The sequence below is a fragment of the Puma concolor genome, chromosome A2, assembly GCF_028749965.1.
Source record: "Puma concolor isolate L17-30 chromosome A2, mPumCon1.1.hap2, whole genome shotgun sequence".
Classification (NCBI taxonomy): Eukaryota; Metazoa; Chordata; class Mammalia; order Carnivora; family Felidae; genus Puma; species Puma concolor.
The window spans coordinates 125,696,828-125,768,916 of NC_141668.1; positions in this window are offsets into that span (position 1 = coordinate 125,696,828).

Genomic DNA, 72,089 nt, shown 5'->3' on the forward strand with positions numbered 1-72,089 from the left:
TGATGTTTTTAACCATTCAGTCACTTTTTGCCTTTTGATTAGTGAGTTTAGTCCATTTATGTTTAAAATAATTATTGATAGGTATGGACTCACTATTGCCATTCTGTTCATTGTTTTTTGACTGTTGGGTAGTTCCTTTCTTCTCTCTTTGTCTCTTCCTTTTTGTTTTGATGATTTTCTGTAGTGGTATACTATTTAGATCGCTTTCTTTTTATCTTTTGTGCATCTACTATAGGTTTTTGCTTTGTGATTACCATAAGGCTTACATAAAGTATTTTACATTTATAATTTCATTTTAAACTGAAAAAAACTTTGAATGCATACTAAAGCTCTTCGTTTTTACTACCCTCTCCCCAGTTTATGTTTTTGATGTCTCATTTTACATCTTTTACCTTGTGCATCCATTAACAACTTATTGTAGTTATAGATGCTTTTAATACTTTTGTCTTTTTACCTTCATACTAGCTTCATAAGTGATTTACCCACGACCATTACATTAATATATTATGAATTCAATTATATGTTCTCCTTTACCATGGAAATTTATACTTCCATTTGTTTTCCTGTTACTTATTTTTTATTTATTTTTTTATTTTTTTTTAAATTTTTTTTTCAACGTTTATTTATTTTTGGGACAGAGAGAGACAGAGCATGAACGGGGGAGGGGCAGAGAGAGAGGGAGACACAGAATCGGAAACAGGCTCCAGGCTCTGAGCCATCAGCCCAGAGCCTGATGCGGGGCTCGAACTCACAGACCACGAGATCGTGACCTGGCTGAAGTCGGACGCCCAACCGACTGCGCCACCCAGGCGCCCCTCCTGTTACTTATTTATATCCTTTTATTTTAACTTGAAGAATTCCCTTTAATATTTCTTGTAAGGCAAGTCAATTGCTAATCAATTCATTTAGCTTTTGTTCTCTTTGTCTCTAGTTCAGTTTTGAAGTAAAATTTGCTAGTTGGAAGATTCTTGGTTAGCAGTATTTTTCTTCCAGCACTGGCATGTATCATGCTACTCCCTCTGGCTTGCGATGTTTCTGCTGAAAAATTTACTGAGAGTCTTATAGGGATTCCCTTGTGCTTCTTTTTTCTTCTTCTTTTTTTCTTATTACTTTTACTTTTAAGATTCTGCCCTTGGCCATAACTTCTGACATATTAATTATGTGTCTCAGTGTGGGTCTCTTTGGAGTCATCTTATTCGGAATCCTCTCTGTGTTGGCTTCTATGCATTAGACAAAACAGCCACTTCTCTCAGTCTTGACAGAGTGTTCTTATGTAAGATATGAACCTTATCTATCAGCCCAACTTGAGTTCTTGGTTGTCTCTCAAACCTTTGTGAATTTTCAAGCCACTCTCTATGTTATTAGTGGTTCCTACTAGTGACATCATGCTAAAATCTGTCTTTGACCCAAATGTTCACATTCAGAATCTAGGTATAGACTGGTTGGAAGCTGGATCCTTCCAGCTTCAGGGTATATACTGACAGCGTTACTTTGCATAGATCAGCTGACATTTACTAACATTTTTAAATGTATTTAATGGTGAGATATATATATATTGAAAATGCATAAAAATACTTAATGAATTAATATTAATAAATTACATAAAGGAAAAACTCATATAAGTGCGACCTACATCAAGAAATGAAACATTCATTCTTTGCAAGGGGACTTGGCCTGAAGTTGTGGCAAACCAACAGCTGCAGTTGCCAGTGTTGTGTCTTCTGCTTCATGATGTTTCCCATTGCCAAAAATGCTCTAAGCTTTCTCTGAGTTCAGAGCATTCAGCAAACAATGGCAAGACAGTGCCACCATAAACAGATAACTGATTTCCATGACAAATAGGGTAATGCTGTATTATATCATGAAATTTAGAACAGAATGGGAGCTGTCCCATGTTGGAAGAGTCACTCCAAAGGAGTGGATAAATCAGTAATCATACCAGCTGGTGTAATATTTAATTATTTCAAAACCTCATAATTGATGCCAAATGAAAGCACTGTGCACCCATTAAAATATGGCATGACTGAAGAATTAAAATACATTTAAAACCTTCAAAAAAAACCCAGAAATGGAATATTGCCACCACTCCAGAAGCCCTTTACTTTCCCTTATTACTCTCCCCAAAGATAATCACTATCCTGATGTTTATTGTAATTATCTTAATAGTTTTACCATGTAATATGGCATCAACTAAACAGTGTAGATTAGGTATACCTATTTCTGAACTTTATGTAAATGGAATCCTATATAATATTCTTGTCTGGCTTCTTTTGAACATATCTATGAGATTCATTCAGCTGTTTGTCCTGGGACCTGTACTTTTCTTCCCCTGTATATTCATTGTAGACCTATATCACCATATATTTATCAATTCTACTGTTAATGGACCGTACAAAAGAATTACAAAATATACTACCGTGAATAGCCTTGTCTCTGTCATTTATTACACATATGCATGTATTTCTGTTGAGTACATGTTTAGAAGTGTAATTGCTGGGTCTATAGACATGGATATGTTGAACGTCAGTAGGTATCACCAAACTATTTCCAGAGTGGTAGTACCGTTTTATATTTCCACCAGTGGTATGTAAGAATTTCTCTTGCTACACGTCAATTGGTATTCTTTTTAATTTTATTCACTCTGATAAATTGTGTAATAGTAGCTCATTGTGGTTTTTATTATTAATGAGGCTGAGTAGCATTTTATATGTTCAAGGTCATTTGGACATCCTCTTTTGTCAATTTCTTCTTCAAGTGTCTTGCATAGTTTTTAAATCAAGTTGTCTATTGCTGTGTGACTGAGCATCATTTTGTATTTTGTTTATTAGTCCTTTTTCAGTTATGTATTTAAAAAATATCCTCTACCACTCTGGTAGTCCTCTTCTATAAAGTCATGAAGATAGTGATCTGAATTAACTTCTAACTACTCTGCAGAGTAATGGGGAAAGATGATATTTTTCAATAGTAGTGCTCGGATACCTGGTTACAAGATGGAATAAAAAGAACTCTTGACCTTTCCATACCATACACACAGAGAGAATACAAGTATAGTGGATTGCTAATATAAATTGAAAGGTAAAACAATAAAGATTTTAGAAAATAATTTAGATGACTATCTTTATGACTGCACAGAAGGGCACTATTTTTTTAAAGTAAGGACAGAAAAGGTAGTAACCAAAAAGAAAATATTGGTAATTATACTACATTAAAATTAAGAAATTAACTTCCTCAGAAGACACTAATTCCCTTTTTAGTTGGGTTTAATCTGTTAAGACTTTCCACTGAGTTCTTCAGCACTTCAGTTTTTTCATTCTAGAATTTCTATTTAGTTCTTTTGAGATTAACTCTGTCAATTATATAATATTTAATTATCTGTCAGTATAGTTTATCTTATAGCTCATTGCAATAATAAGCATAATTTTTAAAGTATAGCTCTAATATCTGAAGATGCTCTGGATTGCTTTCTGTTTTCTTCTTTGCTTTTTCCCCTGGTTAAGCTCTTTCATGCCATTTGATTTCCTTGTATGTCTTGTTATCTGTGCTTGTGTGCAATCCATTGTTTCTAATAATTAAAACAAGAATTTGTGACCTATAGTGATATTATCTTCCTCCATAGAAGATTTTTGTTTGTTTCTGCTACTTGTGGTGGGGCTCTATTAATCTGGGATTACTTTAATTTATTTTCAAAAGTGGTTATTTTTCTAGATTACCCATTTATCTCCTAGCTGAGACCAGCCTATGTGAAAAGAGCTTTTCTTCCAATTTAGTCTTCCTCCTACAATACAGACATCCAGGGCTTCAACACAAATTTCAGGGAATTTATCATGATTCCCTCCTTAGCAAGCCTGGAGTTTGGTCCTTCCATATAATCTTGTAGAAGTAATGCTCAGACTCTTCGTTTCCTCCATTAGAATAGCAAATTCTTGATACTACATCTCTTAAGGTACTACCTTCTCCTAGGTTTTGCCCCAATAACTCTTTCCTCCTTTATTAGCATCCCAATACCCTTATTTTATCTTTCTATAGCTATAATAGTTATCAATAAAAAATTTGGTCCATATTCCCCTGTCAACACTTATCAGAAGTAGATGGCCCTATTTCTCACTTTTCATAGAAAACAACTAATTTCATGAAGGGAGTTCTATTACATATTTTCATGTTTTCTGATTTCCAGGTGAAAAATCCATTAGGTTCTGTCCAAAAAGAAACTTGGAGGACCATTTCAGATTTAGAATTCAGGGCTCTAAATTCAAGAACCCAATCAATTTACCTTTGTCTGTATTAGTTAAGATTCTCTTTATTACAATAGAAACCCAATTCAAGCTGACTTTTTAAAAATTGGGAATATTTGTTCCCTTAATCCAGAGGCATCCTAGCTTCAGCAGGAGCTTCATGCAGCTGCTTGAATAATCTCCTCAGGACTGGTTTTAGTCTATGTCTCATTTCAATCTTCTGCCATGTTGGCAGAAGTTCTCCACTGTAATGGGGCTTTGGAGACTTGCCATTTATACAGCTACTATCTTGAAGCCATCAAAAAAACAAATATTTATGAATCCTTGAAATTGTATTTATGTCTCCCTGGCTCTCTTGGGTCATGTGTCCCTTTGTGAGCCAATCACTGTGACCTGGGGAATGAGCACCATACCTAAAGTCAAATCACCCCACATTAAAAATAAGTCTGAAGCCCAATCAGAAGCATAAAATCTGAAAGTGGCAGAGGGCATGCTTTGCTGAGAAAAGTCAGAAAACTGTTTTTGGTAGAAGGGGAATGCATTCTGGATAACAGAAAACAACAGAATGTCCATTAAAGCAGCCCTCTGGAAACCTATATTGTAGTTTTCCTCTGTGGACTACATGTCTCCCAGTACCTTAGAAAGCATATTATTTTTTAATTTATTACGCTGTCACAAGTGCATAAAGGACTCCCTTTGCATCTCAGATGTGCTTGATGTGAGTCTCGTTTGCCTGTTAGTTTCAAAAGATTAAGACTTTTGTGCATCTGGGCAGTGGAAAGGAGAAGTGCTCTGCCACTAGCTGATTTCCAGAGAAGGAGCTTAATCTAAACACAATGTGCCACCTTGATGAGTGTCCTATGGGAATAAAAGGTTGCAATGGAAAACAAGTATAGGCGGTCAGTTCAGGATCATGCCTCAGAAAAAGGCCTGGTGTTATCTGTCCTGAAACTCAGTGAAAATGAATTGATGAGCAGACAATAGCCTGGGTGTCCAGCTGATTGATCTGTGCAGCCCCGAGCATCCCCAAGCCGTTTGGCAGCAAGCCATCTTTCTTCTGTTCTTTCCTTATTAATTCAGGCTATGATAAATGGTCACGCTGACAGCCCACTACAATGAAAATAAAATCCTTGTCAGGGAGTCTTTCATCTTCTAAGAGGCAAAGAAAAACTTGTCCGTAGCCCTCTTGTAGTGGAATTTTCTCACACAATCTTAACTGCAATGTGTCTGAGACAGCATATATGCATGTGAATATGTATATCTGCTGAATGCTGTGAGCTCACATCTAGGTAAAAAGCACAAAGGTTCATTTAAAAAAAAAAAAGACCCTTGCAAACAGAAACCACCCACTTATACTTTATGTTTGTCATAAGCAAACTTGAGGAAATTTAGAACTCTCAGAAACACCTGGAGTTCAATAACACAAGGAAGAAGAAAATTAATGCTTTTTTTCCCCCTTTGTGGTCTTAAAAGGGCAAATAGCAATTGAAACGTGGAGAAGGAAGGGATGTAAATGCTTATCATCTGTGGCTGGGGATATTTTACACTAATCACTTTACCTTCCCTAACTTCATAGACATCTCTCATCCTGATATGTATTGTGTATTTCAGGACACACGGCAGAAGCCGGCACACATTTAGTGAGATGTTTTCTTTATCAACAAAGGTTCACATCTTCTAATGGTGCTGAAACAGGAGGCTGTGTGAAGAGAGAGCTAAAGTCCACAGGGTTATAATGGCTCCTGGAAATCATCAGATGAGGGGACTGAGGCAAACGTGTTGGCAAATACTGTTTGCATATGTTTATCCCACAGATATATTCACATGCATATTAAAGGATATCTTTTGTAGCATTGCTTGTAATAGCAAAACTCAGGAGCAACCTGTATGGGCACCAGTAGGTAAATTAAAATAAGAAAGAAAGATGAGTTCAGCAAAGCAACCATTAGGAAGAACAAAAAACCCCTGTATGTGTCAGTGGCAACAATTTTCAGGGAAAAAATGTCACAGAAGATTATATGATACAATTTATTTTGTTAAAGCAGGGAGAGAATAATAAATAGGTATAGAGGTTTCCATAGATTTCTGGACACAATAACTGAGAAATGTAAAACATGGGTTGTTTCTAGGGAAAGAGAGTGGGAGCTTTGGAGTAAGTGGAAAATATCTGCAGATATTTTGTGCACTTTGAGTTTTCTTTTGCCATTGTGTGTGTTATGTTTTCATAAAAATGTAAGAACATTTTAAAACTGTTCCTCTGGTTCCAAGGCCACACTGTTTAACTTTGCCAGTCTGCCTCCTGAAGATGTATACAAATGCTACATGGTTTCAGGCTAAGATCCTTTGCCACAGACACCTCCAGATACTTTTCTACATGCTGATACCTGTTCTGGGGCCACTGAGCCAGAAGGCCTGCACTTGTCATCATTGACTCTCTGAGCATAGGGTGCAGTGTAGCCCGCTCGTTCTCAAGTTCTAGCATGAATAATAAGCACTTGGAGATCTCAAGTAAACAGATTCCTGAATGCCTTCTTCAGAATCCATAGGTCTGGGTAAAGCCTACAAATCTGCATTTTCTGTGGGTTTTTTCTTTTTAATTTTTTAAAGTCTTTTAGTTTTTTAATTTTGATTCCAGTATAGTTAACATACAGTGTTACGTTAGTTTCAGGTGTCCCATGTAGTGATTCAGCAATTCTATTCTATTCTATTCTATTCTATTCTATTCTATTCTATTCTATTCTCCTCTTTTACCCATTTTCCCACCTAACACCCCTCTGGTAACCGTCAGTTTCATTTTCTATAGTTAAGAGCCTGGTTCTTGGTTCCTCTCTCTCTCTATTCTCTTTTCTTTTCCTTTGCTCATTTGTTTTGTTTCTAATTCCACATATGAGTGAAATCATAGGTATTTGTCTTTCCCTGATTGACTTATTTCATTTAGCACAACACTCTCTACCTCCATCCACATCATTGCAAATGGCAAGATTTCATTCTTTTTATGGCTGAGTGATATTCTACCGTGTGTGTGTGTGTGTGTGTGTGTGTGTGTGTGTGTGTATATATATATATATATATATTTTTTTTTTTGTCCTATCTTCTTTATCCATTCATCTGTTGGTGGACACTTGGACTGCTTTCACAGTTTGGCTATTGTGAATAATGCTGCTACAAACATAGGGGTGCATGTATCCCTTTGAATTCATGTTTTTGCATTCTTTGGATAAATACCCAGTAGTGCAGTTGCTGGGTCATAGGGTAGTTTTATTTTTAATTTTTTTAGGAAACTCCATACTGTTTTCTACATTGGTTGCACCAGTTTGCATTCCCACCAATGGTGGATAAGTGTTCTTTTTTCTCTCCATCCTTGCCAAAACGTGTTGTTTATTGTAGTTTTAATTTTAGCCATTCTGTCAGGTGTGAGGTGATATCTCATTGTGGTTTTGATTTGCATTTCCCTGATGGTGAGTAATGAGCATCTTTTCATGTGTCTGTTGGCTATCAGTATGTCTTCTTTGGAGAAGTGTCTTTTCATGTACTCTGCCCATTTTTAATATGATTATTTGTATTTTTGGTGTTCAGTTGTATCACTTTTTTATGTATTTTGGATACTAATCCTTTATCAAATATGTCATTTGCAAATATCTTTGTCATTCAGTAGATTGCCTTTTAGTTTTTCTCTTTCCTTTGCTGTGCAAAAGCTTTTTATTTTGAGGCATTCCCAATAGTTTATTTTTGCTTTCATTTCTCTTGCCTCAGGAGACATATCTAGAAAAATGTTGCTATGGCCGATGTTGCAGAACTTACTGACTGGGCTGTTCTAGGATTTTAGGGTTATAAGTCTCATATTTAGGTCTTTAATCGATTTTTAGTTTATTTCTATGTATGGTATAAGGAAAGTGGTCCAGTTTGTTCTTTTCCATGTAGTCCTGTTTTCCCAGCACCATTTGTTGAAAAGTCTTTTTCTCATTGGTTATTCTTTCCTGCTTTGTCAAAGTCTAATTGACCATATAATTGTGGCTTTATTTATGGGTTTTCCATTCTGTTCCATTGATCTGACGTGCTGTTTTTATGCAAGTACCATACTGTTTTGATTACTACAGCTTTGTAATAAAACTTGGAGTCTGGAATTGTGATGCGTCCAGTTTTGTTTTTCCTTTTCAATATTGCTTTGGCTATTCAGGGTCTGTGTGGTTCCATATAAATTTTGTTTGTTCTAGTTCTGTGAAAAAGGTTCTTGGTGTTTTGACAGGGATTGCATTAAAAGTATAGATTGGTTTTTGTAGTATAGACATTTTAACAATATTCTTCTAATCCATGAACATGGAATGTCTTTCCATTTCTTTATGCCATCTTCAATTTCTTTCATCAATGTTACAGTTTTCAGAGTGAAGGTCTTTCACTTCTTTGGCTGTTTATTCCTAGATATTTTATTGATTTTGGTGCAATTGTAAATGGGATTTTTTTTCTTAATTTTGCTTTCTACTGCTTCCTTAATAGTGTATAGGAATGCAGCAGATTTCTGTACATTGAGATTGTATCCTACAACTTAATTGAATTTATCAGTTTTTTGGTGGCATCCTTGGGATTTTCTATATATAGTACCATGTCATCTGCAAATAGTGAAAGTTTTACTTTTTCCCTACTGGTTTGTAGTTATTTCTTTTTGTAGTTTGATTACTGTGGGTAGGACTTCCAGTACTATATTGGATAAAAGTGGTGAGAGTGAACAACCTTCTTATTCTGGACCTTAGGGGAAAAGCTTTCGGTTTTTCCCCTTTGAGTATGATGTTATCTATGGGTTTTTGTGTAAGGCCTTTAGTATGTTCAGATATGTTCTCTCTAAAACTGCTTTGCTGAGGTTGTTTTTTTTTTTTTTTAAATTCATGAACAGATGTTGTACTTTTTCTCATACGAATGTGATGTATTATGTTGATTGGTGTGCAAATACTGAGCCACCCTTGAATCCTGGGAATTAATCCTACTAGATCATGGTGAATGATTTTTTTTAATGTATTTTTGGATTTGGTTTGCTAGTATTTTGTTGAAGATATTTGCATCTGTGTTCATCAGAGTTATTTGCCTGTAGTTCTCTTATTTAGTGATATCTTTATCTGGCTTTTGTATCAGGGTGATTCTGGGCTCATGGAATCAATTTGGAAGTTTTCTTTCCTCTTGTATTTTTGGGAATAGTTTGAGAAGAATAGATATTAACTCTTCTCTAAATGTTCGATTGACTTTGCCTGTGAAGCTGTCTGGTCCTGGACTTTTATTTTGTGGGGAGTTTTTTGTTTTGTTTTGTTTTTGATTATTGATCCAGTTTCATTGCTGGTAATCAATGTTGTTCAAATTTTCTATTTCTTCCTGCTTCAGTTCTTGTGGGTTACATGCTTCTGGGAATTTACATGACTCTGCACTTTTAACAAGCTCCAGGCTGTGCTAATCCTACTTGTCTATAAACTAAATATTCAAGTGCACAGGTATGAAACATACATGTGACTTGAATGTTTTATAACAGTGTTCTTCCCTCCAAATTTTTTTCTTATTTAATGATCTATCATCAGTGCTCGATATAATTCTGGTCTAAAGGAGAAACAATGAAGATGAGTATGAGATTTATTTTGGAGGCAGTAGTAATAAAATTTGGTATAGGTATAGGTTTCTATTCAATTAGCAATTGAGTAGATGATGATGATAATGTCAAAATGCTTTAAATTGAGATGATGATGATGATAATGTCAAAATGCTTTAAATAAGTGAGGTAAGGAAGTGTAAAGAACATGTTTAGGTTGAAAGTTAAGAGTTCAGTTTGAGATTTACTTATTTTGAGATACCCGAGGCCTTGAAGAGTAAATATCACCCAAGCAATTGGAGAGGAGAATCTGAAGTTTAGGAAAGAGGTCTGGCGTTAGGGATATACATCTGGGAGTGGCCAGAATATAGGCATATTTAAAACCGTGGGAAAGGATTGATTCACAGTGACAACATAGAAAATTGAGGAACCTTAGCAGAACACTGAAAAACTACAACATTTAGGGGTCTTACAGAGGAGGAACAGCACTAAGGAGAATAAAAAGGAGCATCCAGTGGCATAAAGAAAAAACTGACAGAGCACGGGATCACACAGACCAAGAGAAAGGAAACATACTATTCACCTGTTTCATTTGCTGCTGATAAACTAACATGAAGATAGGGAAGTATCCCTTAGACTTGGCAAAGTGGAGGTGAGATACTATTGGTGAGGGAAGTTTCTTTAGAGAGGTTAGGACAGAGCCCAGCCTTGAGTGGGATGAGGAAAGAATGGAGATTAGAAAGTGGAGCCAACGTGTATAGGGAACTCTTTTGATAAGTTTGATTCTGAAAGGGTGTGGAGAGGAGGCAGGAGCTGGAGAAAGACATGGATTTAAGGAAGGAGTTTTAAAGATGGGAGATACTAGAGTCTGTTGATATGCTCACAGGAGTGATCCAGTAAAACTGATGGTATCGTAGAGTGAGAATAAATGCATGCTAGAGAAAGCCAAAGGGGTGGGATCCACAGCCTGAGAAGGTGAATGGAATTTGTTTAGGAAGAGCCACACTTGATTTATTTTATCAGATGGGTCCAGATATAGGCAGTGTGGGAGAGTGGTGTACAAAGGTGAGGAATGCCCTCATTAATGAATGTACCATGATGAGAAAAAATGGAAGAAATGGAATTTTTGCAGTGAAGGGGGAAAAATGTGAGAAAGCAGATGTTTTAATAAAGAGGCAGTGGATACCATGGGAAAACATAGGATTTAAGTCTTGGCTTTAGCCCAGTTTGGCGTAGAGGCCTGGTGGTGAATCTCTTAACTTCCTTTGAGCCTTAGTTTCATTTTGTAGACTGGGAAGAATACCCACCTTTTTGTGAGGATTTTCATGAGACTCAAAAAAAAAAAAAAAAAAAAAGAAAACATTAGTAGAGATAAATTGCAAATTATAAAGCTCTGTACAAACGTTTGTGACTTCATTTTTGTATTTTATCTGCAAAATGGAAACAGTATTCATACATACGGAACAGGATTATACTGAAGATTAAATGAAATAATACCAGATGAAAAAAGCCTTCTCTCTGGTTCATAGTAAGTTTTCATAAAGGTTAGCTATTCATTTCATTTTGTCACAGGCCTGGGAAACCACTCTGCAATGACCCCTGAAATGTCTTCCTGATTCTGTTACAGAGAATCCTCAACAGGGGCCCTAGCCAGACTCCTGTCTACTTCTGGGACCCCTTAGCATGGCCTGGAAAAGCTGAACACCATGTCTCATACTCCTAATCAAGGAACCCATTGGGGTTTACTCTGATGTGACTTATCCCAAGTCAATGTGCAAAGACCCCTGAGGTTCCTCAACCATGTTTCCCGTGCACTTAAACTGTCCTTATGCTTCTAACAAATTAAATGCATAACTGTGGTGAACTTTAAGTTATCTTAAGTGTTCCAGTGCCATATAAAAATGTAGTAAGATTTTACCTTAAAATCCCAATTCTCTATCAATTGCTCAATTGCACATATTATAGGGAAATTATAAGGCTACCTTCATAGGACAAATTCTTTTAAACATTACAATGACGTCAAATACCAAATCATACAAAATACCAAATGCAGACTCTTTTACTAAAGAATATTACTACTTTGGGTCTTATAAACATTTCTGTACTTCATTCACAATCTTTCAAGAGTTGAAATAAGTGTTGAAGAAGTTGAAATAAGCCCTCTAAAGAAACTATAATCTTATCTCAGGCTTTTTGGAAATTACTCACGGTAGCATAATGATCAGTGATTTCAACTTATACTACTGACTGGGTTCTGTGGGCAAACACTATTGATAACTGCTCCATTAAGGACACTAAGTCAAAAAGGAAAATGGACATGTAGCCTAAGTCAAAAAGGAAGCCTTCCTACGTCAAAAAGGAAGAATGGACATGTGTTTTAATTCGGGTCATACCTTACCTGACACTTTGACAGGTAAGTCTGGAGCCTACCCAAATTGATCACTTCATTGGTTTTAGCATTTCTCTGGTATTCGTTTTATTGGTGTTTTCTATCCAACTCCACAAACTGTGCAGCAGGTAGAACAGTACCTTTTCTCATATTAATATTGTACAATTCTTTTGCATGTCCTAATACCTAGAAGATTTTGTCTATCTTGTGTGGGTCCACTTGACCATTTGGTCACAGTTTTCAAGGGTTCCAGGCAGGTGCTGTCTGCTCCAAGCCACATGTTCTTGCAGGCCCTCTAACTGCCATTACACATTATTAAATCTGTACCCTGCTGACACTGTTCTTTCTCACCTGGGAGTCCCCTGTCCCAATCAAGACTCATAGAGGGGTTTCACGAGAATCAGAAGAGAACCTTTTTGAAAAAATACATTCTGATCTGGTAACTCTGAACTCAAGCTCAAATTGTTCATTGTTTATTTTAAGATAGTTGTGGTTGGTGAAGCCAGTGGTCTACACAGACTCGCTTCATGCCCAGCACCCATCAGCACAGAGCAATGGGAAATGATCATCGTCTAGGAATGAAGAGATGTGGTTTCTAGTGCTCCTCCCCACTCCTCAGCTGTGTGACTTTGGGTAGGTCACTTCACCTTCACAGGCATATGTTCCTGCAAGAATCCTTTCTATCTGCTTGTTTTGTTTTGTTTTTCCTGAAATAATCCTTACTTGCATTTATGGAGCATATACTACATGCTAAGCACTGCACTAAGACTTTATATACCTTGTCTCACCTAGTACTCACAGCAACTCTTTCAGCACCATGCTTTTTAATCATGTTTACAGATGAGGAAACTGCACCTCAGAGAGTTTAAATAAGTTGTCTTAAGGTTAGCTTTCTAGCTGATAAATGGTCTAGACTAAATTCAAACACAGATCTGTTGACTCTTGGCCTACTCCTGTTGGCAACTGCCTTCTATCGGGCTTTGAGATATAATTTTCTCTTCCATTTCAAGCGAAATATGTTTAATACTTGCTGAATCATTAGGATCCCTTGCAAATGAGCTAAATTTATTTTCATTGTACAATCCTTGCTCAGGATCTGGAATTGCTATGGAAACTTTAGGTAGAACACTGTAGGTCCTTTATGTCTTATTTAAAGTTGATTGGATCATCTTTGATATTTGACTCCATAAGGCTCAGAAGGTAAAGAAAGTAGTCACCTTAGGCTTTCGAGTTTAGGTATGTATAAGAAACACACAACGAATCACATTGACAAGAAAATGACACCTGTTAATCCCCAGCCCAATCCCAGAGCATCACAGTATATTGTACTATACTTTCTGTTATCAAGGGCAGGGACGATAACAAGAGATTCATTTAGTAAAATGGCCCAACAGTTTTCCAGCTGAGTTGAAGTGAGTTTTTGTTTTGTTTTCGTTTCCTTTTCTCCTCTTTAGTGCAGGCTATAAACTGATGGTGTGGGATGTCTTAATTCCTACCTGTGTTAAATTTTAATCGCATTTCTCCATTTCCTTGCTGCTCATTTTGCAATGAAATAAGGTGTCCCTCTTCACACTTCAGCACTTGAAAAGGAAGAAATTGTTTGGTGAGGATAGAGATGCACTTTAGTTTACAGAAAATGTTAGCAGGCTCAGGAATGGTTCAGCCTCATTAACAGACAAGGGTGAGAACTTCCACACTGTTTATATTATGGCTTTGGGGACTATGTTTTCAGAGATAAAACAAGACTGTGTATTGTACCACAGCTAAGCAATTACCACAGCAGCCCACCTGCCCCTGGGATTTTCCAGGACAGAGTGAAGCAGTCCACTGGGAGCAAGAGGAATGAAATATGGCTCTTCTTTTCCACTCAAGTCATGGGCAGCCAGAAGCTTGTGTGAACCTAAAAACAAAAATTCTTGAGTTGAAGTTATTTAAGAACAGGGCTGTGTTGTTTCTTGCAACAAGACCAATACACATGGATACCACCCTCCTACTCTTCTCAAAAAGTCAGGGGAAGTTTAAACTCTTGCCTCCACTGACGCTAATTCCTCTGCGGGTGAAAGGGGCCATGGCATTGTTTGGATCCATAAAAGAGAGACAAAGAAGCAGACCAAAGCTGTGGCTGTGAAAACAGCCCAGTCGAAGAAAAGACACAGCATTTAGGTGTTTTAGAAGAACTGACCTCCTTGACGGCTGAGAATTATATTTGAATCTTCAAAGAATTAATCATTGCTTGGGCTTCAAAATCTGTTTCTGAGCCCCTGTGCTCATGTATCATGGGAAGAAGTACTGAGGACTCAAGAGAAGCTGGCCTTGTACAGTGAGCCCAAAGGTCGCAAGTAAGGACAATATCTAGCTCACAACTAGTAGCATTAGGATCAGCCATCAACCACAGTGACTACAGAGATGGACACTAGTGTTTGAGTAAACATTTTTAGCATCAGGCCTAAAAAGTGGTGATATACTTAGGTGTTCTAAGTGGGTTAATTTCAAGGTGGTGGCATAGGGCCCTGTGAACTCCATCAACCCTTTGACCTTGGGCACACATAGCTGTATAAAACTGTAAGTCAACCCCAGAGCTCAGAGTTCAGATTATTTCAGACAGATCATTTGCTCCTTGCTCTTTCTGGAACCCATCACTATTGTCCACATTTTCTCCCTGATTTCTTTTTCTTCCCCTGGAGACTGAATATCTTTTCTATCAAGCCTTCAAAATACAAAGTGTCACCAATCACATTCTTTTCTCGGAAAACAGGACCAATTCTTCTAGGCCTACCTGTCAGAGGGAAGCTACTTCCGTGATTATAAGTTGCTTTTTACCTAAGGGTTACCATCATCAATAACATTAGAATGAGGTTTATATTAGTGTTCCACATGTTTTTCTGATTCCTTCCTTATTAAAATATTAAGGGGGGGCGGAGGACAAAGTGCCCTCTCTAGAAGAGCACACTTATTAAACCAGGCTCAAATTAGGGGCCAGGTTATGGATAAGAAAGAGAAAAACACAGTGAACACAGCATATCAAAGAGCAGGGTTCAATTTTGGCCTTTCATCTAATTTGCTGGCAAAATCTGAGCAGGTTAGTTCATTTCCCTGAGTCCCAGTTTCCTGATTTATGAAATAAGATAAAAATGATACTTCCTACTGCCTTAGAGCAATAATGGAAGATTAAAATATAATTATTATTTTCTCTATGTTTCTCTTTGTATTTCTTTTTTGTTCTCTGTCTCTCTCTCATTAAGACTCAGAATACATTGGCAGGGACAGAGCAAAGTATATTACTTTCTGGATTAAATTAAGGAAGGGCCATGATGTATGGGCAAGATTTAGGGAGTGGCCATTTTTAGCATGAATGACTAAGGTGTACAATTCCCATGTACCTCTCTCCACTACCAAACTAAGGGTACTTGTGTTTGGTGGTGTGGGTTAATCTCCCACAAGGAGACATTCTCTGCTAGTTGTCACAATTACCATAATGCTAAAGTCTTTGGTAAATAGATGAGACTAATAACAGTAATATTGACAATATTTAATAATAATTAGGCATTTAAGTTCTCATAATGGAAGAAGGATGAAGATCATATTTAGACTTAACCACTAATGGAGCCCTTGTCGTGTACCAGAGATTAGGTTACTCAGTTTGTGTGCAGTATTTTACTTAATTTTTACCATAATAATGAGATTAGCCAGCCTCCAAGATTCCACAGTGATTCCCACATCCAGGTGTTTACTTCTTTGTGTTCCCTCACCCATAGTGTATCAGGATTGGTCCATGTGACCAACAGAAAAGGAAGTAGGGGAGCCTGGGTGGCTCAGTTGGTTAAGTATCCAACTTCGGCCCAGGTCATGATGTCACAGTTTGTTAGTCTGAGCCCCACATCAGGTTCTCTGATGTCAGCACAGAGCCCACTTCAGATCTTCTGTCCCCCTCTCTATCTGTCCCTCCCCAGCTCATTCTCTCTCTCTTAAAAATAAATAAACATTAAAATAAATGAAAAATGTAAGGGTATAAGACTTCCAAGACCAGATCATAAAAGGCCGTCTGCCTTACCAACTGCCATGTTGTGAGGATGCTCAAGCAGCCCACTGGGGAGATTTTCCTAGTGAGGAACTGAGTCCTCCAGCCAGCAGCCATGTGAGTCCACCATCATGGAATTGGATCCTCCAGCCCTGTTCAGCTGACGATAGCCCCAGTCTACATCTTGACTGCAGCCTCATTAGAGACCTTGAGCCAGAACCACCAGACTAAGCTGCTCTAGAATTCCTGCCTCTCTGAAACCATATAAGATAATAAAAGTTTGTTTGAAACCACCAAGTTTAGGGGTAAGTTTTTATATAACACTACATAGTACACCATATTTTACAGAAATGTAAACAGAAGCTTAGAGAAATAAAATAACTTGTCTAAAACCACAATCCTAGGGAAATACCAAACTAAACACAGATCTGGCTCCTGGGTCCATGTTGTCAATCATTGTACTACTATTTGCTTTTCACAGGGGAAAGAATGACCATAAGAGTCTCCTGCTTACACTTGAAACACATACCAGGAGCCTACAAAAAAATTTACAATACTGGTAAATTGTTGGCAATTTTTAATAACTATCCTATTTTTATTAACAAAAATATATTTGAACTTTTGTGTTATTTTTAAAGCAGAACCATTTTGAAACTTTGGGGTATGCAGCTTATTCAAAACATAACTCTATCATAGATTTCTCATCTTGAGGTTGCCCCTTTTTTCCAAATTTATTGACAAATGCACTTTGAATCTCCTCAACTATCCTTTCTCAGAAGGGCTCACTCTGGTCTTCATACCCAAGGTAAACCTTGAAAAACTTCAGAAATGTCTTGAATGAGTTCATAAATAATGTTCTCTCTTGGCTACTACTCCCTTATCATTTTGGAGGTCATTTCTTATCTTTTTGTCTTAACAATTTACTCAAAACTCTCTAGGTTCTAGTGAACTTAGCATACATCAGATTCTCACATAGAATTGAAGATTGGTCTATGAACTGGAATATTAGTGTTTTAATTTACAATGACGACCCCAAAATCAAAATATTATACTCTACTCTTATGATACTCGATTATGTGTATAAACCTACCTAGTAAAGGAAGTTAGTTTTCAAAAGGCTTCATAGAACAAAGCAAAGTTTTGTGTTTTTTAATGACCTGAAGGATTATCTCAATGGACCATGTAAAACCTGTATTGTTATTATAATCCTATCATCTTTTACCCTTGGGCAAAACTTGTTATTATCTTACACATTTTAACTCTGTTAGGCAAGTTTCAGAACACCTAAGTACAGCTACCTGTACACCTCTTAGAAACCAGTCAACACAAGCTGATGATGTGCCTTTGTTATCTTGACTAGATTTGGGAGACCCTGAAGGTTCCTAAAAACCATATTTACAAATGGGCTGCTTACTCCTGCAGTTAGCTGATCTCTTTGGTTTTATGTTTGGCCCTTACTAGTTGCTATCAAAGTAGGTAACCATTTATGGTCTGTTTCCCAAAATCAGGATCTAGAAAGGATCTTTCGGGCACACTGTTGGTTCATAATACTCCCAGGAGCTTCCCAAGTGTAATCAGAAACTAGTTCCCTTACTCAGAGGGCTGGGAGAGACCAAAAAAGAGGCAGATCAGTCCAGGTTGGTAGGTGCCAGTTTGAATAAGCAAAGGGAACTTACATGCAGGGCTTGTCTTGGGTGGCAGCAAAATGAATGACTCCCCACACCTGCCCAGTATGTCTTAAAAGTTTATAGAGACCATAATTGGCTTCAGTCATATAAATCATGCAGGTGATCTCAACATCCCATCTCAAGGCTGTGTCCTTGCATCAGCCTCTGGGAGTAGGAAAAGCAAGCAGAACCCACATTTCAAGGACAGGGGAGAGGGTGAGGAGCCTCTAGGTGCCCAGGTGTAGCTCACGGATCAGTCAGTGGTCAGGTCTTTTTGATGATATTCCCCAACAATCCCATTATCAGCTGATTACATGAAGAAGTATCCTGTCTTCTACCAACTTACCTCAGTTGTAGTCCAAAGGGAATCAATTGTATACTAGCTTTCATGAGAACCCCAAAACTGTAAGCAAAATCTCAACTTGCATGTTGATAGGAAGCGCAACAGGTGGCTTATCAGTAGAATTATTCTGACACCCTATTGCCCAACCTACATATTGCCTAAACTTACTGAGTACTTTGTACCACTCACTATGCTAGTGGTTTTACACACATTCTTGCATTTGCCCTTCACAAAAATTTGCAAAGACAAAGAAATGTGTCCACAATCACAATGATAGACAGTAATGGAATTAGAAGAGTCTATGTTGATCTGACTTGAAGAAGTAGGTCATTTCCACCATACCACAAACCTATATTATCAGCATAGGGCTTTATTGAGCATTTTTACCAGGCTAAGACACCAGTCTACCTAAAAGGTAATCAAGTCCTAGCTGACAATAATTTCCCAGTTGATGCACCATTTGTTATACAGTGCTTTATATTTACAGAATGTCACATCATCTAAACAGCAACCCTATGAGTTAGGTAAAATTACTGCCATTTTGCAAATGAGGCTTAGGCTTAGCATGAGGAATCAAGTGGTTTGTCCAAGGTAGTTCAATTGTCCAAGTCACTCTGGGCAGTTCAGTAACTGAGTCTTCCGTTCATTTCAAAATACTATTCTGTGTTCCATTCAAAAACCTCTATCACCCATTTGCAGTTTAAACATGAAATATACTGTGGATGTATATCAGAAAAAGAGAAACATTTATGTGCACAGGCTATTTACTGGGCATCCTGAAAAAATATTAAGAAGTAACATGAGACTAGAGGGTTCTGGTTCAGATGGGTAGGAGAGTTGAGTAGGCAACTATCCACTAAGACACAAGTGATGCTGTCAGGCAGACGGTAAAGTTCTTTGTTTTCACTTATTTTCTTAGTTCTCTTATAGCTCTTTGAGTTGGATATAACTTCATCATTTTGTAAGTAAAGAAATGAAGGTTCAGAGAAGTTAAGTAACACATTCTTGCCCAACTTCATAGACTTTTAAGGCAAAATCAGCATTTGAACCCAGGTCTCTGTGTGTCTAGAGCTCATGCTCCCTCCACCACACCCTTGGAATGAGAGGAAGACTGGACAGAGCTCTAGCTTCTCAATTTCACCACAAATTGTGGATAGAAACACTGTGTTCCTTCTTGGAAGCACTTAGTCATTTTTTCTCTTGCTCTGTGAGCACACTTTCAGAAAGTCTGTTTTAAAAGTTAAGGAAGAAAGTAGAAGAAAAGTTACAAAACTTGGTTGTTACAGAGCAGTTGCAATAAAAGTACTCCATCCTATGCTTTCAAGGGAAAATCAAGTATTGTGTTTGATACATTTGAAGACACTTTTGTACATCAAGAGACCCTTCAATTCTGCTTCAAATAGAAGATGTCTTTTTTTTTTCCACATTAGTAGAAACAGATTCTGATCACAGATCTTTTCAAGTCTTTAGTTTCTACTTCCTGAACCATACACAAACTGATTTTAAAATTCTGAAAGCATTCCAAATAGAGGTCTCTGTTGCACATAAAGTACAAGAGAGGCAGACTTGGGTTCTCAATTAACTATCAAGATGAGGATATAAGAATTGTCATGTTGCAGGAAAACAGACCTGCCTTTTCAACACTGACTGTTGTTTGGTTCTTTTTTCATCTATCAAATATTGTATTTGTTGTCATATGGCAGTATAACTTAGCATTCATTATGATATATGCAGAACTTCACAACTAGTGGTAGTATATTAACATAGTATGCTATCAAGCACAACATAAACCTAATTCTCTTTTATACAATGAGTAAATGAAAGTATTTAGCCAACTTACTATTCTGAAATTGGAAAGTTAAAGTAAACCTGAATGCTTTTATTTGTATTGACATATTTAGGTCCTGAACTTAGGATGGATGGGTGGATGGATGGGCAGGCAAGAAGGAAAGAAATAACATTCGTTAAGCATATTTTATGTCTCAAATATTCTTCTTAGCATTTTACATTTTTCTTACTGAATTGGCATATTTATTTATAAATGAACCTTAGGTTGTAGCCCACAGGTAACGTTCTATTTGAGATATGCATCTCAAATAATCTTGGCACTCAGGATGTGAAATAAGGTATTCTTGTGGTGCTTTATCACTACAATTTTCATGCATGTAAATTTGATCCCCAAAAGAATGAACTTTAAGAAGTGGCATTTTGAAAGGTTATTATATTTTTGTAATACTTTTAGAAAAAAAAAAGTTTCTAGCAACCATGCTGATTTTCCCTGCTACAGTTAGGAAAGAAGATACTTCCGTGTGTGTGTGTGTGTGTGTGTGTGTGTGTGTGTGTGTGTACACATGTGCAATGAACTTTTCTGTGTGATTTCCAGTAAATTAGGGTATCTATTTCTTCATACAATTGGGAAAAATAATTCTGTCCTTGGGCTTCTTTGAGGCAACTGATATCCTCAAAGTCAAAATAGGATGCTCTCATCAAGGTTGACAGTAGTATGGGGAGAAGATACCCATTGCTATTATGACTACTGTTACTAATTCATAAATGGCAGCAATAGTAAAGAAGCTATCATTTGTTGAACACAATATGTGCTAGAAATCGTGCTAATATTTTGCATCCATTATTTCCTATTTATAAAAACAAAAGCTAAGGCAAAGAGATGAAATGATTTACCTAAAGTAACATATATAAAAGAAAGGATGAGAAAGCAAAGAATAATTCCAGCATGTTCTTTATCCTAATCTTGAGCTTTAGAGTCAGGAATATTTTAGTTGAAAGTAACTGAAAATCCAACTCAAACTCGTGTATGCAAAAATGAGGATTTATTGATTCATGTATTTGAAGAATCACAGATCACTGTATCTGCAGGTAAGGCTGTATATAGGAGCTCAAATGGAGTCTCATTCTTTGGACTTTGTCTCTCACTCCCCCCATCTATCCATATTTTGGCTTTGTTTTCTTCTTTATTGTCTATTTATTCTCCAATAGAAAAGATAGACACCAGCAAATTGAAGCTTATATTTTTATCAGTTCAGTAGAACAATAAAAACAATATTTTACCCCATTGGTTACAGGGACAAGTCCCAGAACTGAATACCATTGGCCTGTCTTGTCTCACATACCCATCACTCAATCCTAACTGGACTGGAGGTAGAATGTTCTGATTGGCCAAGCTTAGGTCATGCACCTAACCCACCCCCCTGGATTGTACTATTGCCACTGGCACCAAATGAATTAAAGGGTGGGAGAGGGTTGCTTCCCCAAAGAAAACTGCATTGTTTTATCAGAGGGGAAATGGATGCTGGTAAACAAAGATCACAGATGTCTACTACTGTCACTTACACTTGGAAACTGCCATCTCAGACTTGAGACACAGAGGGATTAGCTCCATTTATGAAATTGGGTGGCTCAGTCACATTCAGTCTGAAGTCATCATCTCAGTAGGTTATCTACTAACTCTTTCAGAAAAGTATTGAAAAGCTTCCAAATGGCAAAATGTACAACTGGAAAGCATCTTAATTATATAAACTGACTCGTTCCCACAACTCACTAACGCTTCCAGAATCGTGACTATGAAAGGATGAGGACTGAGGTTAGGGTAGTTCCCACCAGTGAACAAACCAATGATTATAATTACAATGGATATTTGGCCAGTACTGAAATGTTTAACAGTAGAGGTTCAAGTCACATTCAAATATCAACCAGCATAAGGGCAGAATTTATTTAAAGTGTCAGAGTAGTAGCTAGTGATGAAAGGATAATGGAGATGTTAAACAAAAGTTAATCTACTTATATCCCATTTGTTTATCTGTATATTTATTCTCCCTGAACTGACTCACTCCTAAAATGGCTGCTTCTGGAGTTAATAATAGCACGCAATGGAGAGAGAGCGTTGGCAGCTAAACAGACGAAAGAATGATTAAATGGAAAAACATCTGAGTGCTGTAATTTACAGATGATGTGACCACATCAAAACAAGGGAAATGAACTCTATTTAATAGTCTCCAGACTTCCATCTCTGGTGGCCTTTTCTTGTGACTTTACAAGCCAGCTCTGCCACATTCAGCCAGAGAGAAATGGAGAGAAAGAAACTTGCTCTACTTTTTTATAAACTGCTCTGAGATGGCTCTGGCCTCCCCACTTGGGAGCACAGGTGATGCCAATATACCCACAAACAGACCAACTTTTGTGCCAAATCCCTCCTAGACAAAAAAACAAAAAATAAAATAAAATAAATTAAAAATAATTAATTTAAAATAAAATAAAATAAAATAAAATAAAATAAAATAAAATAAAATAAAATAAAATAAAATAAAATAAAACAAAACAGCTTAAAGCTGTTAGTTACTTTGATGCTTCATCCAAAAAAAAAAAAAAAAAAAACTTACTGCTGGAGAGTAGTGAATGTTAATAACCAAAGACCCTGACATCCTTGAAAAGCCAGAGATGAGGTACCTTCCTTCAAAACCTCCATGTTACTGCGGTTGTCTGGTTGAAAGCCCCTCCTTTGTCACTATTTCTTCACCTCCTGTAGGGACACTTACTGCCACAGTGTAATTTTTTTGTACTTAAAAAGCTGGAATTACTCTCTATTTAATACTACTAGAGCTAACGTAGCTGCCTCAAATTCCACTTTTATTCACTCTCAGCTTGAGAACAGGATGCTTTCTCTTTGTGTCCCTCCTAGCAATTTCTAGTCATAGACAATTTTAATATTTCATGGTTGTGTCATTATGAAACTGGTAAGCCCAGCTGCTGCCTCTTGGTGAGATAACTAGTTGTGTGTATGCTTGAGTTATATTTTATGCTTGTCATAAAGGACACACTTAACATTTCTTCCAAATTTTCAGGAACATAGCTAAGGCAAAATTATGTACTTGCCACTCATAATTTCACTTAATTCAGTCTTCCTAGAATTCTTAGGAAGTATGCACTCTTTCCTATCTCTCTCTCTGACACATAGGGAAGGAGGAAAGTGAGACCCCCCCGAGGTTAAGTAACTTGACCATGGTTATATAGCAGAGGCAGAGACAGGATTCAAACTCGGTTCCTCCTCAGGACAAAGCCCATACTTTTCCCAGGTCTGAATCCCAGCAACCTCCCTCTTTCTAGTCATTTATACTCTGAATGCCTTCAAATTATTTCCATCCATCCTTGGATCACAACCTGCTTTCTGGGTCTTTCTTGCACATTGAGGTGGCCATTGCTATTAGCACAGAATGGAAATGGGACCTATCTTGTTTATTCCATGGATATCTATAATTTAATATTATTCAAAGTATTGGTTCAAAGTAATAGCTCACAGCTGTTAGTTACCAACATGGATGTGCATCACAATGACCTGCGGAGAGATTTCTGGGTTTGTTCTCATTAGAGATGCTCAGCTTCATCTCTGTGAGATTGCTAACTCACTGGCGCTCTCTAGAGAGGGTCCAATTTCTAAAAGTGATTCTCATGCTCAGCCAGAGTAGAAAATCACTAATTTTAAAAGAATCGAGTTCACTCTGTTGATTGTTTTCTTTGCTGTGCATAAGCTCTTTATTTTGATGGAGTTTCACTTGTGGATTTTGGCCCTTGTTGCTTGTGCTTTGGGTATTATATTCATGAAACGGTTGCCAAGACCGGTGTCTTGACATTTTCCCCTATAATTTCTTTTCTTTTCTTTTTTTTAATTTTCTTCTAGGAGTTTAACAGTTTCACTTCTTACATTTGTCTTTAATACATTTTGAGTTGATTTTTGTGTATGGTGTAAGATAGAGGTCCAGTTTCATCAATTTGCTTGTGACTATCCAGCTGTCTCAGCCCTATTTGTCAAAGTGACTAGTCTTTCCCCATTGTGTATTCTTGGTGCCCTCCAATTTGCACTGATTTCTTTCTGGGCTCTCCATTTTGTTCCATTGGCATATATGTTTGTCTTTATGCCAATGCCAGTACCACACTATATTTTGTAATGTGTTTTTAAATCAGGAGGTTTTTGGGTCATTTGTATACAGCACTGCTTGTCAATGTGTGCACTGCCCCCCCCCCTCAAAATAATACTACTTAAACAAAATACTAAAAGAGAATGGAGTTTCCGGTCAAATATATTTTTAAAATATTATATATTTTCCCTCCATTGTGAAGATCCATGGCATAATAATTTTTAAAAGTAACTTATTATTATGTATGCATAATAAAATTATAAAATTTTTTGAAGTAAAAATATTGGGAAACTTAGAGTTTATCAATTTTCATGAGCACTGAAACCTTTAATACCTATTAACATTCCCCAGATGTATGTCACAAATACACTTTGGGAGAAAATTAATAGTGATGGTTGTGTATCCAAAAGAGAGAGACACGAATGTATTACAAGTATTATAAACCACATTACTTATATTCTTTCTGCATAAATAGATAATATTCTCATGGACTCTAAAAGATCAAGAGGAATTTTGATGTTTTCTTGTAATTATGCATAGTCCTTCTGCCGTGGTCATCCAGTATCTACATTCACACTGTCTTTGAATATCTCCCTGCCCAATACCATCATTTTTCCTGCTAATCACAATAATGGTAATTCTTACAACAGTTTTATTTTTTCTGACTGTAAAAGTCATACATAATTATTGCAGAAAATTTAGAAATTCCAGAAAAGTTAAATTAGGAAATCAAACCACTTAAATTCCATACCCAGAGAGCATTACTATTTGTATTTCATTAATGCTTCCATTTCATACACTCATGCACAGACAAGCAAATCAGCACAAATGTGCACCCATATAGGAAACATTCACTGTTATAGGCTGCAGTATATTCCCCAAGTTTATATTTAGAAGCTCCACCCCTCAGTGTGCCTATATTTGGAGACATGGCCCTTAGGGGTATAGACAAAGAGAAGAGGCTCTGTTGGTAACAAGAAGGTGGCCATCTACAAACCAAAGAAGAAAGCGTCAGGATAAACCTTACCTTTCAATACCTTCATCTTGGACTTAGATTTTTCAGAACTGTGAGAAAATGCATTTCTTTTGTTTAAGCTACCCACTCTGTAGTATTTTGTTATGAGAGCTACAGTAAACTAATACAGGTACACACTGTATATAGCTCACTTTTATCAAATACTTACATATACCTCATCTGAGCCTGTCAGTAGCATTGGTACAGTGAACCACTCCTTTTATCTCCTGGGGGACAACTCTTTCCAGCTCTTTTCCTTCTTTTCTGACTCTTACTCCATGTTCCCTCCTGCTGTCTTCACTCTTTTCCCCAATATCTAAATATTTGGAGGGTCCTAGGGCTGTTTTTTTTAATATCTTATCCATCTATTCCCTTCAAAGGTAACCTTATCCATGTTCCTGGCTTTTTGCACCACCTATATGCATATGACTTTCCAAATTTCTGTCTCCAGTCTGAGCCCTTTCTCTAAAGTCCTGACTTGTATCATGTCATTCAATGCTTAAAACACTTTGCATTTTATATATGAGGAAATGAAAGCTCAAGGAGGTGAATTCACTTACCCCAGGCCAAAGAACTATTAAGTGCAGGAACCTGAATCCAATTCTAAAGCAATCTGACTCTAAGGCTTCCTGTATTATATCTCTTCTGTAGTAAGAGTATATGTATATATAGAAATAGTATATGTGTTTCCAGTCATTAAGATACATGATCATTCTGTTAATTGAGTTTGTTAACTGAATTAATAAAATGGTCTGTATTGAATCATCCTCAACATGCCAGACTTCATTCTAAGTTCTGAGGCTATAACAAAAACTAGTCAGATCGAGTCCCTGTTCTAGGGATCTTAGATTTTAATGATGGAGACAGAACTAAAACATCATCAGAAAGTTAGATGTCAGGTGATAATAAGCAGTGAAAAAAAAAGTAAGTAGGAGATTGGGTATCAGTGGGGGCTAATATTTTATAGCAGGTGATAGAGAAGGCATGTTGATAGAGAAGGCATGTTTAAAAAGGTAACATTTGAGTACAAATCCAAATGAAGACAAGACAAGCAATCTAGATCCTTGGAGAAAGGAGTTCCAGGTACAGGGACAGGCAAATGCAGAGACCCAGATATCCAGGTCACAGTGAGGCACTTAGATTTCACTTTGCATGAGTTAGGAAACTATAGGAAGATATGAACAGAAAAGTGGCATGTTTGATATTTTAAAAGGAGTGAAGTTTGATAAATTAGATTCTAAGGGGAAAGGGAGGAAGAGAGGAAACCAATTTGGAGGACGTTGCAATAAGTTGAGAAATGATGGTGGCTTGGGAAGTTGTACAAGCATGGTAGTGTTGAGAAAGGACAAAGTGGTTGGATTTGAGTTACATTTTGAAGGTAGAACAGAATTTGCTGATGAGTGTGAAAGAAATGGGTGTGAAAGAATCAGAGATGAGTCCATGCCTTTTGCATTCAGAGCATGAGATATCCATTTGCTGAGAAGGGAAAGACTGGGAAGATCAAGTCTTAGAGGCAAGTCTTAAACTTAATTTTTATGCATTAGATATTTATGTAGATGTGGCAAGTGAACAATCTGAAGTTCACAGGTAAGATCTAGGGTGGTGAAAAGAATAGTTGAAGATAACAGCTTTCATTTGGCTGTATCAGCTTCCTATTGCTGGTGTAACAAGTACTACAAATGTGATGGCTTAAAACAACATAGATTTAGTATCTTACAGTCCTGTAAGTCAGAAGGCTGACAGATCTCACTGGGCTAAAATCAAGATGTGAATAGAGCTATGTTGCTCTCTGGAGGCTCTAGATGAAAATCCACACCCATGCCTTTTCAGCTTCTGAAGGCTGCTGCCTTCTTCAGCCCACTATGTAAAGTCTTTCAAGGAAGAGGGAATGCCACACTGTACCATGCTGCAGATAGGTTAAATAAATGTGGGCTGAGAATGGACTGTTGGATTTCGCAGTGTGCAGGTCATTGGTGACTCTGATAAAAGCTGTTTGGGCGTTTAGTTTTGTATAGGTCTGTTTTCTGCCCTGCTTGCCAACACCATTCATAGAATCAGTTTCCCAAGTTCCTGAATGCAGTAGTTGTCCATTCCTTATGACCACTGTCTTCCCTCTTTAAAAACCTTCATTTCCACCATCTTATTTTTCATTTCCTCTTCTAGCAAAACTTCGTTTTAGCACTATCTTTGCTTCCTGGCTTCCCATTCTTCCTTGCACTCATTTCAAGAAGGGTTCTGTCCATACCTCTCCACCAAAACAAGTTTCTGAGAGTGGAAGATTGCTTGGTGTTTCTTCAGTGTTATTAAGACACACACTGTTGCAAATAAAAATCTGACTGTGTCTGTGATGGAAAAGCCAAGTTGTAAAGAAAAGAGTGACGTTTGTCCTCTTGTACCATAGCAAGGTGAAAAATTTTATCTGAATAGAAAAAAAGAAAACAATAAAAACTTGGTTCTGAGGTTTTTGCACTTCTTATGACACTTCCTTGCTTTGTGACTATTGTACCTATGGTCTTGCTTGCTAACACTGTGCAGAAGGAAAGAAGCCAATATTCTGAAGACATGGAAGTGAGAAAGGCACAATAGCTTCTTTATGATGAACTTGGAAGACATAAGGGCACTCTTGTTGAGTAACTTAAATTATTGACTGCTGAAATGTGAGGAAGCTCAGAAGGGCTTCGATGCCAAGAGCCTATGCCCTGGACCATGTGCCAGATTCCTAGTGTCCAAATTCCCGTGTTTTTGTGGTCTGTTTTTCTGAATTCTTTTACATTTAAAATGAACTTTAAAAGCTCAGAAAGAAAAATCATAGCAAAACTCTTGCAGTAACATTGCCACCTCATACAATATTTACATTACCTGCTTTACAGCGTACCAAGATATTCTGCAAAACTAAGGGGCAGGAAAATCACTTAATTGTAATTTGCATTTAGTAAATTACAATTAGTAAATTTAATTATAAATTACATTTAGAGGAGACAGAGAGTTTTTGCCCCACATTGCACAGCTATTGGGTAACCACCTTAAACAGGTACACAATGCTCCTTGAAGGCTTGAAACTAGCATTGAAAAGAGAAATGGTAGTTGCTGAGCTAAGTCAGAAGCAGTAATCAAGGTGGCATATGTTAAACGTGCTATTAAAGAAAAATGATCACTAGTTTCACTAGAAGAATATGGCAGCAATAGACTGCTATGGAACCAAATAGCCCTTTTCTCTGATTGGAGAAAATCATCACATAGGGTAATATTTTATATATGTCTGGATACCACACTTAGATTGTGTGTCTTTCCAGACCAAAAGATTCTCCCTTCACATCATTAAAAAAAAATACCTCAAATTGGAGCATAGACCTAAACCTAAGACATAAAGCCACAACATTTCTAGAAGAACAAAACAGAAGAAAAATCTTTCTAAATTTGGGTTAAGATTATTTTTAGGTACGACTAAAAAGCATCAACCCTAAAGAAAAATATTTAAAACTTCTATTCTTAAAAACAGTGTAAATTAAATGACCCAGACAAGCCTCAGAGTGGGATAAAATATTTGCAAAATAACTATTTGGTAAAGAACTTACGTCCAGGATATATAAGGAACTTTTAATCTCAATAAGAAGACAAAGAACCCAATAAAAATGGCAAAAGGCTTGAATGAACACTTGCCGGGAAGACATATATGGGTTGCAAATGAGCATGCGTGCGCGTGCGCGCGCGCGCACACACACACACACACACACACACACACAAGCAAATGTAAAAAATAAAAAAAGTCAATATCATTAGTCATTGGGGAGATGCAAATTAAAACTATGATGAGATAACCAGTGTAACTCGGAGTAACTGGAACTATGTATCGTACATTGCTGGTGTGAACATAACATGATACAGTCACTTTGCAAGAGGGTTTGACAGTTTCTTATAAAGCGAAACATACACTTAGCATACGATCCAACAATTACAGTCCTAGGTATTTACCCAAGAGAAATGAAAACATATATCCAGCCTATAGCTGAATGTTTACAGCAGCTCTATTTACAACAGCCCAAAATTAGAAATAATAACAAATGCCCATCAACTGGTAAACTTCATAAATTGTGTTACAATAGAATATTGCTTAGCAGTAAAAAGAAAGAGACTACGAATAAATTCAACAACGTTCTGGAAAAGGCAAAACTATAGTGACGAAAAGCAGATGAGGGTTGACCACGGCTGAGGAGTAACTGACCATAAAGGGGCACTGGAAGCTTCTTGGGGTGAAGTAAGTAAGTGTCCTATATTTTAACAGTAGTGGTGATAACATGACTATTCACTTTTGCCAAAATGCACCAAACTGTACATTCAAAAATGATGAATTTTGCAGTCTATAAATTCTATTTTAATAAGAACTAACTTAAACAAGTTAGGGGGAGAATGAATTAAAGTGAAGGAAAGTTAACCCAGGGAGACAAAAATGGATAGTCTCTAGCTGAGAGACAGGAAGACCAGAAGTCTTTGTTTTAAAAGTTTTCCAAATGGCTGTGTCTCGATTAAAACACAGCACATTGTGTCAGGCCATTTTGTCAGCATAATATTGGCCCACGCTATATATAAGTGAATGCTTTTAAATTATTTGCCAGCATCTAAAACACACAAGAAACTTCACATAAAAATCTACATTTTTGACCTTTTGTAAAAATGATATGATGATCTGTCCCATTGGAATAAAATTCCAGTGGGGCAAACCTGGCTGAAATGAATGGCTCTGGGCCTGCTTCTCTACTTTGCCTGTCTGGACCCCATCGGCATTTCCGTTTTCTATATTTTTAATGTGTTTAAGTGTATTTATTTATTTAGAGAGAAAGGCGGGGGAAGGGCAGAGGGAGAGGGAGAGAATCCCAAGCAGGCTCCACACTTTCAAGGCAGAGCCTGATGTGCGGCTCAAACTCATGAACTCCCAGTTCATGACCTAAGCCAAAATCAAGGGTCAGATGCTTAACCAACTGCACCACGCTGGCACCATGGCATTTCCATTTTCAACTGTGGTTTTAAATCTCAAAACAGCCCAACCGATGCCAGTCTCTAGAGACCTCCATGTTGAGTAACTAAAGATGGTAGGTTTAGCATATGCCGGCTAAAATGCTCAGCCTTTACACTTCCAAGAATCTTGACTGTGCTTCAAGTTTTAAAATTTACCTTAGTTATAAAGTAGTCAGTTGTACGTAAATAGTACTCCTTATTTAAAATATGTTTTGAATGATATTCTAATGTTAATAAAGCTTAGTCATTTCTAATGCTGATATTTTAACTAATAAGAGAGAAGGGGAAAACCTTTCCAGAACATCCCTCATCAATGTCTACAATAATTCTAGCTACAGAAAAAGAGTCCCCATTGGCAAATCCACCTGAACGAATCCTAGGCACAATGCCTCAGAATACTTAAGCAGATTATAAGCGTACACCTTGCAAAATCAACATTTTTCAATGATAATGCAAGTCACAACTGGAAGTCACGATTAGAGAGGAAGGTTTCAATTAAAACTGTAACTGTATAATTAATAAAAAAAGATGTGTGAGAAAGCCACAGAATTTTTACCTAAGTTTTTTTTTTTTCTTTCCCCTTCATCTCTCTTTAGTGGTTAAACTTTCGTTAAAGTTTGGATGTTTTGATACAGATGTGTGTTTACAAAGTTTCACAGCAACATCAATCTGAGTCACCTTACAGCAAAGACAACCAATATAGGAAAAGTTTCCTTCTAAGAGAAGGAAGAAGCAGCACTTTAAAGAAGGACAGCTCATCCCATATCACAATATAGAATTTTTTTTCCTGCAGGGGTATAACGTTCATTTGTGGGTGGAAAGCTTGAGGATTATTTCTACGTTTCTTTACCTTGAGCCCATATATGCCTCTGGCCATTTTCACACAGCTCTAATAATTAGGGGCCATACCTAAAAAGGAAGAATGTTTTAGGAAAGGCATAGAGCTTTTGCCAGATTTGATTCTAAAGTCCAGAGCTAAATGTTACAACTTTTCTGATAGGGGAGGAAACAAAGTTGTAGTCTATGTACCCAACCTCCTATCTCGGAAGTTTAAACCAAGTTGTCCATTCAACTCTGAAGAGGTTTAGTATCCGGCAGTATCAGCCTACTAACGCAAATTCTGCTTTCTGGTTTAAATCCTGCTGTTTGTCCCACAGAGCCAATACATACCCTGTGAGTATTATGAGCAGTGTTATTTTCAAAAACTGAATTATTTCCAATAGACAAACTTAGATGTTCATAGTTCAAGCTATCTGCTTTTTTATCATCTTTCTGACATGGTACAGAGTCACTATGCTTCATACAAAGATAAATGCATATATGAGGCTTGCAATTATTCCTCTATCTACCAGCATTTTATTTATGCTTGTGTACCAGAGCACAGTATAATTCATACCTGTCAAATGTTGCTGAGAGCCATTTTAAACCCATGAGGTAGATGAAAACAGGAGGACACCAAGATTTGTTACTGAGATCCTGTCTGGTTCACAGAAGTCATCGCCCTTCCTGGTGGATAAGGTGTTGCAAACATTAATAATAATGACTAACAATAATAATAATAAAATTATTAGCCATGACTACTTTTTCCCCCATTTTTCTTATTTTGCTAAAATAAGCACAACATAAAATTTACCATTTATGGTTCATTGGTATTAAAACATTCATATTGTTGTATAAACGCTGCCACCATCCATCCAGTTAGAACTCTCTTCATTTTCTGGAAAGCTGAAACTGTATATTCATTAAGCACTAGCTCCCCATTCCCCACCCCACCCCCATTGCCTGGCAACCAACCTTCTACTTTCTGTCTCTATGACTGAATACCCTGAGTACATCACAAAAATAACATGACATAGTATTTGCCTTTTTGTTTTTTTTTTTTTTTTTAATTTTTTTTTTTCAACGTTTATGTATTTTTGCGACAGAGAGAGACAGAGCATGAACGGGGGAGGGGCAGAGAGAGAGGGAGACACAGAATCGGAAACAGGCTCCAGGCTCCGAGCCATCAGCCCAGAGCCTGACGCGGGGCTCGAACTCACGGACCGCGAGATCGTGACCTGGCTGAAGTCGGACGCTTAACCGACTGCGCCACCCAGGCGCCCTGTATTTGCCTTTTTGTGACTGCTTCATTTCGCTTAGCATAATGTCCTAAAGTTCATGCATGTTGTAGCATATCTCAGAATTTCTTTTAAGAATTTCTAAACATCCCATTATATGGTTAGAGCATGTTTTGCTAATCCATTCATCTGTTGATAGACATTTGGATTGCTTCCGTGTTTTACCTCTGGTGAATAATTTGGCCCACCTCATTTTTAACCTACTGAACCACACGTACCCATCGGTCTGTCAAAGGACATTTATCAAACACCTGTTTTGTGCATAGAACTAAGACATGAACAAATCATACATAGCTGATCTTGAAAGTAATAATTTTTAGAATTCTGATACACTTTTGTGTATCACATCAAAACTCCTGTGTTTGGTATCGTCTGAACTGGTTTTGCTTTGTATTTTATTTGTATTCATCAGAATCACTAAAGTGTTTGTGGAATTGAATTAGATAACACTATAATACTTACCAAGTATTTTCTATATCAAAGTCAAAGTCTGATTCCTTTGGTATGCTTTTATGAGAGCAATGCAAACATAATTTTTAAAATGTGTATACATGTATAGTGCATATCACATTTAAGGTGACTCATTTACATTTATCCTCCTTTTTTATAGGAAGAGAAGGTGGAAAGATTGTGTATAATCAGCAAATTTGCTTTGAAAGAAATAGTTCTATTACCCACAAATAAAATTTACTGCAAAATTATACATGAGAAATTGTAAGGAAAGTGTTCACAATTGAAACTTCACTGTAGGCATCTATTAAAGAGAAATGTTAGCTAGAAACCCAATTTTCTTATACAGTAACAGCAAAAGCAACTGGCATTTCTAATAAGCCAACTCACAAAGTTGCTAGAAGCTATATTTTGGTTCATGAATGCAAATGTAGGCTGTTTTTTAACTGCAGGGAATGTTTACGGAACAGAAGGGACAATGTTTTAAGCAATTTAGTGTATAGGGAGAGATTTTATTTGCGAAGAGGAATATATAAGCCTTGATATAAACAGGCATTAAAATATATTAAATGATTGTGGTGACTCTGGAGAATTGTATTTATTATGAAAAATTTCCTCTTTTGTTCTTGAAAATTGATATCCAAAGTGTCTTTTGCTGAGACACTTTCTTACACTAGGAAATCCATGCTCGTTCTTTACTAGAATGAGTGAGCATTTTATGACAGTATTTTTATAACTGAGTGTTTTCTATGTCAGAAGGTTCTTCCTCAGCATCCTCCACTTGGCTGCAAGTCATCAGCCCATTAATCTCAGAAACAGAATCTATGCAATAAAAATAAGCTCCATGGCTTCATTTATTGATGACATCATCTAAGTGTTTTCTCCACAAGGTTATAAATGCATTGCTTGGCCATGTTAAATATTTGCTGATGGACGGGTGAATTGAAATATGATAATGTTCCCCTCTTGTCTCCTTAGGATTTCAGCACACTTAAAATCAAAGCATGGGCAGTCAAGTCAGCTTTACTGGATTGGTCTTGGGTTTTTCTTCCCCTCCGAGATTTGGTGGAACAGATTCTCTCTGTGCCCAGGAGTCATACCAAAAATCACTTCAGAGAGGACACCAGAGTAGGGAAAGAAATGCCTTAAATAATGAATGATGTTGTGGATACCTGTGTTAATCATTTGAATGAGATCATTAATGTTTTAATCCTGAAAGGACTATCAATATATACTTCAGCTATAAGTTCATAGCTAACAGAATCCAGAAAACTCTGGAGACAGTCTGGTAGGAGAGATCCACTCACAGTAAGGAGTTGTATCAAGCCTCAAGGGCAACTCAGCTCCAAGAATCCCTTTCTCAGGCCACAGGTTGTAAGTAAACTCACCTGAGACCTGCTGGTCCCCTTGATTGATAAACCATCTGGTTTTCCAGAGAGAGGATCCCTAAGTGTTGGAGCTGGAACACAATTTATTGATATTTTTAACAGACTAATTACAACACAGCTATGAGGGAGCCCCCTTCCTTTCTAACTTGTTTGCTCTCTGTCAGAGTTTACATAATTTCAGGCAATAAAAATCATACATCTTGGCAACTGTAGTCCATGTGTGTACCTTCCTAGGCAGGTGTGATTTCCACTACAAGCCCTAAGGACTTGTTTTCTTCCTTTTGACAATTCACCTTACATCCCCTTCCCGCAAACCTCTTGACAGTTCTGCTAATGTTCCCTCCAACTCTGATCCATTTATTTAATGTTATATCAACATGTAAAGCTTCGCATACCTGGTGCACAGAGAGATTTCAGTAAATGGGGAGCAAATGCACATCCTGAATACGATGGAGGGGGAGGTTACTATGGTTACTTTAGATACCAGGCTTCTGCTTATGTAAATTGTCTTCTGTGTAAAAGTGCAAAAGAAAGGGGCCTCTGAGGACACTTACACCAAAGTTTTCCAAAGACTTCATTCAAAGCCTAATTTGCAGCTGAATAAAAACCTTGCCTTCTTTCTCTGCTTCCTCAGTTATCTTTTTAAGTCACTTTGTTTATATTTGAGCATCCTCCTTCTATTGCCACTCCTTTAATCCCCTGTGTGAACATGTGAGATGGGTGTGATTGAATAATAACCAGAAGTCTTTTTGTATTTGACAGAATGTTACCAAAGTTGACTGACAGCTGACCGTTATGAAGCCTTGTAGTGGGCAGGCAGTATGAAATGAGTACCCAAGAAAGAACCCAAACATGCACATTAATGAAAAATAATGTGGCCACGACTTCTGATTAATTAAGGGAAATTAATTTTACTGCTCAGACTGTCAGAAGTCATACCACTTAATTCATTTCCATTAAAAACTGTGTTTCCATGTTTGCCAGAATTGTAGAAGAAAGACTATTTGAAGGCTAAGAGCAAAACCACCCTTTTAACAATATATAGACCGCTAATGAAGACATCATTAAGAGAAAAGGCAGGCCACAGAGCAAAAGAAGATATTTTATGGATAGATAATCTGACAGAGTTCAAATTCAAAATGCTTGAAGAATGCCTCTAAATCAGTAAGAAAAGTCAGGCAACTCAATTGAGAAATGGGAAAAACACCTGAACGAGATGTATCAAAGAGAGTCACTAGGAAATACATCTTGAAACCACAATGAGATATCATTACACACATATCATGGTGGTTTCAATCAAAGAGCCAGGTGTTAACATGAATATGAAATACGTGGAACATTCACACACTGTTAGGAGCATACAGTATCTGGCATTATCTATTAAAGCTAAAAGGTGAACAGGTCCTGTGTCCCATCACTTCCACTCCTAAGTGTATTCTGAACAGAACTTCCTGTGATGGTCACCAAAGTCCTTGCACAAGGTTAATTGTAACAGTGTTATTTCTAAAAGTCCCAAACTAGGAATCGCCCAACTATTTATCAACAATTGAATGGATAAATAAATTGAGATATACCTATATATTGGAATGCTATGTAAATACTATGTAAACAATGAAAACAAACTCCTGATACTTTCATGAATTAATCTCCTGAACATAATATTGTGTGAAAGAAGCCAAGCACAAGTGAATACATACTGCATGATTCTGTTTATTTAAAGAAAGTTCAAACATAGACAAAAACAATCTAGTATTAGAAATTAGGATATACTTGCCCTGTAGGTAGGGCTAATTCCTAGGAGGAGACAGGATATAACCAGAATGCCAGAAACTTCCTATCTCCTTATCAGATACTGCTAGCTTGGAAATTAAATACTTAACACTAACTCACTCCATTAATAAAAGACCCCCTGTGTTTTAATTCCCAGTCCTACCATTCTACCCAAGAGAAGCTGGTTAGAAAATATGATGAGGGGCGCCTGGGTGGCGCAGTCGGTTAAGCGTCCGACTTCAGCCAGGTCACGATCTCGCGGTCCGTGAGTTCGAGCCCCGCGTCAGGCTCTGGGCTGATGGCTCAGAGCCTGGAACCTGTTTCCGATTCTGTGTCTCCCTCTCTCTCTGCCCCTCCCCCGTTCATGCTCTGTCTCTCTCTGTCCCAAAAATAAATAAAAACGTTGAAAAAAAGAAAATATGATGAGTCCTTGAAGTTAAGGGCAGCTGGCGAGGGGTGTGGAGTGGGACCAAACAGAACCACTCAAAACAAACAGCTGATGTTCTCACTGCCTCTTGGTTTTCCTGGTTTTGTATAACCAGACTGTTGAATGCCCTGCTATGGTAGCTCTTCAATCCAATCTTGATAGTTTTTTTAAGGTTTCCTGGATGGCACCTCAGATCTGAGTTGTCTTTTCTTCCTCCTCACCTTGTTACTTGGTTTCTTGGTCATAGACATAACTGACCTTGCCCATAATACATTGGACCTGTGGTATTAGCCAGTCCCACAAGTGAGGATTTTGCCAATTGAATCTGAGAAACCTTAAGAATCTGGTCATTTTGGCTACTTTTCAACTTCACCAGAATGCCAAAACAAACTTGCCTTACTGGCAAGTGAGACAAAATTTATCATTTTGGCAAGAGACTTTCTAAACTTTTGAAAAGCAGTCTGAAATGACAGTAACTAGGGAAATGAGGATCAAATGAGAAGAGAGCAATCAGTGATGCCCTTTGGCTTATAAATTCTACCACTAAGTGTAAACCTTAATTAGAATGAGTTAGACTAATGGTGTATGACAGAAAAGAACTGTATTCTTTTTCACCACTGCCCCTTCAAACCCTTTATGAAAGCAATTCTCAAAGTTGGGTCCCTGGACCATCAGCATCACTTGGGAACTTGTTGGAAATGCACATTCTCAGCCCGCAACCACGCCTGCTGAATCTGAAGTTCTAAGGTAGGGCCTAGCAGTCTGTCTGTTTGGTTGGTTTTTTTTTTTTTTTTTAATGTCAATTTATTTATTTTGAGAAAGAGAGATAGCTAGCGCGAGCCCAACAATCTGTCTTTTAAAGCTTCCAGGTAATTCTGATGCATGCTCAAATTTGAGAACCAGACATCATGTCAACTTTATTCTTCATGATATTTATTGAAATGGAAAGGACATGTGGCTTACATGTTCTACACTTTGGGCTTTAGGGGAGAAATATCTAGTAAAGAAAACAGTCGAGATTTTTCAAATAGTGCTCAAATCACCACAGGGTTGAAGGAAGCCTCTGCTGGGAAGGTCAGCAATTCTTAATTTAGGTTCTCTCTTAAGGTCACCAAAAGAAGTTTTGGAAACTACTGTGTTCAGACCTCATCCCCAGAGATTGATACTTAATTTGTGTTGGTTGAGATCTCACTCTTCAGTATGTCTTTCTAAAGTCCCCCTAAAGCTAACATGCAGACAAGGTTGTAAACTAATAGTTTAGATCGCTAAATCCCTTATGCCTGCTGGTAACAATTATTTCTGTTTTTGAAGAGTTGCCTCCCCAGGTTACAGGTTCTTCTAAGTTTTATGTTAATCTTAGTGTCTAATCAAAGTCTCAGTTGAACCAAAATTTGAGTTAAATTTGAATTAAAATATTTGTCAAGTACCTACCATGTAGCCCATGTGGTTCTTGTCCTTCAAAAGTGTTAAAGTGTTTCTTTGTGTGTAGATGAGTAGTTGGGGCTCTAGGATCAAGCAATTCTGAGTTTGAATGTCAGTCCCACCCCTGATTATGCAAGAAGCAATCTCAAGCAAGTAACTTCATCTCTGGGAGACCTGGATTCCTCATCAGGAAAAGGACACGAGTCTGATGCCAGTCATAATATGTGGTTGGGAGTATTAAATGAGATAGTAGTACAAAGTAACTGCTTCACATTAGAGCCTAAAATATCAGTAAGTCCTCAGTGCACAGTCTCCATTACTGAGGGCCGATTTCTGACCATCTCTTAGTTTCTCACTCACTTCTCTGGAATTAGACTGTCTGTGTTAGTCCCAGCCCACACAATCTCCACCTGCTAGCTGTATGTCTTTTGCCATGTTATGTAATCCCTCCAAGCCTCAGACTCTTCATCTGTAAAATGGGGATAATATTAAAAATTTATGTGGGAATTAAATGGCATAACCCCTGGATATTATTTAGCCTAGTGCAAGTCATAATTTGATCTATAATGGAGTCAGTTGTACACACACACTTCATCAAACTCAGACTGAATACCTAACCTAATTACATTTCAACCTGTCCCAGGAGTGGAATCTTAAAGCCATCAATCTGTAATTCCCCCATCAGCGCTAGTGAGGTAATCTGCCTGATAGACCCCTTCTGACACCCATAGGAAGGTGACCTTGCCTGAAACAATCTACTCTTGGGTAGTAATTTCCTTGTTCTGTTCCATTCTGCCTATGAAAGTCTCATTTTGTACAGCTCTTGGGAGCTCCTTTCTGTCTGCTACATTGGATGCTGCCTGATTCATGGATCATTGAATAAGGCCAATAAGATCTTTAAAATTTGTTCAGATGAATTTTGTTTTTTCACAGTTATTACTGTAGCATAATTTTATAGATTAATACTGATCTAAAATCATTTTAGGGCAATTTTTTTTGTTTAAGAGTTTTCAGAATTGAGACTCCCAGATAGGTGGTCTTCCATTAAGTTAGTATCTGGTTTAGGAATGGAGTAGGGGTTATTGTTGGAGTTAGTGTAAGTATGAATTTAAATATGATTAATTGTGTGTCCAGAGCATTATGGTAGAAAGGAAATAAGGTGGCTCTACCTCTTTCCAGTTTCCCATTCCTCCTGGATGCCTCCTACACTTCCTTCCAGGGGATTTCACCTCACTTCTCCTTCCAAGAGTCCTCTTTCCTTTCCTCACCTGCACAGCTCTTCGCGGCAGGATGGACGGACAAAGCCTTTGTGGGCAAGTAACTCTCCTGTCAGCAGGATCAGACAGACTGGATCCATAGTCTGACTCCAACCCCTTCCTGTTCCTCTCAACAGGAACTAAATCCTTCTGATGTTCACAACACTTCCCTTTAAAGGTGGATACATTCTCTCAAACTCGCTAAAACTCCCGCTTCCTAATGGCTTTTAATTTGAGAGTGAATACCAGTCATTCTTTTGTCTCTGGTACTTAGAAACTAAAATATCCTTTAAGCCCATCTGTGAAGCAACCAATTCAATTACATTTTGAGATAAGTGCACATGAAGCATAATTGAGAAAAGACAAGAGAAGCTTGCCTTAAGAAAAGATAAGGAATTCTTGGTGACTGTAGGACTACATGCATTGTGATTTTCTTCCTTCCAAATGTGCCTGCTATTCATGAGTCATCTTGTCTTATGCCAGTTTGTACGTACTTTGTCAATGCTGCCAGGCTGATTTCTCTGTATCTATGCACAAATGCCTGTTCAGGAGAGTTAATGGGCGTTCCATGTGTTCACTGATTGGAGAAGCGCTGAGGGAGGAATTAAAGGGATTATCCTAAATGCATCCATTAAGAGGATTTGAACGGAGTCAAAAGTCTTCTGTGATTCAAACAGAAGCCAACATTTTTTTTTTTTTTTATTCCCAAGGCTGACTAGCAATGCATTATGAGGTATTTCACTGAGAAACAACTACCAACTAATCTAGGTGGGTAGTGTCAACTTCTTGGGTTACTATCAAAAACTGTTATGTTTTACAGCAGCTTCTCCCAGTAGTCTAGCCCTTCCTAGGCTTCCTAAATTAGTTTTATTTCTGAGTTTGAAGGAATTTTGAAGGTCAGGAAGCCCAGCTCTTGGCTAGTCATGAATTCAGTCGATCACAGCTCTCTAAGTGAACATCTAGGCCATTCTAGAAACTTAGTATGACCAGCTCTATTTGAGGTCTTATTAAGAGGTAAATGCCTCTAGTCTGAGAATATTTGTGCTGATTAAATATAGTGGCTCTTCTCAGTCAACAGCTACACCTTATCCTTACTTAACCATTAACACTTCCATGTTCCATGTCTCCCAACTCTGAGCTCACTCCAGTCCAAACCCCAGCACAATCCTCTGATACCTCTGTGGAATGAATTCTGGATGCTATCCATTCCTGCTTTGGTTCCCTGGCACCCTGCTCAAACTGCTTTCTGCCCTCAAAACCCACCTGTATGGAGGAATTCGTAGAGCTGATTGTGTTGTGTCTGCTCTGTCTCATCTTAGGAGGACTGGCCATATCGTACCCCACAGGTCACCTGTCAAATCTCAGAGAATTTGCAAGGCGGGGGCAGGGCAGCCGATTACTTCTTCAACCCCCGATTGTTAAATATTCTTCCTTACACTGAGCTGACAGCTGCACAGCTGTGTTGCCACGATAGCACAGTGATTAAGGGTACAGATGTGGCACTGACCAGATTAGCTTCACCACTTCCTTGACTGGGCCTTTACCAAATTGCTCAATATATCCAAGCATCACTTTTCTAGTCTTTAAAATAGAAATGATGGCAGTAGGCACTTTGTAGGGATGTTGCTAACATCAATGAGGATTTGTATATAGTACTTTTAGCAATACAGTGACTGGCACACACAAGTTCTTAATTTATTATGGTTGTATTTATTCTGTTTGTCCATTTTAATTTTTCTCACCAGAATGATGTGTAATGAGTCCACATCATCTAAATAACAGCGCTTCATTTGTTTGAAGACCTCTTTTATATCCCATCAAAGGATTTTTTTTCCATAATAAAGATGCTTACTATTTTAATAATTTATTTTGTTAAATAGATTTGAATCCATTCCTATAGTGTAGAGGATCAGAGGATCAGAGCATACGGCTTAGAGAAGGTGGGTTAAAATGTAATCTCTGCTTATTAACTGCAGGAATTTAGGAAAATCATGTGCCCTTTTGTTTGATAAAGGCAGTCTGATATTGAGTTGTGATTTCGGGGGCAGTTAGATCACAATGTTTGTCACATTAAAACTCCACGTCTTCTCCATTTATGTGACGCACTTTTGTAGTTGGTGTTTATTTAAGAGCCTGGGAAGGGGAAACAAGAGTGTCAGACTGGAGGGGCCATCTTAGCCTGGGAACCCATAAACGGAGTAGAAGTAGAGAAAGCAAGAGAGTAGGAAGCAAAACAAACCAAAAAGTGCAGTTCCCTGCTGAATTCTGCAGAGTACCCAGCAGAGTGACGGATTGATAGATCTTGCAGGTCTAGCAGCTTCTGAGAGGCTTTGTAATTGACTGTTCCTCAGGACCATGAGGAAAGGAGGTGTATTGGTTTTTTCATGTCAATATCCATTTTCAAGGGCTTGCTCCACAGGGAAATCATCCTCCCGTACCTCCAAATTGAACACACATGGCCACTGGGCAGACTCTTAGATGTCTCACTTGCAGAAGAAGGCTAGAGGTGTCGGAGGCAGGTATGAGGTAAGATGGAATCAGTTGTGCCCATCCAAGGTGGGTCCTCTGTGCAATAGCTGGGGCCTGAAAAAATGGTTGAGACCCTGGAGACCACTGAGGTCAAGAGGACCCAGAATGTATCACTGTGTACAATGGGTTATGTGACACTCAGGCAATTTTAACCTAGTGTTTTTAACCTACAGTAGGACTTTTTGTTTGTGCCCATTACAGGTTCCCTTGTTATTTGGTCCCTCCTCCCAACTTCATGATGTCCTATTGCTTCTCTGTCATTTACTATAGTCACTATAGCTAACATACTCAATTGTCATGCCCAATTCATTTGATCATTGTTTCATCTGAGTTATCAAGATACTGGGAAAAAAGAAAAGAATGAGCAAAGGCCCCATTGTGCATTTCAACTCTTTGTTTCTCATCAGACCTTACTACATCAATGGGAATCTCTCCTTCCTTAAATTGGTCCTAAACAGAATTGACAAAAATCACTCCTTTTCCCTCTTAATTGCCTGCATATGCAGCACCTGCTTTAATAGAAAGAAATAGCTATTAAGCTACCAGAGTATAAATATTTCAAAATTGATTTGTCTATTGACCCAATCATGTATCCTTTGCCTTCCCGTCCCATGGATCAACTAAAGTTTACGTTGCCTGAAGTAGTTCCTTGCAAATATGGCAGCAAACTGAATAGACAATAATTCCTCCTTCATATCTTATAGATCCTCTGTGTTTGATCTAATCCCTTTCTTGAAGCTTTATCTGCAGAAACAAAGAAACTAAGGTTCACACAAGGCTAAGTGCATTGAGAGACATTTAAATATAAAAATCATCTATGACATTTTATATTTATAAATACTTCCATTAAAGTTATACTGACGTATTCAAATAAATGTTTGTTAATTTATTAATCCTCTAATTTGTGATTTTGAATAAAAATTTTCAAGGCCTAAGTATTATTGGAGATCCCATTTATTGAGACTATATAGTCAGGAAACCCTAAAATAGAATCAATGACAATAGAAATAATTTTATTCACTGCATCTCATAAACATAGTGACTAATTTGACTTGATTATTTCACATTACTATTTTTTCCTCCTCATAGCTTAACTTAGTTTGAAGTAAAATAGAGAGGCATCTTCTGCAATATTGTTTAAAAACTAAAGGCAAAAATATGGTATCACAAAGCAGTATTCCATCTTTATCATCGATGAAAAGTCAGATTTCTCTCCAGGAAGAAGGAAGTGTTAAGGTGAGGAAGGTAATGAAGTAAAGAAATAAGAAGGCATTTTCTTACACTTCTCTTGCATATGATAAATATAAGTCGTCACAGAGTCCTTCCAGGTTAATTTCCATAACGTATCATCATATTATGCAACTCTAGAAAAGCAGGACTGTACCAACCTGATTGACTCTGAATGGTATCTGGCCATCCAGAAAAATGCATTAATGAATCTTTTGTATGTCACAGTCAATGTAGCGGCTGCTCATCATTTTATTTCATATCTGTAAATATTTTTTTGTTTTTGTTTACAGTTGTCAAAGCACTTTTGTGTACATTATCTCATTTTATCTTCACAATTATCTGGTGATGTAAACAGGAAAAATAAAATGTCTGTTTTACACATGGGTAATCTGAGGTTAGAAGAGGTTGTATTCAGTGGATTATTCACTTATTTAGATAGGAGTATTGCGGGTATTATGAATATGAGGAATTTCACAAAAATGTGTAAGTGCATTCTGAGATTTAAGACTGTGAGATTGTTTAATTTTATATTTCTTTAATACACTGGACAATAGCAGTAAGCTACTCAACATTTTCAGTGTGTGATAGCTGGTCAACACAGAGTGAACCATGTAAGTGGAACTGTATATATACTAATCATCTAAAACTAGCTTTGATTAATAGAATATAACCCCCAAAAAAGCTTTGAATAAAAAATATTTCTGAGACTTGAGATAGACTGTAAGATGTTTTGGGGGGGAAATAATAAAGGTATAATCTCATTTGTAAATACAACCTCACCCCTCAACTCTTAGACCTAATGGAGCACTGGTGAATGTTTAACAGCCAGCACTCTGGGGTGGCTGGGGGAGAGAAGCCCTGACATGAGCATCTGTCAATTTTCGTGATAGAAATATTCCCACCATTGCTGACTTCAAGATACCATCAGTTTAATAAGTAGTTTATAAAACTTCTAAAAATTGTATAATTGGTTCTCACAGCTGGTGCAAGCTGACTGCAGCATCACTGAGTATAGTCGTAGAATTTAACTTCTCAGTATCTCCATTCACCTGTCTCCTAATCACCTCAAAGTGATTTTGCATTTTGCATGCCCACAGCTGAACCCCTGATCTTGCCCTGTCTCACAGCACCCTCACCTACGTACCTCTTCCTCCTGCGGTCTTTCCTATCTGAATCAGTGACATCTCCACACTTCTAATTGAGCCACAAGTCTTCCTGTCATCTTTGCCTTTCCAAGTCTTCCAGAAAATCTGGTGGTGTGTGCTACCTTCAGAATACATCCAGGTTCCAACCGCTGCTCACAACTTCCACTACTCACCGCCAAATCCAAGTCATTCTGATCTCTCACCTGTTACTGCACAAGACTCCTGTGTTTGTGAGAGTGAATCTCTCTAAATGCTGTAACAAACATTCCCAATTCTCAGTGGCCTAGCATAGTAAAAGTTTGTTTCTCACACACCTCACCTATCTTGTGAGCTCTCTGAGAAAAAGCGTTTTTTCTACTCCAATGGTATCAGCCACAGAAACATCTCAGACAGGTTGGAGCACTAAGTGCCCTATTTGTATACACACAGACCAAATCATGGCATAAAAGTAGTTCAGACAGTGAATGCCATACCAACTCGTTTATATCTCAGAGGTGCTTCCTTGTTGTGATTAGCATATCATAAAATAAATGTTAGAGCAGGAGGGACTCTGAATCACTTTATCAGGATTTAAATGCTCACATGTGTAAGTTCATTTAATATTTAGAACCACCATGGACCTAGTCTTTCATGAATGCCACTTTATAAATTAAGGAAACTGAGGCACAAAAACATTAACAGTTTTCCTATAATTATAAGATGAAGCACATCTTGAATCCAGGGCAATCTGTCTCCTAGAAGCCTAGCTCTTAACCACTCCCCTTACACTTAATGTGAATATATTGTTGTGTATTTGGGAGGAAATGGAAACAGAACAGTGAAAGTCAACAGCATTGCTGCATTTGATCACATGAAGCCTTTTTCCTCTGTAATAACACTTCTTTTATTTTTTCTTCATATTATTTTCTTTGTATTATTCTCTATGTATGATTATGCTTTTTTCTTTGAATTACATGAAAGAGACCCCGTTTAAAAATTCATACATGTCCAAAGACATGCAAACTCAGTGGAAAACACACAAAGAAACTAGTTTTATGATGATGTCTTGCAGACATAGCCCATGATATTTAATTAATTATTTAATAAGGAGAGGAGGGAAGATGGCGGCGTAGGAGGACGCTGGGCTCACCGCGCGTCCTGCTGATCACTTAGATTCCACCTACACCTGCCTAAATAACCCAGAAAACCACCAGAGGATTAGCAGAACGGAGTCGCCGGAGCCAAGGGCAGATGAGAGGCCCACGGAACAGGGTAGGAAGGGTGGCGAGGCGGTGCGCGCTCCACGGACTGGCGGGAGGGAGCCGGGGCGGAGGGGCAGCTCGCCGGCCAAGCAGAGCCCCGGAGTCTGGCTTGCAAAAAGCGGAGGGGCCTGACGGACTGTGTTCCGACAGCAAGCGCGACTTAGCGTCTGGGAGGTCATAAGTTAACAGCTCTGCTCAGAAAGCGGGAAGGCTGGAGGACAAAGGGAAGGAGAGCTGCTGAGCCCCCGGACGACAGAGCTCAGTTTGGTGGGGAACAAAGGCGCTCGCCAGCGCCATCTCCCCCGCCCATCCCCCAGCCAAAATCCCAAAGAGCACCAGTTCCTGCCAGGGAACTTGCTCGCTCCGCGCAAACACCCAACTCTGCGCTTCTGCGGAGCCAAACCTCCGGCAGCGGATCTGACTCCCTCCTGCTGCCACAGGGCCCCTCCTGAAGAGGATCACCTAAGGAGAAGCAAGCTAAGCCTGCCCCTCCTGCCCCCATGCACCTTGCCTACCCACCCCAGCTAAGACGCCAGATCCCCAGCATCACAAGCCTGGCAGTGTGCAAGTAGCCCAGACAGGCCACCCCACCCCACAGTGAATCCCGCCCCTAGGAGAGAAGAGAAGGCACGCACCAGTCTGACTGTGGCCCCAGCGGTGGGCTGGGGGCAGACATCAGGTATGACTGCGGCTCCGCCCACCAACTCCAGTTATACACCACAGCACAGGGGAAGTGCCCTGCAGGTCCTCACCACGCCAGGGACTATCCAAAATGACCAAGCGGAAGAATTCCCCTCAGAAGAATCTCCAGGAAATAACAACAGCTAATGAGCTGATCAAAAAGGATTTAAATAATATAACAGAAAGTGAATTTAGAATAATAGTCATAAAATTAATCGCTGGGCTTGAAAACAGTATAGCTGACAGCAGAGAATCTCTTGCTACAGAGATCAAGGGACTAAGGCACAGTCACGAGGAGCTGAAAAACGCTTTAAACGAAATGCATAACAAAATGGAAACCACCACGGCTCGGATTGAAGAGGTAGAGGAGAGAATAGGTGAACTAGAAGATAAAGTTATGGAAAAAGAGGAAGCTGAGAAAAAGAGAGATAAAAAAATCCAGGAATATGAGGGGAAAATTAGAGAACTAAGTGATACACTAAAAAGAAATAATATACGCATCATTGGTATCCCAGAGGAGGAAGAGAGAGGGAAAGGTGCTGAAGGGGTACTTGAAGAAATAATAGCTGAGAACTTCCCTGAAGTGGGGAAGGAAAAAGGCATTGAAATCCAAGAGGCACAGAGAACTCCCTTCAGACGTAACTTGAATCGATCTTCTGCACGACATATCATAGTGAAACTGGCAAAATACAAGGATAAAGAGAAAATTCTGAAAGCAGCAAGGGGTAAACGTGCCCTCACATATAAAGGGAGACCTATAAGACTCGTGACTGATCTCTCCTTGAAACTTGGCAGGCCAGAAAGAATTGGCACGAGATTTTCAGTGTGCTAGACAGAAAAAATATGCAGCCGAGAATCCTTTATCCAGCAAGTCTGTCATTTAGAATAGAAGGAGAGATAAAGGTCTTCCCAAACAAACAAAAACTGAAGGAATTTGTCACCACTAAACCAGCCCTCCAAGAGATCCTAAGGGGGACCCTGTGAGACAAAGTACCAGAGACATCACTACAAGCATAAAACATACAGACATCACAATGACTCTAAACCCATATCTTTCTATAATAACACTGAATGTAAATGGATTAAATGCGCCAACCAAAAGACATAGGGTATCAGAATGGATAAAAAAACAAGACCCATCTATTTGCTGTCTACAAGAGACTCATTTTAGACCTGAGGACACCTTTAGATTGAGAGTGAGGGGATGGAGAACTATTTATCATGCTACTGGAAGCCAAAAGAAAGCTGGAGTAGCCATCCTTATATCAGAGAAGCTAGACTTTAAATTAAAGGCTGTAACAAGAGATGAAGAAGGACATTATATAATAGTGACAGGGTCTATCCATCAGGAAGAGCTAACAATTATAAATGTCTATGCGCCGAATACCGGAGCGCCCAAATATATAAAACAATTACTCATAAACATAAGCAACCTTATTGAGAAGAATGTGGTAATTGCAGGGGACTTTAACACCCCACTTACAGAAATGGATAGATCATCTAGACGCACGGTCAATAAAGAAACAAGGGCCCTGAATGAGACATTGGATCAGATGGACTTGACAGATCTATTTAGAACTCTGCATCCCAAAGCAACAGAATATACTTTCTTCTCGAGTGCACATGGAACATTCTCCAAGATAGATCATATACTGGGTCACAAAACAGCCCTTCATAAGTTTACAAGAATTGAAATCATACCATGCATACTTTCAGACCACAATGCTATGAAGCTTGAAATCAACCACAGAAAAAAGTCTGGAAAACCTCCAAAAGCGTGGAGGTTAAAGAACACCCTACTAACGAATGAGTGGGTCAACCAGGCAATTAGAGAAGAAATTAAAAAATATATGGAAACAAACGAAAATGAAAATACAACAATCCAAACGCTTTGGGACGCAGCAAAGGCAGTCCTGAGAGGAAAATACATTGCAATCCAGGCCTATCTCAAGAAACAAGAAAAATCCCAAATACAAAATCTAACAGCACACCTAAAGGAAATAGAAGCAGAACAGCAAAGGCAGCCTAAACCCAGCAGAAGAAGAGAAATAATAAAGATCAGAGCAGAAATAAACAATATAGAATCTAAAAAAACTGTAGAGCAGATCAATGAAACCAAGAGTTGGTTTTTTGAAAAAATCAACAAAATTGACAAACCTCTAGCCAGGCTTCTCAAAAAGAAAAGGGAGATGACCCAAATAGATAAAATCATGAATGAAAATGGAATGATTACAACCAATCCCTCAGAGATACAAACAATTATCAGGGAATACTATGAAAAATTATATGCCAACAAATTGGACAACCTGGAAGAAATGGACAAATTCCTGAACACCCACACTCTTCCAAAACTCAATCAGGAGGAAATAGAAAGCTTGAACAGACCCATCACCAGCGAAGAAATTGAATCGGTTATCAAAAATCTCCCAACAAATAAGAGTCCAGGACCAGATGGCTTCCCAGGGGAGTTCTACCAGACGTTTAAAGCAGAGATAATACCTATCCTTCTCAAGCTATTCCAAGAAATAGAAAGGGAAGGAAAACTTCCAGACTCATTCTATGAAGCCAGTATTACGTTGATTCCTAAACCAGACAGAGACCCAGTAAAAAAAGAGAACTACAGGCCAATATCCCTGATGAATATGGATGCAAAAATTCTCAATAAGATACTAGCAAATCGAATTCAACGGCTTATAAAAAGAATTATTCACCATGATCAAGTGGGATTCATTCCTGGGATGCAGGGCTGGTTCAACATTCACAAATCAAGCAACGTGATACATCACATTAACAAAAAAAAAGAGAAAAACCATATGATCCTGTCAATCGATGCAGAAAAGGCCTTTGACAAAATCCAGCACCCTTTCTTAATAAAACCTCTTGAGAAAGTCGGGATAGAAGAAACATACTTAAAGATCATAAAAGCCATTTTTGAAAAGCCCACAGCTAACATCATCCTCAACGGGGAAAAACTGAGAGCTTTTTCCCTGAGATCAGGAACAGGACAGGGATGCCCACTCTCACCGCTGTTGTTTAACATAGTGCTGGAAGTTCTAGCATCAGCAATCAGACAACAAAAGGAAATCAAAGGCGTCAAAATTGGCAAAGATGAAGTCAAGCTTTCGCTCTTTGCAGATGACATGATATTATACATGGAAAATCCGATAGACTCCACCAAAAGTCTGCTAGAACTGATCCATGAATTCAGCAAAGTTGCAGGATACAAAATCAATGGACAGAAATCAGTTGCATTCTTATACACTAACAATGAAGCAACAGAAAGACAAATAAAGAAACTGATCCCATTCACAATTGCACCAAGAAGCATAAAATACCTAGGAATAAATCTAACCAAAGATGTAAAGGATCTGTATGCTGAAAACTATAGAAAGCTTATGAAGGTAATTGAAGAAGATTTAAAGAAATGGAAAGACATTCCCTGCTCATGGATTGGAAGAATAAATATTATCAAAATGTCAATACTACCCAAAGCTATCTACACATTCAATGCAATCCCAATCAAAATTGCACCAGCATTCTTCTCGAAACTAGAACAAGCAATCCTAAAATTCATATGGAACCACAAAAGGCCCCGAATAGCCAAAGTAATTTTGAAGAAGAAGACCAAAGCAGGAGGCATCACAATCCCAGACTTTAGCCTCTACTACAAAGCTGTCATCATCAAGACAGCATGGTATTGGCACAAAAACAGACACATAGACCAATGGAATAGAATAGAAACCCCAGAACTAGACCCACAAACGTATGGCCAACTAATCTTTGACAAAGCAGGAAAGAACATCCAATGGAAAAAAGACAGTCTTTTTAACAAATGGTGCTGGGAGAACTGGACAGCAACATGCAGAAGGTTGAAACTAGACCACTTTCTCACACCATTCACAAAAATAAACTCCAAATGGATAAAGGACCTGAATGTGAGACAGGAAACCATCAAAACCTTAGAGGAGAAAGCAGGAAAAGACCTCTCTGACCTCAGCCGTAGCAATCTCTTACTCGACACATCCCCAAAGGCAAGGGAATTAAAAGCAAAAGTGAATTACTGGGACCTTATGAAGATCAAAAGCTTCTGCACAGCCTAGTCACATTAACTACAATTGTTTACCATGAGGCAAACAGTTAATTGCAGAAATTCCCTACTGTAAAGTTTGTTATTTGCTTTCTTCCAGTGAAGTACGTGGCCATTTGCTTGAAAGTTCTAGAGTCACCTTCAAGAGGTAGGAAGAGAGATTAAAGCAGGAAAAGGGCACACTGTAAGAGTTGTGAGTTTGGGATAATCTTCCACCTCATCATTATCATTGGGAGACCGTTGAGCATAGCTATGAAGTGTATGAGCCCTGTTCTGAATTAAAAGAAAAAAAAAATCAAACCCTGCCTTAGCCACTTGCTATGGTTCCTTGGGCAAGTGAGTATAGAATAAAGTTAACAAACATACCTCACAGGATTGTGATGAAGATTAAATAGAACAGTCCAGGTAAAGGACTTAGCGTTGTGCTTGACTCATAGTAAGTATATGGTAAAAGTAAGCTGTCAGCACCGCTGTCATCATTTTTCATTATAAATTAGGATGGGAATGTACTAGTTTCGTGTGGCTGCCATAACAGATTATAAAAAAACAGACTGGCTTAAAACAACAGAAGTTTATTATCTCACCAAATTTAGTGTGGAGGCCAGAAGTCTGAAATCAAGGTGTTGGTAGGGCCATGCTTCCTCAGAAGACTCTAGGGGAAGATCCTTCCTTGTCTTTTGCATCTGATGGCAGTTGTTGAAAATCCTTGGTTTCTATGACTTATAGCTGAATTATTCCAATTTCAACCTCCATCCTTCCATGGTGTTCTCTCGGTGTGTATCTATGTCTCCACATGGGTTTCTTATAAGAACAGCAGTTATTGAATTTAGGACCCACCCTAATGGGTATGGGTATGGGTATGATCTCCTCTTAACTAATTATATCAGAAAAGACCTATTTCCAAATAAGGAAAAGAGTCCATTCTCAGGTTCTCGGTGGACATCAAATTTGGGGGAACACTAATCAATCCAACATAGGCAATTCGTATTCTTGACTCAATCTGTTTTTCTCCTTTCCCCAACAAAGTCTCTGTTCATGTCTCATGTGTCTGCTAGGATATCCTATCATCTTGGAAACTTCTAGTACTACTGAGAGTTGAAGCAGAAATCATAGCATCAGTCTCGTGATTTCAAGTTTTCTTTCCTTTTAGAACGAAAGCATTGAATCTATAGCCTGAGATCCCCTCTAGCTAGCCAAGTGTAAAATGATCTTTTCATCAAATATTTGTGAGTGTTCAGAGGGACACTAATTTGAGTAGTGTTGACCACGTGTGAAAGGAACAAGATTGCAAATACCAAGTAAGCATTTTCAATATGTTGATAAATGTGCGAAACTCCTATGGCAGGTGCAAGAGAAAGTGCCAATTAAAAATTAGCTGCCATACACATTTATCGATGGTGTTGTTGACTCCAGCATTTTGCTGGTGCCTATTAAAGCAGGAGTTGACAGGTAAATTTCCTCTGCTGAATTCTCCTATAGGTCAGGAAACAGTCTTGCACAGCTTTTGGAACCCATCCAAACTGTTTAATGAGCCCTTCCTTGGCTGTAGATGCTGTAATTCAACCCTTTTGCTTTGTTAAAAAGCTGTTGCTAAAACTGTGAATATGATTTTAGATGGTGATCAAGAATCAAAGAAGTACAAACTTTTTACTGAAAGAGATGGTAAAGGTCACCTGGTCACTCTAATCACATTTAAAGCTTGTATCCCTGCTATATCCCTTCTGTGTCCCCCACCCCACTATGTGAAGCTCATTTCTCTAGGGATGGCTGTGGCTTTCACATATTTATTTCTGTTAACTGGTAGAATAAATGAAAAATGAGTGTTTTGATGATGTAGATAGTAGAATCATTTTTAGGTACTCACGCACCATCTTAAAGAATCTTGAAATCCTTCCTGATCCAGCTTCAAGATAATTGGCATTTACACATTCCTTCTTCTGAAGGTGTGTTGAGATTACAACTGAGGGAGAAATTTTACCTGAAATCTAGGCTTGTTGTCTGCTTTCATAAGACTCTCACCAGTCTGTTAATATAACATCTACCCTCCACCAAATGGTGACCTCAAGCCTTTCAAGTGAGAAGCAGCTCCTCACCAAAAGGCTGCAGAGTCATTTAGAGCAGTCATTCTTGAACTTTAAAATGTATCTGACTTACCTTGTATCTCGTTAAATTGCAAATTCTGATTCCAAAATTGGGTCTGAGATTTAGCATTCATGCAGTAGTGATAAGAAATCATAGACTGTATCATGATTTGAATTCAATATGAATAAAACCAAAATTTTAAATTTGTATTAGTTTTCTGTGGCTGTTCTAACAGATTACAACACATTCGGTGGCCTCAAGTGTCAGAAATTTATTCTTATAACAGTTCTAGAGTCCAGAAGTCTGAAATTGGTTTCAGTGGGCTAAAATCAAGGTATCGGCAAAGCAGTGCTACCTCCAGAGGCTCCAGGGAAGGATTTGATCTTGCCTCTTCTAGTTTCTTGTGGCTGCCAGCATTCCTTGGCTTGTGGCCACATAACTGCCCTCTCTCTTTCATAGTCATTTTGCCTCCATTTCTTCTGTCTGAAATCTCCCTCTGCCTCACTCTTACAAGGATATTTGTGATTGCATTTAGGACCTACCCAGATGATCCAGGATAATCTCCCATCTCAAGTTCCTTACCTTAATCACATCTCCAAAGATCCTTTTTCCATATGAGGTAATATTTAGAGGTTTCAGGAATTTGGACCTGATGTTTTGGGGTCATTATTTAGCCTCCCACAATATTCCTCTGGAAAAATGCAAACCTCCTGGATGGGTCCCAAGTAATGCTGGTAAAAACCTCAGATACAGGTAGGTTCAAGTCATACCTAGAACCCTGTCTCAATTGCAGATAATGGAGGATGTTTTTCTTTCTTGGAATTTTTTGTGTGGACACAGTGCTTTAAAGCAGCTTTCTTGTAAGCGTCTTTTTTTGGTAAATGGGGGGGTGGTACTTAGAAGCAAACACTTCCAAATCTGCTTTGTTTAATTTTAATCCACATTAAGGTATAAAAAGACAACACCAATAAAATTAATTCTGACAGGAAGCCCAGGGGTTGCACATTCCACGCATATTTTAAGTTCTCAGAAGCCAGCCCCATATCTGAGTACTGTGATAAGAAAATTTCAAGGAGGAGAAGACCAATTTCTACATGGACTCTAGAGACAGATATCTTAATATATTAATATTATGGAATAATAATTCTTATGTTTATTAGCATGCTTAAATTTATATTGTTGCATAATACTCATTTATTCACTCATTTAATCATTCAAGTATCATTAATTCAGTCACATTTGTACCAGATACTGTGATGGGGCAATGGGAGCTGGATATTGGTCAAGATCCAGTGCCTGCCTTCAGAATGCACATGCAACGTATAGTAAAATGAAAGAAAGAAAGGAAGGAAAGGAAAGAAAGTCAAAGAAATAGAGAAAAAGAACAAATTCCATGTAGACGTTGGAATTTTTAATTTTTGCTTTAAAATATTGATTTGACATGGCACTACAATTGCTGCCTACTATGGAAAGTTTGGAAAACATATAAACCCTTCAAAGAGAAGAGGGATATGTCAATTCAAAGCAACCATTCAAATAAATCACCACATGACATTGGTATCAAAATTCTACCAATAGGTTCTGTAGTTCAAATCTGCAATTTTCACAAGGCATAGATTTTCTCTTTTTGACAAATTATTTGGAACAGCAAAAGGTATGGTCTAGTAAAATATATCCTACCATATGTATCTTGGAAAGCAGGAATGAAAGAATTTTCAAACAAGTTGTGAGTTTATGCTCGTGTGTGTGTTTTTTATCAAATTCATATGATGTCCTCCTCCCTGCCCTCTAGTTTGATTCAGATAATTATTTGAGGTCTGGTAAACTTCAGTTCATCTTGAAAACATGGATAGTGTAATCTAATCACCATTTAGCAGCAATTAGCAATCCATCCTTCCAGGGATTCACAGTCCAAATCCACTCAATGGATAATTGCAACAATTAACTCCTTGTACCTTTCTGTAGTTTTGTACAAGACAGTCTTGTTTCATTAGCATAAAAGCTAGGCTTGGTGGAGACCTCCTAGTGCTGAAAGCTGAGGCAGAGATTTAAAAAAAAAAAAGTGTTTTCAAATAGCCAGCATCCACAAGATATGACATGACTAGCTGATGATATTACTTATGTTGCAGAAGTAATCTGTGGGAAATGTGATGTATCATAATTCAGTGTTACCACTGAAAGAACCATCCAAGGGATGGATACTCTAAAGTGCATGCACGTAATACAAGGGCAACTATAAGATGAGAAACTGAAAATAGGAGAAATCTCTCTCTCTGAAGATTTGGATTGTTTATTCTCCTTTTTAGCAGAATAAAGCAATGCTAGAGGTCTTCTGCATGCTGTAACCAAATACAGAAAAACAGGTTTAAAACCATCAGTTGAATGATCTCTAATGTAAGTTCATACATTTGAGATATATATAATGATGACGATGATTAATAGATGGATGATCTGTAGATGATAGATGGATAGATATAGGTAGATAGGTAGATAGATAATAGGTGGACAAATCAATAGATAGATGATAAATAACTGATAGATACATATGATATATATGGATAATGGACAGATAGCTATAGATGATAGAGGGATAGATAACTGATAGATATATATGATAGAGGTGATAGAGATTAATAGATAATGATAGATAAGTGTAGATGATGGATGATAGACGATAAATGATTGATATATAGACAAAGATGATATAGATAATAGATAGGTATATGATAATAGGATCGGGATGAGAAAAATAGATGATAAATGATGGGTGGATGTTAGATGACTGACAGATACATACAATAGAGATAACAGACAGAAATAAATAGATATTGCTAGTTTTCTTCTTACTATTTCATAGGCACTGTGCTAAGCACTTCACATGTGTTATTGTCATTTTATACTTATGACAATATTTTGAAGCAGGTTATGTGCATTTTACAGATTAAAAAAACAACAAAGCTTAGCAAGTTAATTGCCCAAGAAAGGTTAAAAAGTGGGTTTCTGGGATTTAAATAAAGACAGTGTTACTCAGGAAACTAAGGCCTTGTTTGTTCATTCAATAAATATTTACTGAGCACCTGTTACTTTCAGTTATATGCTAGACCGTGGAGATAAAAAGCAAATCTGTAGATAGGGAAGGAGTTACAAATCATGATAGTGTCAGGAAGGGGAAAAAAACAAACATACTGAGATGTAGAAATGGGGCTGGGTGTTCTATTGGAGTGGATAGAGAAAGCCTCTCTGAAGATATGGTGTTACTGCTGAGAACTTGAAAAAAAAAAAAATTAGAAGGCATAGCCACAAAGAACATTCCAGGCAGTGGGAACAGTTTACACAAAAACTCATAGGATGAGGAAGCTTCATGGGGAAGAAGAAAAATGATTTGTCCAAGCCTGGAAAGATCTTCAACAAGCAGAGAAGGTTTACCACATGAACCGAGCTATAGAACTAAGACATAGAAGGTGAGAGGGAACGTTTCCATTTACAGCACTGTGGCTGGGCCTTCTCCTGAGCACACAAACCAATTGCAGAAGATTTTAAAGGATTTAAAGCCCTTTTAATGTTCTCAGGCTTGTACTGATATTGTGATTTTCTTTCTGTGTGCGCGGAGGGCAAAGAGAGCTTCGCGTTACTTAAATTCAATAAGTCGTTTTCTCATTAAACATTGTTGTGGTCCTGCCCACTGGCCACTCGAGGACCAGAGTGGGGCAGAGCAGATGATTAGCAATGTATTCTTAAGTGGGTAAAGCTTAACCTCTACCACACAAGCCAGGCACCCTGTTAGGTACTACATTTGCCAAGATGGAAAGTTTCCAAGGGGAATTTTTAATGCAGTGAGATTAAGAAGTCAACTAAGCAAATAAGGGTTTCCAGCCCACAACCTCTTTTTGTACTTTGCAGCTAAGAATGCCAGAAAATTTAAATTAATGGTGAGAAAAAATCAAAAGATGAATAATATTTTGTGACACATGAAAATGATATGAAGTTCAAATTTTAGTGTTAATAAAGTTTTACTGAAACACTGCCACACCCACAGCTGCTTTTGAGCTAAATCGGCTCAGGTTGTAGTTGAGTAGTTGTGACAGACTTTATGTAACCCCCACAGCTGGAAATATTTACTAACAGGTACTTAATAGAAAATAATATTTGACCCCTGATATAGGTATTGGTAGGGGTCACGAAAGTATCACAAAGGGGCATATAACTCAGATTTAAAAATTAGGGATATCTTCCTGAAGGTAAATTTGGTGCTGACTTTTCAATGATGAAAAGTTACCCAGACAGAAAAACATCCCAAGGATGAGAGTAAATAATTTTTTTCTGTGTTTGTGAATCAAGATAATGGCCTTTAAAGAGGAAACAGTTTGCCAACCCAGGGGGATAAAGATAAGCAGAGATAAAGATAGGAACTTTCAATATGTAGCAATATTCTAACACCCCAGCTATACAACTGCCCCTTTCACCCAGTATGCATACACACCATGTTGGTCTCATCATATGGCCAGACTCAGGTTATTAGCAAATAAATGGGGCAAGGAACATGGGCTGTAAATTTGGATTTCATTCTTAGAAGCTAGAGAAATCTGGGAAGACTCCATAGAGGAGGACGAGGGATTGGTCCAGAATCTGAAAAATCTAAGCAAACGGGAAGGTGTCCCAGATCATCAGAGCTACCTGAACAAAGACTTCTTCTCCAAGTAACCAGGTTATTTTAATTATCTGGGGACTAGCCTCTCAAGCACACAATCAACTGAAGAGAATTTAGAAGGATTTAAGACACTGAATGTTCTCCAGTTTGCACTGAAATTGTGCTTCTCTGTGTTGTGAAGGTGGGATGAAGGCAGCCTTCAAGTAAATTAAACCCACTCTTGGCATTTTCTCATTAAATACTGGAGCAGCTTGATCCCAGAGGCCCACATAAAGACCACAGTGGACAGAACAGGTGATTCAAAGTCTTAGAACCATCAAGAAGGTGCCCACAGTTCTAACTTTTAATTAATGACTACTCTGCCTCTAGACATTTGTCTCACACCTCTTGGGGGAGGTTGAAAGTATTTCCCTAGATGAACTCCAAAGTCCCTTCCAGCCTAACACTGCAGGCACATTTTATTGGAGCAGGAGAAATATGAGACTTTGCAGGGAGATAGATGTTAGTTTTCATTCAGGCGCTGACCCCATCTGTGTGACCTTAGAAAGTCACTAAGTGACTGGAGGATAAGAGGCCTAGACAAATGGCCTCGCCTCTCCCCATTGCCTTATTTCTGAAATTGGAATAATAATAGTACTAACCTCAAAGGGCCACTGTGAGTATTTAGAGGAAATTCCATAAAGTGCTTAGTCTACTCTTGATGATCAGTATTATCTCCCGGCCCTTTCCCAGTGATTGGTGAGGGAGCAGAACCACAAAGAAGATGAAAAAAAGTTTCCATAAGGCCCGATCAGTAATCATTGTACAGAGTGTGGAAAGGGGGCAGTAGTGGGCACATATTTGCAAAGCAAGATGAGAGACACAGGACTTCAAAATACCTTCTAGTCCTTTGTCCTCTGTTTTTTTACTTGAGGGACAATGTTGACACTCTTCTTCAGCAATCAGAAATTGATTTGGCCAGAAAGGGCTTCTATCCTTGAGCAAGGAACCAGCCACTTCATATTTTGGCTTTCTGCTTTTTTTTTTTTTTTTAATTAAGCACATGATGACTCACAATGGTATAAATTTAAATCTAGAGATCCCAGACAAGTTTAGGGGCTTGGATGTCTAGACCAGAAAACTCAGGATCCTTTTTTCCCCAAGAATTTCAGAGTCTGGCTTCACAGAAGTTGGGCCTCTGACATATGGGGGAAACCAGGATTTGGGGCAAACTGCCCAGAGAATGTTAAAGTCTGTGTTGACAAATGAGCACAGTCTCCAAAGAGAAGAGGCTTAGTAGACACTGTGCCCAGTCAAAGCCTAAATGATTATCAGAGGAATAATGGGCCTGTAATATCCATGTGTCCTGCTGCTATAGCTGGTGACTGTCACTAAGAGATGGACTGACAGCTCTTTCAAAATTGGCAAAATAAAGAAAGAGAGAATATTAGTAAAACTAAAACCTGATTCTTTGGGGAAAAAAACTAGTGGAGAGAAACAAAGAAACAGAATGCAATCCAGAAGAGGCAAATCTATAAAGGCAGAAAGGAGATTCATGGATGTCTAGGGCTGAGAACAGGGAATAACTGGCCCCTGCTCCCAAAGGTGGGATCTTTTTGGGGTAATGGAAAGCTTTTAACACTGGACTGTGATGACAGTTGCACAGCTCTGTAAATTTACTAAAACAATCATTAAAGTTAAAACAAGTGTATTTAAACAAGTGACTTACAACAGGTGTATTTAAACAAGTGACTTAAAACAACTGTGTTGAAGCAAGTGAATTTTATGCTATGTGAATTGTATCTCAAGAAAACAGTTTAGAAATACAGAATATATATTCTATTGCACTGTATATTAACTAACCAGAATTCATTTATTTTATTTTGCTAATGTTTATTTATTTTTGAGAGAGCAAGCAAGACAAAGCATGAGTGGGGAGGGGCAGAGAGAAAGGGAGACACAGAATGCGAAGCAGGCTCCAGGTTCTGAGCTGTCAGCACAGAGCCCACCATAGGGCGTGAACTCACAAATCAAATCTTGAGATCATGACCTGAGCTGAAGTCGGATGCATAACCAACTGAGCTGCCCAGGTGCCCCTTGTGTTCTTAATTCCAAGTAAAGATAAAGACAAGAGTAGAAAACAAATCATAGAAATTATAGGCACATTTCATTTATGAACATAAATATAAAAATACACTAGCTAACAGAATTCATCGGTGTATGAAAATATATACTAATCAAAGGAAACATCTCTAAAATAACGTTAAATAGTAAGAAACTCGTAAGTTAATGACTACTGATGCCAAAAAATTTTTTCAAAATAATTGACACATATTCCAGGATGAATCTTGAAGGTCCCTATCTGGAATGCATCCCAGGTGACTCAGACCCAGATCCCAGATAAGGGGACACATGTGAGCAATTATCTTGCCAGTATATTTGAATTCCTGAGGAGTTAAACGCAACATGGGTGTGCGTTTCTAGAAGAGTGATGGGTAGATCATGGTGGGCACACGTCCAGGAGGATTATGTACCAGAGGAAGCAATACAACAACACAGACAGATTTTTAAAAAGTAGTAAAAATAGAGAAAGAAACAGAACAGGACATATAACACTGCTGTGTACATAGATTAAAAATTCACACAGAGCAACAATACACATTCTGCAATAATATATCAAATAGAATGCACTTTTAACACATTAGAATGTTGAGGGAGAGAGGGATGGGAGTGGGTAGACTTAATGAATCTATCACTCAAGCAAACAGCCCGGACAATCAACAGTCATTTAGCTTGAGCTAAAGAGCATGATTAACTCAGCCCCTGCACTGGATCTTACAGAAATATATCTCTTTCTGGAATTCTTTCTGGGACTGAGGTAATTCCCTAATAAGCTCTCCTTGCTTTGTTTCATATCTGACAAGACTCACTTTGCACATAGTAAGAAACTTGTAAGTTTCTTACGAGTTTGCACATGAATTGAGTAGTCCATTGTTCAAAATAGTGGTTCCCAAACTTTTGTATTTCAGTGACCAGAAGCACTTTTTTTAAATGTAGACAAATACCAACAGAGTTATCTAATATTTAATTTGTGAAGAAAAATCTCAAAGTCAAGGCTTTTCCAAAAAATTCCTATTGGTAAAACTGAATGGATTATTGATCTCATCTACACTATGCAGACTTATATACATATATATGATAGCATTCACAGCCCCTTTTTCTTTGAGCTAGGAAAAATATCCTCATAAACCAGTGAGTGTTCTTTAACCTTGCTTTTATTTTATGTTCATTTTATGTTCATACACCCCCATGAAATTTTAATATCACAAAAGGACTGTGTATGTATTGTGGCCCTTTAAAGGGTCATAAACCATTGTCATATTTAACAATTCTTGAGCCCTCAAGAACCAATTTTCCCCTCTTGGGGATGATAACACCACCACTGAAAACGCATGCCATACACCAAAGACCAGGACTTGAGACCATTCTTTTAGGAAGTAAGATTCAAAGAAGTATTTCTCCTATCTTTGTATCTGAAACTCTCCCTCAGCAATTCACTCTTTTGTGTTCAGCATTTTCTATTCTCATCCCATCTCTCTTCTAAGTAGCAAACATTTCTAAGACACAATGCAGTAAGCATATAAAACAATATTTTAAAAATTAAAAGATGTAGAACACCTGGTGAGAATAAAATGCTTTGCAAGCATTAGGAAAGAGTGAAAGTTGACTCAGCAACAAGTTCATCCCTCAGAGGAGTTGTGACCTGGTGGGGCAGAGAAACAGGTGCAAGAATGTGAGTGTAGGTGTGAAGGGGAGGTGATTTGTGTGGGCTGGAGGTAGAGAGACCTAGCCTCACAGTGAAAACCTGGAACACTCTATTATCATGTGATTAAATTTACTCAGTCTTTTTTTTTTTTTTCTGGCAAGTGGAGAAGAGAAAGGAAGGTGCTAATAAACGTGGGTAAGAGGGATGTTAATCCATCCATCCATCCATCCATCCATCCATCCATCCATCCAATAAGCATTTATTGAGAACATACCGTGTGCCCGGTACTGTGTTAGGGGCTGATGCAGAGACCTAGTTTTCCCCCTCAAGCCAGTCCTTCTCCCAGGGTGAATGATCAGACAGGGGAAGAGCCAACATTCTAACAGTAGTGAGAGCTCCTCTGGTTTGTCATTCACTGCCACATTGGCCCCTGCAACTCTACTCCTGAAACAAGTGTTGTTTGCTTTCCCAGCCTGTGGGCTGTCAGCAACACAGTAATGAGACAGGCACATTGTATATCAACCCAGTCTCCCCTGCGACTGCCTGACAGTGCTTAGAACCATTTGTCACACAGCTAAACAATGAGCTCGAAGCCTTAGCAAGGTGGCAATTAAGAAAATTCAAGCATATCTTCATTTACCCCAGTGGAGTTCTTCATTCTTGACAGTTTGTGAAATTACAGTGTTAAGTAAAGACATCACCAGAATGTTCTTAGCTTATTTGAAAACTCGTTAACTAGAAAATAATGAGGTAAATTTATACACCTAAATGATGTTTACAATTCTGTGCAGTGTCTAAGGTTTTTTTTTCTTTTTCCTTTCTGTCTTTCTGTCACTGTGTCTTATTTTTGTTGTTGTTTTTGATGTCCTCTGAATTTCAGGAGTTTTTCTAATGTTTTGGGTTTATTTTTTTTATTTTAAATAGCGTATTATGTTTGGTACTGTGTAAGATGCAATTTACCTTCTGCAGTGTGAAATAGAAGTTTATGGAAAGTGCAAACTTTTAAGCTATGCCTTGCTGAGGAATATGCCCTTAGTGATTCCCACAAATGCAACTTATCCATGGTGTGGGTAATCCTCAAAGCCTTTCTAATTTGTTATGGGATACAAACTAACTAAAAATATCAAAACCACAGTCTCTCTGCTCAAATGTTGGATGTTATTCTTTTGGTAGCTCATTGTAGCTAATATATGCTCTGTTCAGTGTGGTATGTTGGAAAACTGGTGTAGGAATAAGGACTGACCAACTGTTATTAACTTGCTTGGTGACTACACCAGTCAGTATAAGCTATGTAATGATGCAGTAACAGATGACCTCAAGGGGCAGCTTACAATAATACAGGCTTATTTCTCATGTACATTGCTCCAGGTTGACTATGGTCCTGCCTTGTTTCATCCCTAATGTGGAACCCAGGCTGAGGGAACAATCCCTATCCAGGGCATTGCTTGTTGTATAGAAAGAGGTAGAGAACATGGCAGAACATAATAGCTCTTAAAATTCCTTCTTGAAAGTAGCCTAAAATTCTACTCATGTTCCTTTGACCAAAGCAAAGAAGTTAGCCAAATCTGCTGGCAAAGGAGTGAAAAAACAAAATCATTCACAGAGAGGAGCATCAAATACCTTGAAGAGTGACAATCTACAAGGTAACAGTGGACAAGGCAGTGAGCCTTTAGTTTCTTCATCTGTAAAATGCGAGGACAGAACTAGGCATCTCTGAAAATTCTGTGCTTCTAGTAAAATGAGTGTAATATTTGAGAAGCTGGGAAGGTACCTGTTGAGGAGTTCAGGAAAAGATTAAATAATGTCTCTGGAAAAAATGTATGGAAATGGGGAGCCTTCCTGGACAATACAATACAATACAATACAATACAATACAATATAATGTCTATATCACTTGAGGTAAAGGAGTTGCAATAGTCACTTGATTTTGAAAGGTTTCACAGAGTAGCTAAGTAGGCCACCCAAATGGCATGATCTGAGGGACACTAAGCTAAAATCCTCCTCTGAGAAAACTGCATGGGGCCAGAGAGCCCCACAATTAAAGACACACCCTTCTGCTTCACCTGAAAGCACCTCTAACGACAATTATGGGATGGCCTGATGCTAATGCCACCTAAGCAAAGAGCAGGTCCATAGTATTCAAGGTGATAGACAAAGGGACAGGTCTGAGACATTACAGGGAGATTCACCCAAGTCTCAGTGGGATATACTCTGGGCATCCAGATGCTGTAGGCGATTGGAATGCCAATAAGAACAGCTTGGACTATGAGCAAAGAAGAGAAGGTAGCCATGTTACAGATTAAACTGCATTTACTTTTTGATTATTCCTAAAATAGCTGATTTGGACAAATATTTTATCCCAATTTTACTTTTTCTAGTGTAGTAAAAATAAACTTTTCTAGCACTGTGGAAATGGGAGCGTACGTTTAACAAAAGGAAAGTAGCAAGGAAAAGCCATCTTCAAGATCTTGTGGACCTAATGGTGGGTTTGGTAGGAAATTTGCTGTATTGTTTTGGCCACACTGCAAAGTAGTCACTGTCAGCTTTGCATAGCATAAGACAATCTGTGTATAGGATTACTTGAGGCATAAACGTGCAATTTTGGGGCATGTGATGCAGACGTACTTAGTGTATCTGTTCAACCATCTCATCCTTTCATATATACCTATACCTTTTGTACCTTGGAAGCTGGCTCAGTAAATATTTTGAATAGTAAAGGTCAAGTCACTTCCAAATGACCAACGTCTAGGGACTCAGAAAAAAGAGCCAGGTTAAATTTTCCCATTGACCTTCCTGTTTGCCTGCTGTGTCCAGAGGGGCCCCTTCTTTGATACATTGAGCTGTCTGATCCCACAGCAGCGTCTTACAGCCAGCAGCCAGGTGGCTGTGATATATGCCCCTGCACTGGAGAACCCATAGACCTAGAAGAAAAAGGAAGGGATTTGTCAAGTCATTTGTGCAGAATAGAGACTTCAGCCAAGGGAAGCAGGAGATAAGCCATTCATCTTGGACCTATCATCGCTGCTCCTTTTTTGGGTGCTCTCATGACCTGCCTTGTGAACTGTGTCTCACAGTTGATGACCCTGAGACAGGGCATTGGGCCTGGGTATCTCAGCTTTGGCACGTTCATATTGGGGGCTGGGAAATTCTGCATCCTGGGCACTCTCCTATGCATGGTAGAATATGTAGCAGCATCTCTGGTTTCTACCCTCTGGATGCCCATAGCACCCATGCCCCAAGTTGGAACAACCAGAAATGTCCCCTCCTATTGCCATATGTCCCACTGGCAACAAAGTCGTCTCCAGTTGAGAACCAGTAATCTCAAGGATGTGAGTTTTGAGCCACCTGAGCCGGTTCATTGTTGACTGCAGCAAACAGGCATGTGCCTTGCAGTGATGGTTTGCTGTGTGCTTCATGTTTAAAAGTGTTAAAGAATGATCAAGAGTCTGACTCTCCCAGGTTAGTAATTACCTCTGTTGTTATTAATTTTCTAAAGCAACCCAGGCAAATAAGTCATTATTATCTCAATCCCTCTGCCATGGCTGATTGATTTTGCTCCCCTATTGTTTCTAATTTCATGTAATGTCTGATTACAATAGAAAACTACTCAATACAATTCTCATGTAAGAGTCATTACAAATAGGCTTATTCCTCAGCTCTAAGCAGGAATGGACGAAGGGTTTTATATCACTTTATTGAAATAAATGTCTAACTAGAAGTAAAATGCTTGAACACTTCACAAATTGATAGTGTAGTATAAAAAGCTAAAATAAGTCAATACAGGGACCTAATTGTTTTTAAATATGCTAAACATGCATATTTATGATTTTCTTTCATTTATGTTGTACAAATTAGAGCATCAATTCAATGAAAATCACCCTTCAGTGATATCTACCATTCTTCTCTCTGGAATTCTTGAGATGTGTCTGTTGGATTTGTATGGTGTTTGCTCGTATTTGAAAATCTATCAGGAGCTCTCTACCAATCTGGAGAACAAGTCTTGACAGATAGAAAATAGTACAAAAGGACTGGCCTTTTAGCCTAGCAAGTGCCTGAGTCCCTGGCAGTAAATTAGGCTTGTGGGCGGCATAGCCCCTTACTCATCTCCCATGGGGCCCTACCACTAATTAGGTTGCCAGGAGAGCACCTGGCCAAAGAAAGAGTCTGGGCAAATGTTGGTATGGTGTACTGTGATGCTGGCTTTTTGCTGTGTGATAGAACCATAAAATGACTATTACAAGCCAGTCAGGGAGGGACATTAGTGGCCATCAGGGGAATTTTGAGGGGGTGGGTGGAAGGTACTAGAAGGTGAGGAACCAGTAGGCTACAGCCAGCTACTAGATGGTGTCCAGACCGCATAGAGGGATATCTGGAGCTCTCTTCAAGATTAGAGCAATGTTTTCCCAAGGACTGTGTTTTTGGTTTTGAGGGCTGAGCCAATAGTTAAACTCTGTGTTAAAAGAGCCATGATGAGGTGTTTTTCTCCCTCACTGTGTGGCCACAGACTTTGCCTGTCATAATTACCTGGTAATTAAGAACAAAGATTCTTTTGTTTGGTTGCTTGCTTTTTATTTAAACGTTAGTTAACATACAGTGCATTATTGGATTAAGGAGTAGAATTCAGTGATTCATCACTTACATACAACACTCAGTGCTTGTCACAACAGATACTTCCTTAGTACCCATCACCCTTCTAGCCCACCTCCCACCCACCTCCCTCTCTCAACCCATAGTTTCTTCTCTATTATTAAGAGTGTCTTGGGGCGCCTGGGTGGCGCAGTCGGTTAAGCGTCCGACTTCAGCCAGGTCACGATCTCGCGGTCCGTGAGTTCGAGCCCCGCGTCGGGCTCTGGGCTGATGGCTCGGAGCCTGGAGCCTGTTTCCGATTCTGTGTCTCCCTCTCTCTCTGTCCCTACCCCGTTCATGCTCTGTCTCTCTCTGTCCCAAAAATAAAAAATGTTGAAAAAAAAATTTAAAAAAAAAAGAGTCTCTTGTGGTTGATTTCCATCTCTTCTCTCTTTCCCCTTCCCATATACTCATTTGTTTTGTTTCTTAAATTCCACATGTGAGTGAAGTCATATGGTGTTTGTCTTTCTCTGATTGACCTATTTCCCTTAACGTAATACATTCTAGCTCCAACTACATCATTGCAAATGGCAAGATGTCATTCTTTTTTATGGCTGAGTAATATTTCATTATATATATATCACATCTTCTTTTTCCATTCATCAGTCAGTGAACATTTTGGAAGAACACAGATTCTAAAGCCAGACCGCCTGTGTTCAAATCCTGCCTCAGCTCTGTGCTTTCCCCCTCTCTCTGTGCCTCAGTTTCTTCCTCTGGGAAAAAGAGGATAACATCATGATCTGAACCTCATAGGTTTTTATAAAGATTCAATGAGTGAAAAATGTGTAAAGTGCTCAGAATAAGACATGGCACATAATTAAGTGCTATATGGTATTGATAGGAATATCTTCAACACTTGCTTATCTCTCTTTAAAAAAGAGAAAACACAATCTTTGACTTATGATCCTTTTATATAGAGCTTCCACATTTAGTCAGTGAAAATACAGGATTTCCTGTTAAATTTCAATTTCAGATGAACAAAAAAACATTTTGTTTTTACTACAAGTATGTCCCATATAATATTTGGGCTTTGGGCATACTTTCACTAAAGAAAACAAAACAATTGCTATTGTCATTGTTGTTAGACATCACTTCTTAAAAGAGATGCCCTATTCACTTCATTGATATTTTAGATAGTGTAAAGTGACATATTTTTCAACCAGGCCACTTATAACTGTTTTCTGGTCCTCATTTATAAACTGTCTGCCTCTGCCACTCATAAAAGAACATGCATCTTTTCAAATACTCCCAAATACTGATATATCCCCCCACCTTCTAGAAAATCTCATGATAATAGAAAAAGTAGAGAAAAATAGAGAAAATGTCTAGATAATATCTTTTCTGCTTTTTTAGCATTAATTCCATCTAGCTCTCTCTGCAATTTTTATTCTTTTTGGCATATCAGTTATCAGGTAGTTAAATGTTTCCTTGGAATGTTTTCCTGGTGTCTCCCATGGACTCCCACAACTTGCTTTATTACTTGAAGCAAGAACTCTGTCTGTTTTACATTTTCCGCTAAGAAAATATGTTAATAAACTCTGCACAGAGTAAATGTTCAAAAATGGCTAAGTAATGATGACACAAATTCGCTATCTGTCCAGTGGTGGTTTATTTGCTCATGTTTGAGTTATGTTGGTTCAAATGGCTTTAAATAAGGTGGCATAATACAGATCATCTGTTGAGTTATAACCCTTTAAGAAGGAATGATTTAGATGTATTTTTTTTTCACAAGTGTGGATCACACAAACTCATCCTTCTCAGAGTCAGATTTGCTTTGGGGAACTAAGAAGATAGCTGTAATTCATAGCTTAACTCTTGGGCATATTATCCTGGCTAATGCTGCAAGGTTTGTGATAAAATGACAATGTTCTTTTTCTATGGAAGTTCATAGTAAAATACAGCAAGTGGATCTCTTGAAACTGCTTCAGTTTATCTTTTCCTTTTAGATAAGAGATCAGTTAGGAAGCATGAGAGTATTTTTTTCATGCTTCTGAGTGACATTGAAAGATTCTGATGTGACCCAGAATGTGTTTTCTGAGAACTTACTTGCAGATACTAGTGTTCAATATTAACATTTCATTTTGCAGAATCCTGCAGTCATGATGTTAATTGTTTTACATTGTGTTGGAGTCTCACCAAATGTCAAATCCAAAACTCCTGCCTCACCACCCTATCCCTCTTTTTAATACTTTAGAATATTGACACTCCCAGAGGTGATGTAACTGCCCAGGGTCACGCAACTTGGGAGTATCTGTTTTTAGTTCTCTATTACAGAAACAATATGAAGAGAAAAGAAATATATACTGGATTCTTGAACTCTTTGGAAGAAAACTCCATCGAAATGAAGGGATTGTTATTAATAACATTTTCTGCAATGGTGTGTGGGCATCAGATTCACAGTAGCTTGAGTGCAGTGTTGTGGGTGGTTCCAACTGCCTTTGAACTAGGTGTTGACAGAAACATAACACAGCACAGCAGGACTATTCAGGGAGGAGTCTCATAAGGACATGTGGGATATGCTGGATCCCTCAGCACGCTTTCAGCTGTAAGTGACAGAATGTATTTTAAATGTGCTTAAGTACAAATGTAAAATAATGTATTCACCCAAGTAAGAGATTCAAGTGTTAGATTCAGGCACACCTAGATCCATGGACTAAACCTTTGTGGTCCAGCCTCTGTGTCTCCATATCTAGATTATGTTTTATTCCCAATTAGGTTATCTCCATGTAGTGACAAGGTGGTTGCCAAAGTCTCCAGTGGTTTCTCATGATTGAGGAGAGAGTATATTTCCTGCCAGCACAAGGACAATTCATAGACGGGACTCTTATTGGCCCTGGCATGTTGCACTTGTGTATACCTTGACCAATCACTATGAGAAGAATGGAGTAATGTTATTGGCCTGGTCTGGGGCACATGCCCAGCCATTGAGCTGGAGGCAAGGAAATCTCCACCAGATCCTCAAATACTGAGAAGAAAAGATTGACACTTTGCCTAAAAGAAGATAGACCACAGATGTTTTGTCTCTGTATTTATTTACACACACACACACACACACACACACACACACACACATCTATAGCCACTGCACCTGTTCATGAGTATAGCCTTATCCAATCTCTGAAGTCAGCAACAGAGACTAAAGGTATTTACAGATAGTGGTTGGAGTCAATTTCTCATCTCTTTCAAGATTCCGTAGCTCCTTAAGGATTTCGTTTACTGCTTTAGTCATATAGTGACGAAAATATGTTCTTTAGCTCTACTTGTCACTGTATATATGACCTACACTTTGTTTTAAACTAGCATCACTACAAGGTGCCCTTAGTCTCATATAGTGTCCATTTCTCCAAAGGCAAGGAAAGTTATAGGTATAATGGAACTGATTACTGACCCTCAGAGATTCAGAAGGTATGAGACCTGAGATCTCACCTGGATTCCTAACCTGAAGGATTTTGTAGGTTTTAAGAGAATTTTGGAGGGGCGCCTAGGTGGCTCAGTGAGTTAAGCATCCGATTCTTGATTTCAGCTACAGTCATGATCTCACAGTTTGTGGGTTTGAGCCACACACTGAGCTCTATGCCGGCAGTGCAGAGCCTGCTTGAGATTCTCTCTTTCTCTCTGTGTCTCTCCCCTGCTTTCTCTCTCTCTCAAAAATAAATAAATAAACATTAAAAAAAGAGTTTTGGAGGCTTCTTCATTCATTTATCAAATGTCTCTTGAGTAGCAATATGCCAAACCTGGTTTTAGGCACAGAGTTCAGAGAAGTAAATAAGGCAGACAACAGCTCCGTTTTGACAGAGTTTGCATTCTGGTGGTGGGAAAAGAAAACGATGAAATAAAATAGAAAAATAAGAATGAACTGATAGGATAGTCACTGGGAAGGCAACTCTTAACAAGAAAGTCAGGGAAAGACTACAGAGATACTCACCTTGAGCTAACACTCAAATGACAAGGAGGAGCCATACTTTCAGAGATTTGAAGTGGAATATTCCTTTCTGAAGGCTCTGAGGTGGGAAGAAGTTTGAGAGATGAGCAGCAGAAAGAAGGCTCAGTGAACAGGGAGGAAATTAGGATGGAGGGATCATCAGGGACCATATGAAAAAGGGCCTCATAAGCAGGTGTGAGGGATCAGGTTTTTATAATCAGTATAAGTAAGAAGGTATTGGAAGTTTGTTTGAAAACATGACATTTAAACTGATTTGAGTTGAGGAAATATCACTCTATTCTGTGGGAAATATACTGTGTAGAGCACAGTCTTTTTTTTAACTTTTCAATTTTTTGTTTAAATTCTAGTTAACTTACTGTGCAATACTAGTTTCAGGAATAGAATTCAGTTATTTATCACTTCCATATAACACCCAGTGTAGAGCACTGTCTTTCAAAGTCTGTTGCCTAGGACGAGCAGTAGCATCATTTGGGCACTTGTTAGAAATGCATATTCTCAGGCCCCATCCAGACCTACTAAATGAGACTTTGGGGAGGGACCCAGTAATCTGCACTTTAATAAGCCCTCCAAGTGATTCTGATGCACATTCCAGTTGAGCATTGCTGATGTTGAGGCGAAAGTGACAGGAGGAAGATCTCTTAGGAAGGTGGATAGATTAGAAGGAGCCAGATGACATACCATGTGCTGGCTCTGCACTTTGTAGCTCTGTTTCCTTAGTAAAGTCACTTTGCTTACTAAGCCTTAGTTTTCTCAACTGAAAAATGGGATTATTGATTACCTCAAAAAAAAAATGACATTAGAACTAAGCATTGACTTTGTGAATAGTTAACCGCAGTATAAACAGAAATTGTTGACATTAACATTGTTCATGCTGGAAGGTGGGAGGGATGGACAGTTAATGGGCAGGGACATGGATCCACACACCATTTTGTGGAGCTCCATTAAACTACCCCCATAAGTGGTATTTTTTAATCCCACCTAACTGAAATTCAGGATAGTGACAGCTGTAGTTCTAGAAAAATCACCTTTTTACCTTGAGGGATATATGTGATTAATTTCTCTCTTTAGAATATATTCTTTCACGCACACACAAAAAAATGACTACTTTTTAAGACCCCATGCTAAACATTGTGTAGGCTACAAAGATGAATAAAATCTATTTGCTATTCTTGGAGACTTTACAATGTAACAAAAGGTAAAATGTATACAGAATATTAGAAAACACCTTCTGTAGAATTTCAGAAAGGATAAAGATTTCCAGACATTTCCTTCCTCCTTAAAACCTGCTTACAACTTCTAATGTATTACCAACTCTCTGCAACTCCCATTTGTGTTCCACATGAGAAGTTCCATTTGAGAGAAAAGAATCTGAAACACCACAAGGTTCAAAAGAGAACAAACAACGTGGAAACTCTTCAGAAGCCTAAAGATTAGCAAATCTAGTTCTGAATTTTAAAGGAGAAAGTGGATTCTCTACCACTTACCAATGTTCATTATAATCTTAGGCAATTTTTCTAAAGTACAATATCAAAAGAAACCTAAAGCAGGTCTGAAACTTGGCTGTGCAGAAGACTATACCTGAGAAATTTCTCTTAGATTCACCTAAGCCTGGCAGTAAGCACTCAGGAAGGTGTTAAGGATGTTTTCTACTAATTAACTGTACCTGGCAAGTAGGTGGCTCACAGCCAAAATCTTAAGGGCAGTTGGACTTATGAGGACCTTTGAGAATAACATAGTGCAGACTTTTTGCGTGGACATTCCAACCCTGCATGAAGGGGCAACCAGCCATAGGTTTCCATGGGGAATTTTGGGACATCTAAGCCAAGAGCATGCTAATTATCTCCTGCTTGGAGTAGTCATTTCTAAACTGGCAAATGTCCTGATCCTTGGCCATTAAGGAAAATGTCTGGGTCTCTTGCTCTCTTTCACAAAGCATATACATTGCCATGATCACAGAGATGTTTCTAAAAGTGTTGTAAAAGGAAAGAGGAATCACAGGAACCAACCACTATACCAGACCAAACTCATTTTCCTTTTTCAAAAGTTTCTATAAGAGAAGAAACATGAAGAAAGGAGAAATCGTATATTGAACTTCCAGAAAGGCATGGATAAGTTCTCTCATAATGTGATTATAGACAGATACAGCAAAGTGGGAATTGGAGGACAGTACCCACTAAGAGGCTTCATAAAGTGGTTAAGAAGCCAGTACCTAAGAGTGAAGATAAATTGATTTCCAGTGATTTTTAAGCCCATGTCTGTGACTTGGTACAGGGTGACTGATGTCAGAGGACAGAGTGGAGATAGTCTCTAGGGAAATACCAGCTCAGCACCAGGAAAGCACAGATGAGTTCTCTCTGTGATACCAGATGCAGCATCTTGCAGAGGTAGATGGATAAGAGAGGGGCCAAATCAGTTTTATAATGAAGCAGTTAAAGCTAATACTGAATGAGCCCAAATCTGAAGCCAAGGCCACAGCATTAAAGACACCAGTTATCAGAAAGAAAGAAAGCTCTGACCAAAGAGTGGCTCTTACTGAATCCCCCAACACATTTTTTGGGATTTTAAGTGGACTCTCCCATGTGGCATGTCATTCCAGGGACATCATTTTATTTTTAAGTTTATTTATTTATTTTAAGAGAGAGAGGGAAAAAGAGAGGAAAAACCCCAAACAATGTGGGGCTCAAACCCACGAACTGTGAGATCATGACCCGAGCCGAAGTCAAGAGTCACGTGCTTAACCTACTGAGCCACCCATGTGCCCCTTTCCTAGGGACATCTTAAGGCTACTTTATATGGGGCAGAAAAATCCTGAAGTGAGTAACCAATACATTTGAATAGGATGGTAAATCATCCCAGTTGCCTGGCATTCCCAGGATGTGTACATTCACTTTTAAAACCAGGACAGGCCACAGCAACCTCTTACTTGACATGTCTCTGGAGGCAGGGAAACAAAAGCAAAAATGAACTGTTGGGACCTCATCAAGAGAAAAAGCTTCTGCACAGAAAAGGAACAATAAACAAAACTAAAAGGCAACCAATAGAACAGGAGAAGATATTTGCAAGATATCAGATAAAGGGTTAGTATCCAAAATCTATAAAGAACTTATCAAACTCAACACCCAAAAAAAC